Source organism: Pristiophorus japonicus, chromosome 21 (assembly GCF_044704955.1).
Source record: "Pristiophorus japonicus isolate sPriJap1 chromosome 21, sPriJap1.hap1, whole genome shotgun sequence".
Classification (NCBI taxonomy): Eukaryota; Metazoa; Chordata; class Chondrichthyes; family Pristiophoridae; genus Pristiophorus; species Pristiophorus japonicus.
The window spans coordinates 85973373-86045059 of NC_091997.1; the positions used below are offsets into that span (position 1 = coordinate 85973373).

General features: G+C 48.4%; 1 protein-coding gene across 3 annotated transcripts; it reads right to left on the reverse strand.

Annotated features, from left to right (window-relative positions):
* Positions 1–1238: 1238 nt before the first annotated feature.
* On the reverse strand, positions 1239–50429 carry LOC139234165 (hydroxylysine kinase-like). Of its 3 annotated transcripts, XR_011588287.1 has the most exons (6): positions 50372–50429; positions 29251–29587; positions 22775–22917; positions 18686–18869; positions 2122–8083; positions 1239–1372 (listed from the first exon to the last, which is right to left on the reverse strand). XR_011588287.1 is itself a non-coding variant. In XM_070865185.1 (5 exons), the coding sequence occupies exons 2-5, from the start codon at positions 29585–29587 to the stop codon at positions 7608–7610; spliced, it is 1140 nt and encodes a 379-aa protein (XP_070721286.1). In that variant the 5' UTR covers positions 50372–50429; the 3' UTR covers positions 1486–7607. The 3 variants fall into 3 exon arrangements, 2 of the variants coding, with proteins under 2 accessions (XP_070721286.1, XP_070721288.1); XM_070865185.1 differs by lacking the exon at positions 1239–1372 and having other exon boundaries at positions 1486–8083; XM_070865187.1 differs by lacking the exons at positions 1239–1372; positions 50372–50429 and adding an exon at positions 39328–39456 and having other exon boundaries at positions 1486–8083.
* Positions 50430–71687: the final 21258 nt, after the last annotated feature.

A 71687-nucleotide genomic window follows, 5' to 3' on the forward strand; every position in this document is an offset into this window, starting at 1 on the left:
CTTATTATCTGCACCATTGCCATTATGCAGTTGGCCTCTTTTGCTTTCTTATCTTTTTCATTTATATTTTGATTATCGCACTTCACTGCAAGGTCTGTATAAGGGTCAGTTACCATTCTCAAAAGGTCTTTCCTTAGTTTGTTTTTGGAGTCTCGTCGCTGAGAGCATGCAGAAAACAAGCGCGGGCAGTGGAAGGAGCATGCGGCAAACCAGTCCCACCCACCCTTTCCTTCAACCACCTGTAACAGAGACTGTAATTCCCGTATTGAACTGTTCAGTCACCTAAAAACTCACTTTTAGAGTGGAAGCAAGCCTTCCTTGATTTCGAGGGACTGCCTATGTTGATAATTTGGACATAACTTTCTGTCCACAACATCCACAATAATACTCCTTTATTATCATTAATTTTTACAGCCATTCTCGGTTTGGCCCTCTCCTTCTCGGACTCGGTCTTTACTGGAGGTGATCAGTCTCCAATTCCCTCACAACAACCTCCCCGTTCAGTCTGTAAGTGTGACCCCGAGCTTCCGGTCGCCTGTCACTTTAATTCCCCGCTCCACTCCCACTCTGACCTCTCCGTCCTCGGCCTCCTACACTGTTCCAATGAAGCTCAACGCAAGCTCGAGGAACAGCACCTCATCTTTCGGTTAGTCACTTTACAGCCTTCTGGACGCAACATCAAGTTCAAGAACTTCAGAGCGTGACCGCTGCCCATCTTTGGCCCCTTTTCCCTCCCCCTCCCTCCCGCCACCAATCTCATGTTTTTGTTCTCTTTGTCTCCAATGGCAGTTGGACATTATTCTGCCATTCACACCCTATCTAGATTAATCATTTTTTAACCTCTGCCATTATCCATTTCAATTCGGCCCATCATCCCTTTTGTCTCTCTAATCTCTCCTGCCTTCCATCCTATCACAAATCTTCCCTTTTGTTCTTTCTTCTCCTCCCCCTTTCAGTGCTTGTTAAGAATGTGCCCTTTTCGAACAATCGCCAGTTCTGACGAAGGGTCATCGACCCGAAACGTTAACTCTTTTTCTTTCCACAGCTGCTGCCTGACCTGCTGAGATTTCCAGCATTTCTGTTTTTATTATCCACATTTGTGTGCTGTCTGTAAGAGATTGAGGACTACATGATCAGCACAGTGATCTGCCAGCCACTGTAAGGTTAAAACAACATATAACTTGGTATCTGCTGCACTCCCTTAAACATTGGATGCTGGTATTTATTACTCACACGTGTCTGCGATCATTATCCTGAGTCCTGCTGTGTGGCCTTGGTGTGTCGACGGTGGGGGTAGTCTACCTCCTGTCCCAGGGCTCGGTCCACTGAGTTCTCGGTGGTTGAGGTTCAGCTTCAGTCTGGTCTCGACACCCTCGGTTTTCAAAAAGCAACAAGTTCAAGTCCTTTGCTTGGCTTGACGAATATTGTTTTAAACTATCTTCTGTTGTTCACGTGAGTAGTAATGAATTCAGTCTCATGGTTCTAATCACTTTATTTTTTTTCTACTTTAATAAACAATCCAAAGCAGAGTATCATTTCTTTAGTGTATACAGCAATTTACAAGAGAAGATTTGAACGTCGGCTTGCGTTCTGTCACCTAAATCTTAACACATAAACTGTTTTCTCCTTATCAAATTGGAAGTGGCATCACCTTATATGGTCGTCTCTGGTTAGTGCAATATCCTTCAGCCGATTCTTACGCGCACAAATTTACATTTCTCTACAACATACTGTTACAAATAGTCTTTTCAGGCTATCTCTGGTCACTTTAATAATCAGGTTCTTTGTAACCCAATCTGGTGGGTATATTTGGGCTAGAATTTTGCCAGGCTGTCATTATTTGACAAATAATGCCATTTTTGTGAAAAAATAATAAGAAAAAAGTGTTGCTATTTTTAAATGGGATAAGTTTGGCCAAATAATACAACCGTCGTTATAAAAAACGCAATTGCTGGAGCAATCGTGTTGGAAAACAGTGTGATCTCCAACATTAACGCGAGGCCGATATCACTAAAATACAGGGGGGAAAACACCCAAAAATATCAAAAAATAAAAATTGAGAAAACATTCACAAAAACATTAACTACAGAATGGCCGGAAAAAAAATTAAATTCAATTAACCTTTTTTGTAGGTCTTCTTACTTACTGACATTCTTGAAGCTGCAATGAAAGTTTTTTGAAAATGGTGTTTTGTGAAGCAAGTACGGCGGTGCCAAATGGCCAAACTTAGGCGCTATGTTTTTTTTAGGTATGGCATTTGAAAATGGCAATATTTTGACACAATGCCATCCTTAAGGCTTGTGGAAGTTTAAGCAGTTTATTGTAAGGACAAAAAATTCATTTTAACGTGAAAAAATCGCACGTTACGGTGGCAAATTTCCTGCCCAATTATGTTTAATCAGAGTTTAAGACGGAATACATCGGTTTCACAGCAAAACCATACACCCGTGATGAGCAGTTGATACCAATCCTGATCGGGCAAATGGCTGGTGTGCCCGAGCAGTTCTCTGGCTTGTGCCCTCTCTTTCTCCTCGAACCTTCTCTGGTAAAGCATGGGATTGTCAAAGAGCAAGCGACCAGCACAGCCCCCTGTGATTCCCTCCACTGTGTGTGGAGATTGGCCTGCAGGGAGTTACTTTTATTCCTTTCTTAGGGGTGGACCTGGAACGGGATATTGACAACACCTTCTGGCCTATTGAGGTTCTCTTTAAAAGCCTACCCCCAATCCTTGCTGATGAAGACCCACCCTGAAGGAGGGGTCTTCACCACCATTACGCATCTTGTTTATGGTTTTGCAGACCAATCCATCCATCTGGACGCTGTTCCCTCACAGTTATAGTCTCTTATCTCATCCTGCCTGGTCCTCCTGTTGCATTCTTAAACACAACCATGGGCCATTAAGAGAGGCCCTTTGTTAAAACCACCTTACTCCAGCCAGTTGCCATGGAAAATCTTAAGTTATACATTCTACGGGCTAAAAATTAGCCAGCCTAACACTCGTTTTAACATGATTCTGAATGTCGTCCAGGTCTTGCTGCATGCGGACATAGACTGATTCATTATCTAAGGGGTTGCGAATGGAACTGAACACTGTGCAATCATCAGCGAACATCCCCACTTCTGACCTTATGATGGAGGGAAGGTCATTGATGAAGCAACTGAAGATGGTTGGGCCTAAGACACTGCCCTGAGGAACTCCTGCAGCGATGCTCTGGGGCTGAGATGTTTGGCCTTCAACTACCACAACCTTTGTGCTGGGTATGACTGCAGCCAGTGGAAAGTTTTCTCCCTGATTCCCATTGACTTCAGTTTTACTCGGGCTCCTTAATGCCACACTCGGTCAAATGCTGCCTTGATGTCATATCAGGGAGGGGGAGTTTTACCTGGATGCAGTGTTCCAGGAGGCAGTCACACCGCTTAGATTAATTAAATCAAATTTGGTCCATGGTCAGGCACAGGAGGGTGTGACTATGAGCGAGGCAGGTATGGGGACCCAGGAGGTAGTGATGGAGGAGCCTCAGCCCTTGCTCTTGTCCAACAGGTTCGAGGTTCTTATTCCCTGTGTGGACGAGAGCAGGGACTGTAAGGAGGATGAGCAAACTGACCACAACACCGTGGTACAGGGGGCCATTCAAGTGGGGGGAGTAAAAAGAAACATTGTAGTGGTAGGGGACAGTAACATTAGGGGGATAGATACTGTTTTCGGCAGCCGAGAGCGTGAGTCCCAAAGGCTACGTTGCCTTGACATTGCCATGGTTAAGGACATCTCCTGGATAGGAAGTTGGATTGGGAGGGGCAAGATCCAGTTGTCATGGTCCATGCGGATACCAATGACATAGATAGAACAAAGAGGTTCTGCTGAGTGAGTATGACCAGTTAGGGGCTAAATTAAAAAACAGAACCACAAAGGTAATAATCTCTGGATTACTACCTGAGCCACGAGCAAATTTGCATAGGGTAAATAAGATCAGAGAGATGAACACGTGGCTCAAAGTCTGGTGTGGGAGAAATGGGCTTCGATTCATGAGGCACTGCCACCAGTTCTGGGGTAGGAGGGAGCTGGTCCGTTGGGCCGGGCTGGGGCTAAGGTCCTGGCGAATCGAATAATTAGGGCTGTAGAGAGGGCTTTGTGTGTGGGGGAGGGGGGGTGTGGAGGGTTCAGTTGAGCGAAAATGTAAAAAGTCAAAGAGAAAGGAGAAGGCAATAGAGCAGGGTAGCACTGGAGGAAATGATAACCAGAGCATGACAGGAAGGGGCAGAATGTATAAACATAAGAGGCTATCAGGAAGTGGGGTCAAAGCAGGGAAAAATGGTAAAAAGACAAAATTAAAAACTCTTTATCTGAATGCACGCAGCATTCCTAATAAAATAGATGAGTCGATGACACAAATAGCTAGAAATGGATATGATATGATAGCCATTACAGAGATGTGGTTGCATGGTGACCGAGGCTGGGAACTGAATATTCAGGGGTATTTGACAATTCGGAAGGACAGACAGAAAGGAAAAGGAGGTCGGGTAGCTCTGTTAATAAAGGATGAGATTAGTGCGTTAGTGAGAAACGATATTGGCTCAGAAGATCAAGATGCAAAATCAGTTTGGATGGAGATAAGAAATAGTCACTGGTGGGCATAGTCTAGAGCCCCCTAACAGTAGCTACACTGTTGGATGGAGTATAAATCAAGAAATAATGGAGCTTGTAAGAAAGGAATGGCAATAATCATGGGTGACTTTAATATTCATATTGATTAGACAAATCAAATTGGCCAGGGTAGCCTGAGGAATAATTCATAGAGTATATCGGGATAGTTTCCTTGAACAGTACGTTGCGGAACCAACCAGGGAGCAGACTATCTTAGATCTGGTCCTGTGTAATGAGACAGGATTAATAAATGATCTCCTAGTAAAGGATCCTCTAGGAATGAGTGACCATAGCATGGTTGAATTTCACATTCAGTTGGAGGGTGAGAAAGTTGGATCTCAAACCAGTGTCCTAAGCTTAAACAAAGGAGACTATGAAGGCAGAGTTGGCTAAAGTGGACTGGGAAAATAGATTAATGTGTAATCGGTTGATAAGCAGAGGCAGACATTTAAGGAGATATTTCATAACTTGCAACAAAAATATATTCCAATGAGAAGGAAAGACTTTAAGAGAATGGAATGCCATCTGTGGCTAACTAAGGAAATAAGGAATGGTATCAAACTGAAAACAATGGCATACAAAGTGGCCAAGTTTAGTGGGAGACCAGAGAATTGGGACATTTTTAAAAACCAGCAAAGAACGACTAAAAAAAATAATAGAGGGGGAAGATAGATTATGAGAGTAAACTAGCAAGAAATATAAAAACAGATAGTAAGAGCTTCTACAGGTATATAAAAAGGAAGAGAGTAGCTAAAGTAAACATTGGTCCCTTAGAGGATGAGACTGGAGAATTAATAATGGGGAACAGGGAAATGGCAGAGACTTTGAACAAATATTTTATTTCAGAATTCACAGTAGAAGACACTAAAACATCCCAATGGTGGATAATCAAGGGTCTATAGGGAGGGAGGAACTTAATACAATCACTATTACTAAAGAAGTAGTACTCAGTAAAATAATGGGACTAAAGGCAGACAAGTCCACTGGACCTGATGGCTTGCATCTCAGGGTCTTAAAAGAAGTGGCTGCAGAGATAGTGGATGCATTGGTTGTAATCTACCAAAATTCCCTGGATTCTGGAGAGGTCCCAGTGGATTGGAAAACCACAAATGAAATGCCCCTTTTTTAAAAAAGGAGGCAGACAGAAAGCAGGAAACTATAGACCAGTTAGCCTAGCATCGGTCTTTGGAAAAATGTTGGAGTCTATTATTAAGGAAGCAGTAGCAGGACATTTAGGAAAGCATAATTCAATCAAGCAGAGTCAGCATGGATTTATGAAGGGGAAGTGTTTGACAAATTTGCTGGAGTTCTTTGAGGATGTAATGAGCAGGGTGGATAGGAGGAACCAGTGGATGTGGTGTATTTGGATTTCCAGAAGGCATTCGATAAGGTGCACAAGATAAAAGGGGTTCGGGGTAATATATTAGCATGGATAGTGGACTGGTTAACTAACAGAAAACAGAGAGTCGGGATAAATGAGTCATTTTCCGGTTGGCAAGCGGTAACTTGTGGGGCGCCACAGGGGATCGGTGCTGGGGCCTCAACTATTTACAATCTATATTAATGGCTTGGATGAAGGGACCGAGTGTAATGTAGCCAAGTTTGCTGATGATATAAAGATGGATGGGAAAGCAAGTTGCGAGAATCTGCAAACGGATATAGACAGGCTAAGTGAGTGGGCAAACATTTGGCAGATGGAGTATAACGTGGGAAAATGTGAGGTTATCCACTTTGGCAGGAAAAATAAAAAAGCAAATTATTTAAATTATAAAATGCTGCAGTACAGTGGGACCTGGGGGTCTTTGTGCATGAAACACAAAAGTTAGTATGCAGATACAGCAAGTAATCAGGAAGGCAAATGGAATGTTGGCCTTTATTGCAAAGGGGATAGAGTATAAAAGCAAAGAAGTCCTGCTACAACTGTACAGGGTATTGGTGAGGCCACACCTGGAGTACTGCGTACAGTTTTGGTCTCCTTATTTAAGGAGGGATATATTTGCATTGGAGGCAGTTTGGAGAAGGTTCACTAGGTTGATTCTGGGGATGAGGGGATTGACTTATGAAGAAAGGTTGAGTAGGTTGGGCCTCTACTCATTGGAGTTTAGAAGAATGAGAGGGGATTTTATTGAAACATATAAGATACTGAGGGGGCTCGACAACGTGGATGCAGAGAATGTTTCCACTCGTGGGGGAATCTAGAACTAGGGGGCATAGTCTCAGAATAAGGGGTCACCCATTTAGAACTTAGTTGAGGAGGAATTTCTTCTCTCAGAGGGTTGTAAATCTGTGGAATTCTCTGCCCCAGAGAGCTGTGGAAGCTGGGTCATTGAATATATTTAAGGCGGAGACAGATTTTTGAAAGATACGGGAGTGAAGGGTTATGGAGATCAGGCAGGGAAGTGGAGCTGAGTCCATGATCAGATCAGCCATAATCGTATTGAATGGCGGAGCAGGCTCGAGGGGCCAAATGGCCAACTCCTGCTCATAGTTCCTATGTCGAGGACAGTCACTCTCAACTCATCTCTGGAATTCAGATCTTTTGTCCATGTTTGGACCAAGGCTGAAATGAGATCTGGGGTCGAGTGGTCCTGGCGAAACCCAAACTGAGCATCGGTGAGCAGGTTATTGGTGAACAAGTGCCGCTTGATAGCACTGTCGACGACACCTTCCATTGCTTTGCTGATGATTGAGAGTAAACTGATGGGGCGGTAATTGGCCGGATTGGATTCGTCCTGCTGTTTGTGGACAGGACATACCTGGGCAGTTTTCCACATTGTCGGGTAGATGCCAGTGTTGCAGCTGTACTGGAACAGCTTGGCTAGAGGTGTGGTTTGTTCTGGAGCTAAGGCGCTAATAATAGAAATGTGCCGTACGATGTCACAGGTCATCGCTTTATTGGAATCCGCTCCCGGTGGCCATCAGGAGGGGCACAGGAAGGTTGGCACGTATGGCATCCACGCTAGTTCTAATAGGACTTGGCTGTGTTGAACCAGATCCTCTCCACTGCCTCTTTGCCCAGCTCCCACAGTTGGTGCATGCGCTTCCAGCCTTTGACCGCTGTGATCGTGAGGTACTCTTCGTTTTCCGGGTAGAGCAGGATGCTGTGCCTGGCCATAACCAGCGACTGAGCAAACCGACAGAGCACCAACGTGAACACGGCGCCTCGCTCCTCCTCCATCAGTGGGATCACGCTCTCGAAGCCCGCAATGGTATGGCTGCTGAGGCCGATGGGGTCTGCGCTCTCGATCATGAGGTATGCCATGCTGATGGCCAATTCGTACACAAGGCAACCGTGGCTCATGTCACCAAAGTCCAGGATGCCGGAAATCCGGAATTCCGGATGTGGGCGGGCCAGGCCGGGATCCTCCACCATGACATCAGCTGATGAATCCACGGGTTCCAGCAGAATGTTGTAATCATTGCAGTCCCCGTGAATGATGCCTGCAACAAGGGTCAAACTTACTATCACAGAAGGAAGGACATTGGTTGGCTAATATCAGGAGGCAGACAGTATTGATACATTCTAATGGAAATTTGGATAAGATTTCAATCGGAAAATAACCTTTTGGGAAGCAGTAACTTGAGACGTGACCTGTGGTGAGTGTCGGGTGATCGGGGGGGCGGGGGGGAGGTGCCTTTGGGCATGTTGTGCCGAGAGCTCTCCTGGACTGGGGGCTTTCCTTGCCTCATGTCTGGGTCTGTTGTAGACCCATTGATTGTCATGACTCGTTGTATCATGTGACGACCAGGCTGGTAAAAGATGAACTAGATGGAGTCAGTCTTTCCACAGGTCCTAAAATACAATTGGATTCAGTGAACCTAAACATGCAATTGGAGAACAGTCATTGACCACATTTGTTATGAGCGATGCACCGTCAACGCTTTGGAAAGAATTGTAGAGATTGCAAAAAGCCAGTAGTTATGTTTGAAGAAGACCAGACTGCGTTCAATACCATGGGAGGTTTTAATAAGGTAAATAGGGAAAACCCATTGCCACAGGTCGGTGATTCAATAACTGAAGGGCAGACGTTTGGGTCAACAAGGGGATGAGAGGGGAGGCTGGAAGAAATATTCTTTTACACACCATCAAAGGCAGTCCCTTGAAACGAGGATGACTTGTTTCCACGCCATAAAGGGATGAGTTCACAGGTGTTTCAATGAGGGACCTAATATTCCAGGAAGATGCCAGTATGTGGATTTTTTTAACGTGTGGTGGCCATTGTACACCAGCCACCACACGGGCTCGACAGAGCTGGGTCTTGGTCCAGTGGCAAGGGTTGGTGTGTCACAGACAGCCCAACCGGCAACAGTGGTTAAACAGGTTCCACAGGGTGAATCTTCACCTTCACCAGCTGCCGCTCATTGATGGAGAACCTTGAAAGGGTGTGGGGGAAGAGCGGGGCAATGGGACCGCAGTCCGCTCCTCTTACTTCATAACCACTTCATTCATATTATTGGATAAGCGAGAAACAACAACTTTGAATTACCAGGAGTAGAGTGTAAATGGACAGTTCTTTCAGAGAGCTGGCACAGGTATGATGGGCCGAATGGCCTCCTCCTCTGCTCTACAACCCTCCGACTCGATGATATAGCGTTCCCGTTGCTCCACTTAGATTGATTGTATTTTATTACCTGTGTTATGACCTTACATTGTGTTCGAGTTGCTGCACAGATTTCTGTATCAAAAAATGTCATTATTTCTATACCTGATAACTTTTACCGTAAACGAACAGGGTCTGATTCTAAAACAGAGTGATTGGCACATGATTTTTAAAAAATGCGTGCTAGAAATGTTTTGAATGCGTCAGGGAGAGCGAAGGGGTCAGAAGCAAAAAAAAAAATAATTTTTTATATCTCTTCAAATGAAGACAGCCTTTTGACACTGGGGGCAGATTCTAACTTTCACCGGTGGATAATCCGAGTGCTGTACGCTTGGCTCCAATTCACCTCTCCATCAACTTCCACTACTGAGCCAGAAGATTGTGGGTTCAAATCCCACTCCAGGAACTTGAGCACATAAATCTAGGCTGACACTCCAGTGCAGTGCTGAGGGAGTGCTGCTCTGTCAGAGGTGCCGTTTTCAGATGAGACGTTAAACCAAGGCCCTGTCTGCTCTCTCACGTGGATGTAAAATATCCCACGGCACTATTTGAAGAAGAACAGGGGAGTTATCCCCGGTGTTCTGGTCTATATTTATCCCTCAATCAACATAACAAAAAAAACAAGTTATCTGGTCATTATCACATTGCTGTTTGTGGGAGCTTGCTGTGTGCAAATTGATTGCTGCGTTTCCTACTTTACAACAGTGACTACACTCCACAAGTACTTCATTAGCTCTAAAGCACTTTGAGACGTCCGGTGGTCACGAAAGGCGCTATATAAATGCAAGTTTTTCTTTTACTGCTGAAAGTTAGCATCAGCCCAGTAATGTGCTTCGTATACATCCATCACGGTATGTTCCAATACTAACCTTTTACTGTCTTTCATTTATATAGGAGCAGGAGGCGGCCATTCAGCCTCTCGAACCTGTTCCGCCATTCAATTCGACCGGGGCTGATCCGTACCTCAACTCCAATTACCCACCTTTGCTCCATATCTCGAGATACACTTACCCGACAACAATCTATCTTTAATTGTCCCCAGCATCCACAGCCTTTTGGGGACAGCGAGAGCCAGCCTGCCACTTCCTTTCAGTGCTTTCTTTCACTTTGTTTTAGACACGGTATACGGTCCTTATTGTTCGAACCTTTGGCAGCCAATGTGCGCACAGCAAGGTCCCACAAACAGCTTTGGGACAAATGACATGGTAGCCTGCTTTTGGTGGTGTGGGTTGAATGACAAATGTTCGCCAGGATACTTTAGAATAAAATGCACATTTGGGTTGACTGTTCTTTAACATTCAGCGCATAACAAAAGGGAGAATAATCAACCCAGAGAAGTGTGAGGTTAATGCATTTGTGGAGGGCTAACAAGGCAAGGGAATACACATAAAATGGTAGGACACTGAGAAGTGTAGAGGAACAAAGGGACCTGGGAGTGCAGGTCCACAGATCCCTGAAGGTAGCAGGCCAGGTAGATAAGGTGGTTAAGAAGGCATACGGAATATTTGCCGTTATTAGCCGAGGCATAGAATACAAGAGCAGGGAGGTTACGCTTGATCTGTATACAACACTAGTTAGGCCACAGCTAGAGTACTGCGTGCAGATCTGGTCACCACATTACAGGAAAGCTGTGATTGCACTGGAGAGGGTACAGAGGAGATTTATGAGGATGTTGCCTGGACTGAAGAATTTTAGCTATAAGGAAAGATTGAATAGGCTGGGGTTGTTTTCTTTGGAACAGAGGAGGCTGAGGGGAGACCTTATTGAGGTGTATACAATTTTGAGGGGTTTAGATAGAGGTGATAGGATGGACCCATTTTCCTCAGCAGAGGAGTCAACAACCAGGGGGCATAGATTTAAAGTAATTGGTAGGAGGTTTAGAGGGGATTTGAGGGGAAATTTCTTCACCCAGAGGGTGGTGGGGGTCTGGAACTCACTGCCTGAAAGGGTGGCCGAGGCAGAAACCTTCACTGCATTTAAAAAGAACTTGGATGTGCACTTGAAGTGCTGTAACCTACAGGGCTACGGACCAAGAGCTGGAAATTTGGATTAGGCTGGATGGTTCGTTGTTGACCGACGCAAACATGATGGGCCGAAATGGCCTCCTTCTGTGCTGTAAATTTCTATGATTCTATGAAAAGGTAGGTGACAATTCTGGTTTTGATAAAACTTTGCAGTTGCTTTTCTTCGCCTTCAAAAAGGTGATTTGGAAACATAGAAACTAGGTGCAGGAGTAGGTCATTCGGCCTTCTGAGCCTGCACCACCATTCAATAAGATCATGGCTGATCATTCACCTCAGTACCCCTTTCCTACTTTCTCTCCATACCCCTTGATCCCTTTAGCTGTAAAGGCCATATCTAACTCCCTCTTGAATGTATCCAATGAACTGGCCTCAACAACTCTCTGCGGTAGGGAATTCCACAGGTTCACAATTCTCTGAGTGAAGAAGTTTCTCCTCATCTCGGTCCTAAATGGCTTGCCCCTTATCCTTAGACTGTGACCCCTGGTTCTGGACTTCCCCAACATTGGGAACATTCTTCCTGCATCTAACCTGTCCAATTCCGTCAGAACTTTATATGTTTCTATGAGATCCCCTCTCATTCTTCTAAACTCCAGTGAATACAGGCCCAGTCGATCCAGTCTCTCCTCATATGTCAGTCCTGCCATCCCGGGAATCAGTCTGGTGAACCTTCGCTGCACTCTCTCAATAGCAAGAACAAGAACATTGTACCTGCTCTGGGAAGGATGCTACAGAAATGGAAGAGAGTGGGGTGCAGATTCCCCTGGGTGTTACCAGGGATGATGGGTTATAGTTATGAAGAGAGACTTGAGCAGTTTGGCTTTTTTCCACTCGAGTTGTGAAGGTCAAGGGCTGACCTGACAACAGGTATTACAGAATCTTAATGGTTACGATAAGGTAAATAGAGGCTGCGGGACGAGTTTGAGCATTGAAGAACATGTGGGTTAGGTACGGGTGGTGAGTTAAATTTGGCAATGTCAGCGCATCTGGAAGCTGGTCCCAACACACTGACTTCCAACAACAACAACTTGTATTTATATAGCGTCTTTAACGTAATGAAACATCCCAAGGCGCTTCACAGGAGTATTATTAGACAAAATAAAATTGACATCGAGCCACATAAGGAGATATTGGGCCGATGACCAAAAGCTTGGTCAAAGAGGTGGGTTTAAAGGAGCGTCTTAAAGGGAAAAAGAGAGGTAGTGAGGTGGAGAGAGTTAGGCAGGGAGTTCCAGAGCTTTAAGCTTATTCGAGTTTAACTCAAATAGGTCTGGCTGCATGTAATAAGTCTTCTTAGAATTTTATACATTTCAATGAGATGACCTCGCATTCTTCTAAGCTCCAGAGAATATAGGTCCATTCTAGTCAATCTTTCTTCATCGCACAGCTCTCTCAACCCAAGAATCAATCTCGTGAACCTTTGTTGCACCCCCTCAAAGACAAGTACAGGGTATATCCTTCCTGAAGTAAGGAGACTAAAACTGTGCACAGTACTCCAGGTGTGGTCTCACCAAAGCCCTATATAATTACGGTACAGCAGAGGAGCGAGAAGGCCGTGGCGGACTTGGGCAGGACTGGAACTGATGTCCTGGGGGTAACATTAGCTAATGCAGTTCGGGAGTTTTTAAACTAATATGGCAGGGGGACGGGAACCTATGCAGTGTGACAGGGCGAAGTAATATGGAGTCAGAAACAGATGGTAGAAAGGTAAAAAGCAATAGTGGAAGGCAGAGTAAACAAAGGCAAGAAACAAAAAGGGCCACGCTACATCATAATTTTAAAAGGACAAAGGGTGTTAAAAAAAAACAAGCCTGAAGGCTTTGTGTCTTAATGCAAGGAATATCCATAATAAGGTGGATGAATTAACTGTGCAAATAGATGTTAACAGATATGATGTGATTGGGATTACAGAGACGTGGCTCCAGGATGATCAGGGCTGGGAACTCAACATCCAGGGGTATTCAACATTCAGGAAGGATAGAATAAAAGGAAAAGGAGGTGGGGTAGCATTGCTGGTTAAAGAGGAGATTAATGCAATAGTTAGGAAGGACATTAGCTTGGATGATGTGGAATCTATATGGATAGAGCTGCAGAACACCAAAGGGCAAAAAACATTAGTGGGGGTTGTGTATAGACCTCCAAGTAGTGATGTTGGGGAGGGCATCAAACAGGAAATTAGGGGTGCATGCAATAAAGGTGCAGCAGTTATCATGGGTGACTTTAATGTGCATATAGATTGGGCTAACCAAACTGGAAGCAATACGGTGGAGGAGGATTTCTTGGAGTGCATAAGGGATGGTTTTCTAGACCAAAATGTCGAGGAACCAACTAGGGGGGAGGCCATCTTAGACTGGGTGTTGTGTAATGAGAGAGGATTAATTAGCAATCTCGTTGTGCGAGGCCCCTTGGGGAAGAGTGATCATAATATGGTGGAATTCTACATTAGGATGAAGAATGAAACAGTTAATTCAGAGACCATGGTCCAGAACTGAAAGAAGGGTAACTTTGAAGGTATGAGGCGTGAATTGGCTAGGATAGATTGGCAAATGATACTTAAGGGGTTGACAGTGGATGGGCAATGGCAGACATTTAGAGACTGCATGGATGAACTACAACAATTGTACATCCTTGTCTGGCGTAAAAATAAAAGGGAAGATGGCTCAACCATGGCTATCAAGGGAAATCAGGGATAGTATTAAAGCCAAGGAAGTGGCATACAAATTGGCCAGAAATAGCAGCGAACCCGGGGACTGGGAGAAATTTAGAACTCAGCAGAGAAGGACAAAGGGTTTGATTAGGGCAGGGAAAATCGAGTACAAGAGGAAGCTTGCAGGGAACATTAAGACGGACTGCAAAAGCTTCTAGAGAATCAGGGGAAGTCATAACGGGGAACAAAGAAATGGCAGACCAATTGAACAAGTACTTTGGTTCGGTATTCACTAAAGAGGACACAAACAACCTTCCGGATATAAAAGGGGTCCAGAGGGTCTAGTAAGAAGGAGGAACTGAGGGAAATCCTTATTAGTCGGGAAATTGTGTTGGGGAAATTGATGGGATTGAAGGCCGATAAATCCCCAGGGCCTGATGGTCTGCATCCCAGAGTACTTAAGGAGGAGGCCTTGGAACAGTGGATGCATTGACAGTCATTTTCCAACATTCCATTGACTCTGGATCAGTTCCTATGCAGTGGAGGGTAGCCAATGTAACACCACTTTTAAAAAAAGTGAGAGAAAAAACGGAATTATAGACCGACATCAGTAGTGGGTAAAATGATGGAATCAATTATTAAGGATGTCATAGCAGCGCATTTGGAAGAGGTGACGTGATAGGTCAGCATGGATTTGTGAAAGGGAAATTATGCTTGACAAATCTTCTGGAATTTTTTGAGGAAGTTTCCAGTGGAGTGGACAAGGGAGAACCAGTTGATGTGGTGTATTTGGACAGCTACCTGGTGGCACAAGCAGTTACTAGTGGGATCTTATAGAAACATTTAAAATAATGAAAGGGATAGACAAGATAGAGGCGGAGAGGTTGTTTCCACTGGTTGGGGAGGCTAGAACTAGGGGGCACAGCCTCAAAATACGGGGGAACCAATTTAAAACCGAGTTGAGAAGGAATTTCTTCTCCCAGAAGGTTGTGAATCTGTGGAATTCTCTGCCCAAGGAAGCAGTTGAGGCTAGCTCATTGAATGCATTCAAGTCACAGATAGATAGATTTTTAACCAATAAGGGAATTAAGGGTTACGGGGAGAGGGCGGGTAAGTGGAGCTGAGTCCACGGCCAGATCAGCCATGATCTTATTGAATGGCGGAGCAGGCTCGAAGGGCTAGATGGCCTACTCCTGTTCCTAATTCTTATGTTCTTATGGATCCAGGAGCGAGACACCATGCCCCTGCTGCTGATCTCCTGGACCACCTCCAGCCACATCTTCTTTGTTCCTTCCTCCCATTGCTGGGGAAGAGTATCTCTCCCCGACTCCTCACTGCCCCCAGCAGTATATTGAGTGATGCATCTTTAAAGAGTAGCGCAGCCCTTGACCATCCTGAATCTATGATGAAACGTCTCCCTCTCTTCGCTCGAATTCTTAAATCCACCAAATGCCATCTTCGGAGTGTCCCTTTAAATACGGGAGTTGCGATCACGTCACGCGGGTCCGCACCACACCCACTGCCGCTCATTCCATGGCAAACCCAGAGATTTGGGTGTCCTTGTGCAAGAAACACAGAAAGCTCGCTTGCAGGTATAGCAAGCAATAAGGAAGGCCAATGGCATGTTGTCCTTTATTGCAAGCGGGTTGGAGTACAAGAGTAAGGAAGTCTTCCTACAATTGTACAGGACCTTGGTGAGACCACACCTGGAGTACTGTGCACAGTTTTGGTCTCCTGATCTAAGGAAGGATATACTTGCCTTGGAGGTGGTGCAACAAAGGTTCACTAGATTGATCCCTGGGATGAGAGGCTGTCTTATTGTGAGAGATTGTGTAGAATAGGCCTTTACTCTTTGGAGTTTAGAAGAATGAGAGGTGATCTCATTGAAACATATAAGATTCTGAGAGGGATTGACAGGGTAGAGCTGAGAGGTTGTTTCCCCGGGCTGGAGAGTCTAGACCCAGGGTTAACAGTCTCAGGATAAGGGGTTGACCAGAATCTTTGGAACTCTCTGCCCCAGAGGGCTGTGGATGCTGAGTCTCTGAATATATTCAAGGCTGCGATAGATGAATTTTTGGAGTCTAGGGGGATCAAGGGATATGGAGATAGGGCGTGAAAGTGCTGAGGTTGATTGAATGGCGGAGCAGGCTCGAGGGGCCGTATGGTCTACTCCTGCTCCTATTTATTATGCTTCTAATATTATAATTAGGTGGCTGCATTAAAATGCCACAGACTGACGCGGTGAAGGTACTTACGGGTTGCCCACCCGAGGTCCCTCCGTCTCCCGAACCCCCGCACTCCTCACTGCTCCAAACATGCCTCACAGTTATTTTCAGGGCCGGATTGTCTTCATTGGTCAGTGAGACGGGAATACATGGGCGTAAACATAGAAACATAGAAAATAGGTGCAGGAATAGGCCTTTCGGGCTTGCACCACCATTCAATAAGATCATGTCTGATCATTCACCTCAGTATCCCTTTCCTGCTTTCTCTCTATTCCCCTTGATCCCTTTGGCCGTAAGGGCCATATCTAATTCCCTCTTGAATACATCTAACGAACTGGCCTCAACAATTTTCTGCGGTAGAGAATTCTGCAGGTTAACAACTCTCTGAATGAAGAAGTTTCTCCTCATCTCGGTCCTAAATGGCTTACCCCTTCTCCTTAGACTGTGACCCCTGGTTCTGGATTTCTCCAACATCGGTAACATTCTTCCTGCATCTAATCTGTCTAAACCCGTCAGAATTTTATATGTTTCTATGAGATCCCCTCTCGTTCTTCTAAACTCCAGTGAATACAGGCCCAGTCTCTCATATGTCAGTCCTGCCATCCCAGGAATCAATCTGGTGAACCTTTGCTGCACTCCCTCACTAGCAAGAACGTCCTTCCTCAGATTTGGAGACCAAAACTGAACACAATATTCCAGGTGAGGCCTCACCAAGGCCCTGTACAACTGCAGTAAGACCTCTCTGCTCCTATACTCAAATCCCCTAGCTATGAAGGCCAACATGCCATTTGCCTTCTTCACCGCCTGCTGTACCTGCATGCCAACTTTCAATGACTAATGAACCATGACACCCAGGTCTCGTTGCACCTCCCCTTTTCCTAATCTGTCACCATTCAGATAATATTCTGTCTTCCTGTTTTTACCACCAAAGTGGATAACCTCACATTTATCCACATTATACTGCATCTGCCATGCATTTGCCCACTCACCTAACCTGTCCAAGTCACCCTGTAGCCTCTTAGCATCCTCCTCACAGCTCACACCATCACCCAACTTAGTGTCATCTGTAAACTTGGAGATATTACACTCAATTTCTTCATCTAAATCATTGATCTATACTGTAAATAGCTAGGGTCCCAGCATTGAACCCTGCAGCATCCCACTAGTAACTGCCTGCCATTCTGTAAAGGACCCGTTTAACCCGACTCTCTGCTTCCTGTCTGCCAACCAGTTCTCTATCCACGTCAATACATTACCCCCAATACCATATGCTTTAATTTTGCACACTAATCTCTTGTGTAGGACCTTGCCAAAAACCTTTTGAAAGTCCAAATACACCACATCCACTGGTTCTCCCTTGTCCACTCTGCTAGTTACATCCTCAAAAAATTCGAGAAGATTTGTCAAGCATGATTTCCCTTTCATAAATCCATGCTGACTTGGACCGATCCTATCACTGCATTCCAAATGCGCTGCTATTTCATCCTTAATAATTGATTCCAACATCTTCCCCACTACTGATGTCAGGCTAACCGGTCTATAATCCCCATTTTCTCTCCATCCTTTTTTAAAAGTGGTGTTACATTAGCTACTCTCCAGTCCATAGGAACTGATCCAGATTCGATAGACTGTTGGAAAATGATTAACAATGCATCCACTATTTCTAGGGCCACTTCCTTAAGTACTCTGGGATGCAGACTATCAGGCCCTGGGGATTTATCGGCATTCAATCCCATCAATTTCCCTAACACAATTTCCCGCCTAATAAAGATTTCCTTCAGTTCTTCCTTCTCACTAGACCCTCTGACCCCTTTTATATCCGGAAGGTTGTTTGTGTCCTCCTTAGTGACTACCGAACCAAAGTACTTGTTCACTTGGTCTGCCATTTCTTTGTTCCCCGTTATGACTTCCCCTGATTCTATAGAAGCTTTTGCAGTCCGTCTTAATGTACTTCCGGAAGGTTATTTGTGTCGTCCTTCGTGAAGACAGAACCAAAGTATTTGTTCAATTTAATACCATTCCAAAAAGAATGAATGGGAAGGTTTGAAAAATATAAACATTTTTCACACAAAAGGTAATCACAACATAGAATTCACTGCCACCAACCAATGCTGAAATAGAGTCCGTGGGCTAAATTGGCACCGTCACCTTGGCTTCTATTATGGGCTGGAGAGGAAGGGGCATTAGGGGGTGAGGGGAAGGGGTGATCCGATCTCCCAGATTACCATCCGTGCGGTGAAGGTAAAGGCTAGGTGGCTGATGGGGAGATAAACACCGGGACAGACAGGACAGGCCGAATGGCCTGGTTCTGCTGGAACATTCTATGATCCTGTGACCCGTCCCCTTCAGTTTCTCGATAAAGGAGAATGAAATGGAGCTCCCCCAGTGGACTATTGCGCCACCTTGTGGACTATCGATGTACTGCAACTACTGATGTCACTAAGAAAAGGCTCATGTGGCAAGGTCACATGATGACAGTTTCTGTGAAGAGCCATCTTGTGTTGTGTGTTTGTTAGTGATGTCGGAAGGATATATCACAGATAACTTACTTTCACGGAACTTGCCCAGGTTGGGAAGGATCTTTTCCTTGAACAGCTGAATAACTTGCTCCACAATCGAGCGCGTGTCGCCCTCCTCCATTTCCTGCAGGTACCTTTCCAGGAGATGAATATTTGAAAGGCTCCACATGAATTCTTCTCGGTGCAGACTCTTCATGGTCGGGTGGCGGAATTCCTAACAGTCGGACAAATCCGTTACTAACTCATAAGAGTTAGAGTGGGTGGGAGCGAGGGACTGTGAATCAACCCATCCCTCTCAGCTCACCATTGAGTTCCCTCCTCAGACCATGTACTGCCTGCTGCGGCATATGACCTCACACCCTTCTGCCCCTGGACCATAAACAGGAGATGCTGGAAGCCCTCAGCGAGTCAGACTGTCAGGACCCACGCGCCTGAAACATTAACTCTCTCTCTCCACAGATGCTGCCTGACCCGGAGTATCTCGGGGATCTCCTGTTGCTGGGTTTAGATTGACAGCAACCGTTGGTACCATATTTGTTTTTCCTCCTGTGCCTTGTTAACCTACCAACCCCTCCTTCTGTTAAAGAGGCTAGGTGTGTCCATGTTGCTAAAATCAATGTTAGATGTCACACATTTTTTAAGTGTGCAGCGATTAAACAGATACTTAAGAAGCAGTGCTTATGGCACAACCTTGTGGGTTTATTTGGAGGGTTCAACCCTGTTATAGTTCTGAGCTCGGTACCCGAGTCCTAAGTACCTGTTGCAATACCCACGTTTTATATCTTTCTCACCCCTTCCACATTATAATGTATTTGCTTCATGGGTTCTTTGCTTAAGAATTCATAGCAACACATTGCTGTTAAGAACGAGTTGGTTTATTAACAAAGGTTTAACAATCACACTACACATTACCAGTTCATCCACCGGGCTCACAACTGCATACCTCATCGTGGATGACCTGAACCCAACTGACTGGGGTTTTATTGAGTCTTGTGAACATCACGTGACTGGCTAAGCCACTCACAATGCAACAGCTCTACAAACCTGTGAGCATGCTCACCGGTGCATACATTGCACATGTGACAATCGGCACATCTCTGGGTCACACAACACCATTCCATGTACGGAGAACTTTAATGAGCTTCTCCCTTATCAATAACTTTAGCATTGACGAGTTCTTTTTCCCGTAGATTGGGACCACTCCCCAACTTTGTTATCTTCTCGATAGTTTCACGCTCGTTGCATATAATTGCAGTCCCACCGAGTGAAACGTTGAATGATAAGTCAGTCTTGCACTCAGCACCATCTTGTACCAAGCTCCTGCTTCTAAAAAGGATGATGCCCACCCCGAGGTCTCCTTGTGTACAACTAACTTTATAAAATTTCGCTGAAATATATGACGCAAGACTTTTCAATTGGTTTACGGCTGTGATTAAACTGACCATTGCTGTAAGGTCAGTCTAAGTTCAGTAATCACTGCAGCTAAAGTTATTTGTAATTCCTAGCCTACCAGGCCAAAGCGAAAGGTTAACATTAGTACGATATAAAGAGAAACCAGTAGCTATGTAACATTCTCTGCTAGGTACAGTCTGATTAACCCTTTCCTCCCACTAACAAGTTGTGAATGCGTCAGGAGGCTGAACAAGCAGTTTGATGACAGACTGCTCCATAACTTTAATTCCCTGAGTAGCTTTGTGTCATCCCCCTTACTCTCCTTCCCAATTCCTTCACTAAATCGTGATCTGCATCAACCTGTCCATTTTCTTCCTGACTTAAAGGCTTGGATCGCTGAGCTCACTTCAGGAATTACTTTCCAGTAAGAATGGGTGGAATCCTATTCGCTTGTCTGCAGAAACTAATGGCCTAAAACTTTGAATCTCTCCCCCCGTCTCCTGACCTTTTTATGAATGAAGTGACCAAAAAAACACATGACAATCTATACCTGACTTTCCCAATACTGTCTGAAGTGTTAGTAGCAACTGCACAGTCCTTGTTCTCTGGATGGACCTGTATACTCACGGCCTCTGGTTGAGGAGGAATATTTGGGGTGGGGGGGGGGGTGTGGGGGCAGGACTCCACCCCGTGGGGATGTGTGGTCTCCCATGGGAAGGTTTGTCTGGTCCGACAGGGCATGTGTCACCTTACAGTGGTAGCCAACTTATGCGCCTGTAATGTATGCACCTGTGAGGATGCTCACAGGTTTGTAGAGCTGTTGAGGCACCCGATGCAGAGGGGAGCGAGCATGTCCGCGGGCCTCCTCGTAGGACTGCTCCTGGGCCTGGCCAAGGGGGCCATCAGCCGGTCCAGGCAGCGGGTGATCGTTCAGCCAGACTGCCTGCCTCTCTTCCGTGGTTACATCCGAACCAGGGTGTCCCTGGAGATGGAGCACGCGGTGTCCACCAGTACGCTCGCGACCTTCCACGAGAGGTAGGCGCCGGAGGGACTGGAGTGCATCATCACCCCCGGCAACCAAATTTTAATTTGATTTAAGTTGACTGTCTAAAGTTTAATTTGTTTAAATTTGTCGGTTTTAGTGCCCCTTTAATAAGGGGGCACTTGTATTAATGTTCAACTTTAAATAGTTGTAGAGTTATTGAGTTGGGGAGTGGCTTAGCCAGTCACGTGTTGTTCACAGGACTCAATAAAACCCCAGCCAGTTGGGTTCAGGGAATCCACGATGAGGCAGGTGGTTGTGAGCTTGTTGATGAATGTGTAGTTTGATTGTTAAATCTTTTGCCAATAAACCAACTAGTTCTTAATAGCAATGTGTGGTTATGAATTCTTAAGCCAAGAGCCCATGAAGCAAATACATTACATTGGCCGATGCTTCGACCTTCGTGGGGAATAACTCAGCGGCTGGTGTGAGTGAGTGGCAGAGGCTGCATAGACCCAATGACAAGATCCCAGAGCCGAGCCAATCCTGGTGCATTCTCGGAGTACAGACTCAGGGGAGGACTGAGAAACCCAGCTACTGTTGCCTGGTGCAGTGGCGAACATTGGGAAGACCATTCCCGATACTTAGGGTATTCGAAATTCCGTCTGCAACGCCACCCCTTAGCGCCCGAGAGGGGCGGTTAACGGGCGGGTGAAGGACTTGCCGTCGGTGAGCAATGGGTTCCTGGGCTCATGGTAAATTTAGTTGGGCGGTGGGGGCGGCGCCAAGAGGTACCGCTGCGCGCTCGGCCGCCATCCATATGGTGACATCATCGAGCCCCCTTGGCGCCGCGGCTGCGATATTCGGTGAGCACGGTGGCCTTACCAGCAGGTATCCGTACAACCTGGGGAAGGTGGTGGAACATCGGGGATCCCAGGGCAGGAGTGTCCAGGGAACAAAGTAAGTGGTTATCTTTGATTTTTTTTCAGTAGTTCTGTATTAATGGCCCCAATGGGGAAGTGTGGGTGAGGGTCAGAGAAGTGTTCCAAAACTTTTTTTTCCAGTTTTTTCAACTCGCATGCCGGCAACCTACCGTGGGGAAATTCTGTCGGCCTCCTAACCTCCCGCTCTGTGGGCATCTGAGGACGAAAGTGCAATGCCACTTTTAGGATTGCTCTCTCATCTTTGGCCGGCGAAACTGAATTTGGCATTTTGAGGTGGTGTTTGCCGCTTGGCGGTAGAATCACCGTTCAGGCGGTATCACCGCCTCCAAAATGGCGGTACCAAATTTCGAGCTCTTGGTCCTTCTGAACACATGGGGAGGGGGAGGGGGGCTGCGAAGAATTCTGGGTAGCACGGAGATCGACAGCACTTGGGTTAAGTGTAGAGCAGGTCCCAGTAAGCAAGGATAATCACCGTCACACTCCCGAACTCTAATTCAGGCCGTGCTGCTTCTTTAGGGGGTAAGTTTACACCCGGTCAGCACTGATGTCAGTGCAGGAAACTCGTGCTCGCTGGTCATTTGCATGGAGGCGGAGCTATGTTAATGAGGTCGGTGGGTTTGCTGAGCGGACGAGGCGCGGTTGATTGCGGAAACTTGCGGCTAGCGAGGCTCCGGTGTAAAACCGGCGGGGGTCGTTTACGAGCAAACTTAGTGCCGTGACACGCTTACGCTGTTGTTGTGCCGACAGTTACAAGGAAATTTTGAGCCCGTGTCTAAAATAAGGAGCAAAATAATCAAATACCTCATGAAGAATCTCGTCCATTTGGGCAATAGTTCTGCCCACATTGTAGAAAGTCCGATGATCCAAAGTGAGTTTGGCCATTGGGATTCCAGGCAGGTACGTCAGCAGTCGGACCATGTACTGTCTGTCGTCAGTCCCCTGCTCTGTAAAATCATTTACACAGTCAAGCATTATATTAGATTTCCAACCTTTCTCATTCAAAGTGCTGTAGTAGATTATTACAGTTTGGGTTTCAGTGCAAGGCTTAAAGGTGCATGTGCCCCTGTAACGGCAAATTGCACCTTAAAGGGATGTTGAGGCATATAAGGTCAAAGTCCATCTGGAGACCTGTGCTCAGTTTTGGGCACGACAGCTCAAGAAGGAAATGTTGGCCCTGCAGTAGGTAGAGCGCGGATTCACCAGAGTTATACTGAGGCTTAGAGGGTTAAATTATGAGGCTAGGTTGTACAAACTTGGCTTGGTTTTTAATATCTTGTGGGCTGGATTTTCGACCCTCTGCCTCCCCTTGTTTTCACCCCGGAGGGCGGCAATGATGGCGGTAAGCACTTCCGGGCAGGTGACCAGCTTCCAGCGCTCCGCCGGGACTTTCGCCGCCGGTTTCGGCGAGGTGCCGCCCGGGGAGGCGAGCCGGTGTGCAACGCCACTGGTTGCGACAGCGGCTCGATTTTTAGCTCCCACCTGATCCGCAGCGCCCCCTGCTGGGAACACCTGTGAAAACGGGCGGTGCGAGCTGTAGCGGTCACAGTGAGGTCAGTCATGTCGACCTCAGGCAAGTGAGATTGCTTTTTTTTTTGCGATTCATGTTGTGGTGGTGTGCGTTATTTATCAGAAATGTATTTGTCGCTCTTTTAAAATGTTTTTTTTTCTCCCCAGGCCCCTCTCAGAGTACTCCCAGGCCGGCTGTTTAGCTCGGGATTTTCGCTTGCTCAGCCAGCCTAGCGCCCTGACAGAGGTGTGTCACGCCTCCCTTAGCGCTCCACCCCACACTCGGGGCCCAGCTGCCCAATTTTATTGACTGAGGCGCAAACTGTTCCCGGGCGCAAACTTTACTGCCCCACTGTCATTACCACCCCGAAATAACCAAAGCTGAAAACCCAGCCCTTAAATGTTCCAGGGTACTTGATGTTTCAAATAGACAGGCAGAATGGAAGGAGGAAGGGGATAGCCCTGATAATAAACATGAGGACAGTAGTGAGAAAGAATCTTAGCTCAGAAGAAGCAGGATCAGTACGGGTGAAGATAAGAAATAACAAGGGGCACAAAACACAGGTGGGTGTCGTTTATAGACCACCAAACAGTAGTTATAATATTGGACAGAGTATTAATCAACAAATAATAGGAGTTTTTAACAAAGGTGGTACAATAAACATGGGGGACTTTAATCTTCGTATAGACTGGACAAATCAAATTGGCAAAGCTAGTCTGGAGGACCAGTTCATGGAATGCATTCGGGACAGTTTCCAAGAACAATACGTTGTGAAACCAACCAGGGATCAAGCTATTTTAGATCTTGTATTGTGTAATGGGTCACGGTTAATTAGTAATCTCATAGTAAAGGAGACTCTGGGGAAGAGTGATCATAATATAACATTTCATGTTGAGTTTGAGAGTGAAATACTTCAGTCGGCAGCAAAGGTCTTGAACTTAAACAAAGCCAATTACCTAGGTACGAGGGGTAAGTTAGTTAAGGTCGATTGGGAGATTAGATTAAGAGAAAAGATGATAGATAAGCAGTGGCAAACATTTAAAGAAATATTCCAAAATTCTCAATGAATATACATTCCATTGAGAAATAAAAATTCCATGGGAAAAGTGATCCATCCGTGACGAATTAAATAAATTAAGGATAGTATTAAAAGAAGAGGCTTATAATGTTGCAAAGAATAGTAGTAAGCCTGAGGGTTGGGAGAGCTTTAGAAACCAGAAAAGGATGACCAAAAAATGTATTAAAAGAGCGAAAGTAGAATACGAGAGAAACTAGGAGGAACTGAGGCAGGTGAAACTATAATGGGGAATAAGGAAATGGCAAAGTCTTAAACAAATATTTTGTATCTGTCTTCTGAGTAGAATATATAAAAATTAGTGGGGAACCAAGGGGCTAATAACAGTGAGGAACTTAAACTAATTAATATCAGTGGAGAGGCGAAATTGCCCCTTTTGCGCCTCTGGGTGGCACTAACAGGGCAGAGGAGACTTTTCGCCTGGCAGATGAGGCACTACCGCTTCCTGGACAATTGCCTGGGAGTTGGCCGAGGCGCTGCAATGGTCACAGGTCGCGAGACTGGCGACATCCGCTCTTGGGACACTCCTTAAAGGGAAGTACGGCAGCTCCCCGGGGCCGTTGTCTATTGTTGCCCGCCGATTCTCAGGTCAGCGCGATGATGGCGGCCCTAGCGTGGTCCGGGCCGCCATCGTGCAGCCCGGCACTCCGATTTGGGCGACGAGCTGCACAGACCCAGTCGTACGCTATCCTGGGGGCCCAGCGGAGGCCATCAGAGGCTGTGCAGAGGGCACAGCGGCCCCTCCCACTTTAAGCGAAGAGGAGGGGTGTTGAAGTGCGTCGGCGCTACGTGGAACATCTGCGTAGCTCTTCCCTCAGCGCCCCGGTAGTGCCCCGGTTACCGCCACCAATGGAAGTGGAGCGCGCGAGATTGCACTCCGCTTCCTTCGAGGGGCATGAGGACAATTCCGGGGGTGGGGGAGGGGCATCTGCATCAACATTCTCAACATCCTCTGAAAGTTCCTTCTGAATTCCCGATTGGATTTCTTGGTGACTACCTTATACTGATGGCCTCTAGGTATACGCTTGCCCACAAGTGGAAACATTCTCTCTGTAGCCACTCTTATCAAAACCTTTCAGAATTTGAAAGACCTCAATTACGTCACCCTTCAACCTTCTTTTTTCCAAGAGAAAAGAGACCCAGCCTGTTTATCCTTTCCTGATAGATATACCCTCGCATTTCTGGCATCATCCTTGTAAATCTTCTCTGCACCCTCTCCAGTGCCTCTAAATATTTTTTAATAATGTGTCCACCAGAACTGTACGCAGTACTCCAAGTGTGGTCTAACCAATGTTCGATACAGGTTTAGCATAACTTCCCTACTTTTCAATTCTATAGCTCTAGAAATAAACCCTATGCTTGGTTTGCTTTTGTTATGGCCTTGCTAACCCGTGTCGCAATTTTTAGTGATTTGTGTATTTGTATCCGAGATCCGTTTGTTCCTCTATCCCACCCAGACTCGCACCCTCCCAGTAATAGGTGACCTCCCTATTCTTCCAATATGTAATACCTTACATTTATCTCTGTTGAACTTTAGTTGCCAATTATATTCCCAGTCTGCAAGTTTATTAATGTCCTTCTGTCATTTATTGCAGTCCTCCTCAGTATTGACTAACCCCACCATTTTGGTGTCATCCGCAAATTTAGAAATTGTTTTTGACTCTAAAGTCTAAATCGTTAATATAAATTGTGAACAACAGTGGTCCCGGCACTGATCCTTGTGGAACACCACTACCCACCTTCTGTCACTGTGACATGATTCGAAGGAACAGGTGACCTTGGACCTCTGTTTAATAAGAACATAAGAAAGAGGAGCAGGAGTAGGCCATATGGCCCCTTGAGCCTGCTCCGCCATTTAATACGATCATGGCTGATCCGATCAAGGACTCAGGTCCACTTCCCTGCCTGCTCTCCATAACCCCGTATTCACTTATCGGTTAAGAAACTGTCTATCTCTGTCTTAAATTTATTCAATGTCCCAGCTTCCACAGCTCTCAGGGGCAGTGAATTCCATAGATTTACAACCCTCTGAGAGAAGAAATTCCCCCTCATCTCAGTTTTAAATGGGTGGCCCCTTATTCTAAGATTATGCCCCCTAGTTCTAGTCCCCCCATCAGTGGAAACATCCTCTCTGCATCCACCTTGTCAAGCCCCCTCATAATCTGAAATGATTCGAAAAGATAACCTCTTATTCTTCTGAATTCCAATGAGTAGAGGCCCAACCTACTCAACCTTTCCTCATAAGTCAACCCCCTCATCTCCGGAATCAACCTAATGAACCTTCTATGAACTGCCTCCAAAGCAAGTATATCCTTTCTTAAATGTGGAAACCAAAACTGCACGCAGTATTCCAGGTGTGGCCTCACCAATACCCTGTATAACTGCAGCAAGATTTCCCTGCTTTTATACTCCATCCCCTTTGCAATGAAGGCCAAGATTCCATTGGCCTTCCTGATCACTTGCTGGACCTGCATACTAACCTTTTGTGTTTCATGTACAAGTACCCCCAGGTCCCGCTGTACTGCGGCACTTTGCAATCTTTCTTCATTTAAATAATAACTTGCTCTTTGATTTTTTTCTGTCAAAGTGCATAACCTCACACTTTCCAACATTATACTCCATCTGCCAAATATTTGCCCACTCACTTAGCCTGTCTATGTTATTTTGCAGATTTTGTGTCCTCCTCACACATTGCTTTTCCTCTATTTTGTATCGACAGTAAACTTGGCTACGTTACACTCAGTCCCTTCTTCCAAGTCATTGTAAATAGTTGGGGTCCCAGCATTGATCCCTGCAGCACCCCACTAGTTACTGATTGCCAACCCGAGAATGAACCATTTATCCCGACTCTCTATTTTCTGTTAGTTAGCCAATCCTCTATCCATGCTAATATATTGCCCCCAACCCCATGAACTTTTATCTTGTGCAGTAACCTTTTATGTGGCACCTTGTCAAATGCCTTCTGGAAGTCCAAATCCACTGGTTCCCCTTTATCCACCCTGTGCGTTACATCCTCAAAGAATTCCAGCAAATGTGTCAAACATGACTTCCCCTTCATAAATCCAAGCTACTTGACTGAATTATGCGTTTCCAAATGTGAGGTTATCCACTTTGGGGGCAAAAACACGAAGGCAGAATATTATCTCAGATTAGGAAAAAGGGAGGTGCAACGAGACCTGGGTGTCATGGTACATCAGTCATTGAAAGTTGGCATGCAGTTTCAGCAGGCGGTGAAGAAGGCAAATGGTATGTTGGCCTTCATAGCTAGGGGATTTGAGTATAGGAGCAGGGAGGTCTTACTGCAGTTGTACAGGGCCTTGGTGAGGCCTCACCTGGAATATTGTGTTCAGTTTTAGTCTCCTAATCTGAGGAAGGACGTTCTTGCTATTGAGGGAGTGCAGTGAAGGTTCACCAGTCTGATTCCAGGGACGGCTGGACTGACATATGAGGAGAGACTGGATCAATTGGGCCTTTATACACTGGAGTTTAGAAAGATGAGAGGGGATCTCATAGAAACTTATAAGATTCTGATGGGACTGGACAGATTAGATGCAGGAAGAATGTTCCCGATGATGGGGGAAGTCCAGAACCAGGGGACACAGTCTAAGGATAAGGGGTAGGCCATTTAGGACTGAGATGAGGAGAAACTTTTTCACTCAGAGTTGTTAACCTGTGGAATTCCCTACCGCAGAGAGTTGTTGAGGCCAGTTCATTGGATATATTCAAGAGGGAGTTAGATATGGCTAAAGAGATCAAGGGGTATGGAGAGAAAGCAAGAAAGGGGTACTGAAGTGAATGATCAGCCATTATCTTATTGAATGGTGGTACAGGCCGAATGGCCTATTCCTGCACCTATTTTCTATGTTTCTATGTTCATGCTACTGCTTCTTTAATAATGGACTCCAACATTTTCCCAACCACAGATGTTAGGCTAACTGGTCTATAATTTCCTGCTTTTTGTCTGCCTCCTTTTTTAAATAGGGGCGTTACATTTGCAGCTTTCCAATCTGCTGGGACCTCCCCAGAATCCAGGGAATTTTGGTAAATTACAGCCAATGCATCCACAATCCCTGACGCTACTTCTCTTCAGACCCTAGGATGCAAGCTATCAGGTCCAGGGGATTTATCTGCCTTTAGTCCCATTATCTTACTGAGTATCACCTCCTTAGTGATTGTGATTGTGTTAAGTTCCTCTCCCCCTCTAGTCCCTTGACTATCCGCTGTTGGAATATTGTTAGTGTCCTCTACCGTAAAGACTGATACAAAATATTTGTTCAGAGTTTCTGCCATCTCCATGTTCCCCATTACTAATTCCCCGGCCTCGTCCTCTAAGGGACCAACATTTACTTAAGCCACTCTTTTCCTTTTAGAAACTCTTGCTATCTGTTTTTATATTTCGTGCCAGTTTACTTTCATAGTCTATTTTCCCAAAGCTCTCCTCTACTGGGGGTTTTCCTCACCTCATGTCTGGGTCTGTTGTAGACCCATTGATAGAGATCGATCGCTGTGATTGGTCAACAACTCCATTATGATTGTATCATGTGACTACCAGGCTGGCCGAAGGCGAACTAGACGGATCTCGCTCCTTTTTCATCTCACAGTTGCTATGAATGAACTTTAAAGTTCAGACTTTTAAATGTTGCAACTCAACCATGACCTGAACCCAATGTAGGGTGACCAACAAATGATACTCACCAATCGTCTCCAGTGACATAATCCTGCCATCAATGGTTGGGATTGGTGTGGGCGAAGGAAATCCTTTCTTGTTCAGAAACATCATGATTCGTGTTTGCACTTCAACCAAATCGGCATCTTTGCTATCGGCAGTGTTCAACACTTTGAGGACATAGCTGTTACTGCGATCTCCGCTCCCCTGGGTCTCAGACACCTGGATGCGGAAGTTCTGGTCAATGTAACTGGGCATTGGTTGGACACTGGAGACCTTCAGCCCGTACAATCGTCCAACCAGTTCACCAGCCTGGGCTTCGTTCAGTGAGGGTTTGATTAGCGCAGGTCTCTCTGTGGAAGACATCTGAGAAACACCAAAATAATTAAACTGATCAAATAAGGGAATGTGACCCTCCGACAAAGGTTGGCTACTTCGTTATGCCTCTTTGTAGGCAACGAATAGATACTCAAAAGCTATTCAATAATTACACAATCTGACATCTTCCTCAAAGGCCACCACATTAAAGTGGAAATTTAACACTGAAGAAAGATTCTGCTGCTAACAACATTGAAAAATTGGGATTTGTCTTCGCTTTTGTCCAGGTCAAATAAGTTGAGCTTTCAAATGGAGGCTTCTCCTTCACCAGCTCCAAAAGTGGAGGGCAGGAGATATTCAGAGAAACAATAGGACATGAAGGGGAAAGAGAGAAAGAAGCAGAAACAAAGGAGAGTGACAGACGGAAACAAACATGGAGAAGGGCCAACAGAAGTGAAGCAGGAATGAGGAAGCAAAGCCCAAGAGAAACAAGAAAGAGAGAGGCATGGCATTTTGCATTGCTGGTTGATTTTCTAAGTTATTTGCATGAGTGGCCTGGTTAAATCTCTGTCATTCATGAGAGAGGAAGAGGTAAAACGAAAACTAGAGGCGCCAGAGGAAGAGATGCTCTAAAGGAGGGAAATCCTAAAGGACTGTATCATCATTAAAATCAGAAGGCAAAGTCTGGATAGAAAGTCCTGCACTTAGATATGGAGCAAGAAAGACAAAAAGAAAGAGAGATTTGCATTTGTACACCTTATACCACCTCAGGGCGTCCCAAATCAGTTTACAGCCAATGAAGTACTCATGGAGTGTAGTCACTGTTGTAATGGGGGAAACGCGGCAGCCAATTTGTGCACAGCAAGCTCCCACAAACAGCAACGAGATTGTAATGTCTGTAAGCTTGTAATGTTTGTAGCTCCACACTGTGGATGTGGACGTATTGTGCACTGCAATTGCAGAGTTGATCATTAAACAGAACCAGGCAGTTCCAGAGACTTCCAAGAGGGCTGCCTGCCATGTTAGGAAGCTGTGTGTGCTGTGTTCTATGAATATATCACATTTGGCGACAAGGATGGGATTTTTCAGATGATTTAAAGCTGAAATTTTGTTGGTGAAGGATTCAGCCAGCCAACAGAGAGACTTTGGAAGTTTCTGCCTTTGAAAAAAAGCTACAAAAATCCGAGGTGAAATACAGCACACAGTGTGAACAGCTAGAGATTAAAATGGCAGGTGTAATCGGATATTTGGGTGAATATAGACATGACCGGGAACGTTTTAAAGCGTATGTGGATCGGCTAGAAATGTATTTCACTGCAAATAACATAATCGAAGTTCCAGACAATGCAGTCCAGAACCGGGCTGTGTTGGAACATAAGAAAGCGATCTTCTTATCGGAGCCAGGTCCGGCATTATACGAAACTCTTGTAAATCTGCTTGTGCCTGAGGAGCCAAAGGACACAATGCTTGAAGAGATTTTAACGAAGCTGGAGCAGCACTATAACCCCAAACCGTTAGAAATTGCTGAAAGCTATCGTTTCGGGATTCGGAATCAAAAGACTGATGAAGTATCAGTGATTACATCGTAGCATTAAAAAAGCTATCAACGCACTGTAATTTTGGAGACTTTCAAAACCGAGCATTACAGGATCGTGTTGTTTGTGGGGTGAAAAATGATGCGATCAGAAGGAAGTTATTGATGACGGATGACTTGACTTTTGAGATCGATGGGCATGGCCGAACAATATTCCCGAGAATTAAATAATAATTACGGTCGTCAGTCAACCGAGGTAAATCACCTGCAGGTTCAAAGTAAAAGACGGGCATGGCCGAAAGTCTCAGAAACTGGAACTTCTACCAGAGCATCGAAGTCATGCTATAGGTGCCTGGGACAACACATTGCTCAAAGTTGTCCATACGTGAAGGCAGCGTTTCTTCTGCAGAAAGATTGGGCATCTTGCAAAGGCATGCCGACTGAAGGGTAAACCAGTTTTTAAAGCTATGAGTCCAGCGTTCAAAGCTATGAGTAGAAATTCCAAGAGACTACATGGCATGGAAGAACAACAACAGGACGAGGAGATGTTAGAGTTACACGTCATCAGGAACACGAGGTTAACGGACAGCGTTTCGAAAAGCATCAAAATCCACATAGATGTTGCGGGATTCAAGATACCAATGGAAATTGACACCGGTGCATCCGTGAGTGCAGTACCGGAGTCACTATACCGCGACAAATTGCGTGATTTTCAACTGGAGAAATCCCAGATAGAGCTGAGAGGCTACTCGTGAGAGAAAATAATCTATTTTCGTGACGTTGGTATCAACATAATATCAGTAAGACCCGCAGCAGAAATGTTGAAGGAGGAAAGCTATCGTTTAATTTAATATTCTCCTGAGTCTTTAGCTTTTGATTCTTTAAAACACACCCTCAGCCCCAAAAGCGGCTTGGGTGGAAAATAGCCGACAGAGGCCCCCCTCTGATCTTATGTACTTTCTCTCTCTGTCTCCAATGGCAGCTGGTCATTATCCCGCCATTCACACCCTATCACAACTAACCTTATTCTAACTCCAGCCATTACCATCTCAAGTTGGCCCATTATCCCTTTTGTCTCTCTAATCTCTCCTGCATTCCACCCTATCACCGACCTTCCCTTTTGTTCTTTCTTCCCCTCCCCCTTTCAATGCTCCTTAAGAATCTGTTCTTTCGAACTATTGCCAATTCTGACGAAGGGTCATCGACCTGAAACATTATCTCTCTTTCTCTCTCCACAGACGCTGCCCGACCCGCTGAGATTTCCAGCATTTTATTTCAGATTCCAGCAGCCACAGTATTTTGCTATTATATATTATATAAGGAGAATCTGTGTGTTCCCTTCAGTATTCCCTCTCGTCCTACATGGGGAAGTCCCGACTTCAATAGGGCAGCGACCGATGGCTAGCACCCTGCGATTTGCTCAGATCCATGTTTTATTTATCTCACCCTGTGTGCTAGAAACCTTGGGGATGGGGGGGGAGGAAGGAGTCAATTTAATCTTTAGCAGCGTGCGATAACTAAGTATCATTATAGGCAGTCCCTCGGAATCGAGGAAGACTTGCTTCCACTCTAAAAGTGAGTTCTCAGGTGAAACTACAGTCCAATACAGGAATTACAGTCTCTGTCACACATGGGGCAGATAGTCGTTGAGGGAAGGGGTGGATGGGACTGGTTTGCCACATGCTCCTTCCGCTGCCTGCACTTGATTTCTGCATGCTCTCGGTGATGAGACTTGAGGTGCTCAGCGTCCTCTCGGATGCACTTCCTCCACTTAGGGAGGTCTTTGGCCAGGGACTCCCAGGTGTCGGTGGGTACGTTGCACTTTATCAGGGAGGCTTTGAGGATGTCCTTGCAACGTTTCCTCTGCCCACCTTTGGCTCGTTTGCCGTGAAGGAGTTCCGAGTTGAGCGATGGCTTTGGGAGTCTTGTGTCAGGAATGCGAACAATGTGGCCTGCCCAGTGGAGCTGATCGAGTGTGGTCAGTGCTTCAATGCTGGGGATGTTGGCCTGGTCGAGGACATTAACGTTGGTGCGTCTGTCCTCCCAGGGGATTTGCAGGATCCTGCGGAGACATCGTTTTTCTCCAGCAACTTGAGGTGTCTACTGTATATGGTCCATGTCTCTACTGTTACATGGTCCATGTCTCTGATCCATACAGGAGGGCAGGTATTACTATAGCCCTGTAGACCATGAGCTTGGTGGCAGATTTGAGGGCTTGGTCTTCGAACACACTTTTCCTCAGGAAGGCAAAGGCTGCACTGGCACACTGGAGGCGGTGTTGAATCACTGAGTGATAGCGAATTGGGTCACCTGTTTTACATTGTGGAAGAGAAAATTGTGCAAAGTGTAAAATGGCCACCCCATTCACTATCACCCATCTCCCCATGGTGATTAGAATGAGAATTAGCCCACCTTGAATCGAGCTTGGCTACCAGTTTCAGTCATCTCTCTATTTTGCTGTTCCCAGGTTGACTGGAGATGGAATATTTTGGGATGTCCTGCCAACATAAGGTGCTGCATAAGAGCCCAAAGTTCTCAAGGGCACAGTTAAAAGCATTATATTTGTACACAGCTTACTCTCACCACAAATAGCCCAGAAACTTCAGTAACTGTCCGCAGTATATTAAAACCTAATCCCAGGTTCGTTTTGAAATAGTCATCAGCGATTCTGGTTTAATTTGCATGGAAATCAAAAACTCAGAACTATTTTACAATTAACATAAGAACATAAGAATTAGGAACAGGAGTAGGCCATCTAGCCCCTTGAGCCTGCTCCGCCATTCAATAAGATCATGGCTGATCTGGTCGTGGACTCAGCTCCACTTACCCGCCCTCTCCCCATAACCCATTGGTTAAAAATCTATCTATCTTTGACTTGAAAACATTCAATGAGCCAGCCTCAACTGCTTCCTTGGGCAGAGAATTCCACAGATTCACAACCCTCTGGGAGAAGAAATTCCTTCTCAACTTGGTTTTAAATTGGCTCCCCCTGTATTTTGAGGCTGTGCCCCCTAGTTCTAGTCTCCCCGAACAGTGGAAACAACCTCTCTGCCTCTATCTTGTCTATCCCTTTCATTATTTTAAATGTTTCTATAAGGTCACCCCTCATCCTTCTGAACTCCAACGAGCAAAGACCCAGTCTACTCAATCTATCATCATAAGGTAACCCCCTCATCTCCGGAATCAGCCTAGTGAATCGTCTCTGTACCCACTCCAAAGCTAGTACATCCTTCCTTAAGTAAGGTGACCAAAACTGCATGCAGTACTCCAGGTGCGGCCTCACCAATACCCTGTACAGTTGCAGCAGGACCTCCATCCCTCTCGCAATGAAGGCCAACATTCCATTCGCCTTCCTAATTACCTGCTGCACCTGCAAACTAAAGGGATTCATGCACAAGGACCCCCAGGTCCCTCTGCACCGCAGCATGTTGTAATTTCTCCCCATTCAAATAATATTCCCTTTTACTGTTTTTTTTCCAAGGTGGATGACCTCACATTTTCCGACATTGTATTCCATCTGCCAAACCTTAGCCCATTCGCTTAACCTATCTAAATATCTTTGCAGCCTTTCTGTGTCCTCTACACAACCCGCTTTCCCACTAATCTTTGTGTCATCTGCAAATTTTGTTGCACTACACTCTGTCCCCTCTTCCAGGTCATCTATGTATATTGTAAACAGCTGTGGTCCCAGCACCGATCCCTGTGGCACACCACTAACCACCGATTTCCAACCCGAAAAGGACCCATTTATCCCGACTCTCTGCTTTCTGTTAGCCAGCCAATTCTCTATCCATGCTAATACATTTCCTCTGACTCCGCATACCTTTATCTTCTGCAGTAACCTTTTGTGTGGCACCTTATCGAATGCCTTTTGGAAATCTAAATACACCACATCCATCGGTACACCTCTATCCACCATGTTCATGATATCCTCAAAGAATTCCAGTAAATTAGTTAAACATGATTTCCCCTTCATGAATCCATGTTGCGTCTGCTTGATTGCACTATTCCTATCTAGATGTCCCGCTATTTCTTCCTTAATGATAGCTTCAAGCATTTTCCCCACTACAGATGTTAAACTAACCGGCCTATAGTTACATGCCTTTTGTCTGACCCTTTTTTAAACAGAGGCGTTACATTAGCTGCTTTCCAATCCGATGGTACCTCCCCAGAGTCCAGAGAATTTTGGTAGATTATAACGAATGCATCTGCTATAACTTTCGCCATCTCTTTTACTACCCTGGGATGCATTTCATCAGGACCAGGGGACTTGTCTACCTTGAGTCCCATTAGCCTGTCCAGCACTACCCCGCTAGTGATAGTGATTGTCTCAAGGTCCTTCCTTCCCACATTCCTGTGACCAGCAATTTTTGGCATGGTTTTTGTGTCTTCTACTGTGAAGACCGAAGCAAAATAATTGTTTAAGGTCCAGCCATTTCCACATTTCCCATTATTAAATCCCCCTTCTCATCTTCTAAGAGACCAACATTTACTTTAGTCACTCTTTTCCGTTTTATATATCGGTAAAAGCTTTTACTATCTGTTTTTATGTTTTGCGCAAGTTTACTTTCGTAATCTATCTTTCCTTTCTTTATTGCTTTCTTAGTCATTCTTTGCTGTTGTTTAAAATTTTCCCAATCTTCTATTTTCCCACTAACCTTGGCCACCTTATACGCATTGGTTTTTAATTTGATACTCTCCTTTATTTCCTTGGTTATCCATGGCTGGTTATCCCTTCTCTTACCGCCCTTCTTTTTCACTGGAATATATTTTTGTTGAGCACTATGAAAGAGCTCCTTAAAAGTCCTCCACTCTTCCTCAATTGTGCCACCGTTTAGTCTATGTTCCCAGTCTACTTTAGCCAACTCTGCCCTCATCCCACTGTAGTCCCCTTTGTTTAAGCATAGTACGCTCATTTGAGACACTACTTCCTTACCCTCAATCTGTATTACAAATTCAACCATACTGTGATCACTCATTCCGAGAGGATCTTTTACTCGGAGAGCGTTTATTATTTCTGTCTCATTACACAGGACCAGATCTAAGATAGTTTGCTCCCTTGTAGGTTCTGTAACATACTGTTCTAAGAAACAATCCCATATGCATTCTATGAATACCTCCTCAAGGCTACCCCGAGCGATTTGATTTGACCAATCGATATGTAGGTTAAAATTCCCCATGATTACTGTCGTTCCTTTTTCACATGCCTCCATTATTCCCTTGATTATTGTCCGCCCCACCGTGAAGTTATTATTTGGGGGCCTATAAACTACGCCCACCAGTGACTTTTTCCCCTTACTATCTCTAATCTCCACCCACAATGATTCAACATTTTGTTCATTAGAGCCAATATCGTCTCTCACAACTGCCCTGATATCATTTTTTATTAACAGAGCTACCCCACCTCCTTTCCCTTCTTGTCTATGTTTCCGAATTGTCAGATACCCCTGTATGTTTAATTCCCAGTCTTGGCCACCCTGCAACCACGTTTCTGTAATGGCCACCAAATCATACCCATTTATAATGATTTGTGCCGTTAACTCATTTACTTTATTTCGAATGCTGCGTGCGTTTAGGTAGAGTGTTTTAATACTAGTTTTTAAACCATGATTTTTAGCTTTGACCCCTCCTGCAGCCCCTTTATATTCATACATATTGTCCCTTCCTATCACCTTGTGGTTTACACTTACCCCAGTGCTACTCTGCTCTGTTGCCTCCTGCCTTTTGCATTCTTCCTTGGGGTCCTGTTCATCTGCGCTCTCACCCACTCTAACTAGCTCAGAGCCCTCTCCTGGGTTCCGAATACTCCTTGCATTGAGGCACCGAGCTTTCATGCTTGCCTTTTTATTACACTTTGACCCTTTAGGATTTTGCTGTACAGTGGCACTTTTTTGTTTTTTGCCTTGGGTTTCTCTGCCCTCCACTTTTACTCATCTCCTTTCTGTCTTTTGCTTTTGTCTCCATTTTGTTTCCCTCTGTCTCCCTGCATTGGTTCCCATCCCCCTGTCATATTAGTTTAACTCCTCCCCAACAGCACTAGCAAACACTCCCCCTAGGACATTGGTTCCGGTCCTGCCCAGGTGCAGACCATTCGGTTTGTACTGGTCCCACCTCCCCCAGAACTGGTTCCAATGCCCCAGGAATTTGAATCCCTCCCTGCTGCACCACTGCTCAAGGCACGTATTCATCTGAGCTGTCCTGCGATTCCTACTCTGACTAGCACGTGGCACTTGTAGCAATCCCGAGATTACTACTTTTGAGGTCCTATGTTTTAATTTAGCTCCTAGCTCCTTAAATTCGTCTCGTAGGAGCTTGTTGTAGGCATTAGGCACCTGCTGAATATATCTAAACTCATATAAGTTTAAAACGGCCACATATAAAATGGCTGCCCAAGCATGATGGGAACCCCGTTAGTCAAGTAATGAACTGGGACTGACCGAGCAATGACCCTGTGAGGCCCACTACCAGGAATGCCTTGGATACAATGAACCAGTGATTTCACACAGCCGAAGTCCAAGGAAGCGAGATAAGGGGAGAATCTGCCTCACATAATGAGGTCATTAATCAGCCCGAGCTGACAAAACCCGAACATGCAGTTCCTGAGGTATCAGGGAAATTATATTGGGTTAAAGAAACCTATATGTAATCTATAATCGTTATGATTGGATTGTGTCCACCCGAAGTGGGCTGAGTAACTGTAAAGAACTATATGTAACTTGAATCATAAAATGGCTACCAGTGAAGCCTCAAGGGATTTCTGTTAGCTGAATTAGACCGCATTCCTGGAAACTGATAATTGTTGTTTCCCACACACAGGACTAACAAGCTAATCAGCCAAGCCTCAGGACTAAATGTTCTGGTGGAAGTAAGGACAATACGACTCTGTAACAGGAGTAAGATAAGGGAGGCCCAGGCCATGTTACAAGACACGAGTCATTCCTAGCAACACACCTCTTAGCAACACATGAGCCACTTTACGTTTAGAGACTAACGCTATCTATTGGTCTAATGTAACTGTAGTAAACTGTTGTAAAACATATAAAGATCCATGAAACCCTTTGTTCTGCGGAGAGAAGCCTGGATCCAGTCCTGTGACTTCCTCCCCGCTGACGTCAATAAAGGCCGCACTGGCGTTGGAACCGACTCTTCTGATTCTTCTGATAAACACTAACACTAACAGACCTCATCCCTTTTTTTACCTATATCGTTGGTACCAATGTGCACCACGACAACTGGCTGTTCACCCTCCCTTTTCAGAATGTCCTGCACCCGCTCCGAGACATCCTTGACCCTTGCAAAGGGAGGCAACATACCATCCTGGAGTCTCGGTTGCGGCCGCAGAAACGCCTATCTATTCCCCTTACAATTGAATCCCCTATCACTATCGCTCTCCCCCTCTTTTTCCTGCCCTCCTGTGCAGCAGAGCCAGCCACGGTGCCATGAACTTGGCTGCTGCTGCCCTCCCCTGATGAGTCATCCCCCTCAACAGTACTCAAAGCGGTGTATCTGTTTTGCAGGGGGATGACTGCAAGAGACCTCTGCACTACCTTCCTTGCACTGCTCTTCCTGCTGGTCTTCCATTCCCTATCTGGCTGCAGAAGTGTCACAGTTACACATCATTTGGTCTGTTCTATCTGTAGAAGGGTACAGATAGGCTGAAATGAAGTAGGATCATTGGAAAAAGACTTGCATTTATATAGCATCTTTCAAGACCACCGGACATCTCAAAGCGCTTTACAGCCAATGAAGTACTTTTGGAGTGTAGTCACTGTTATAATGTGGGTAATGCAGCAGTCAATTTGCGCACAGCAAGCTCCCACAAACGGCAATGTGATAATGACCAGATAGTCTGTTTTAGTTATGTTGATTGAAGGATAAATATTGGTCCCAGGACACCGGGGAAGAACTCCCCTGCTCTTGTTCGAAATGGGGCCAAGGGGTGTTTTACTTGCACCTCAGTTTAACATCTCATCCGAAAGACGGCACCTCCGACAGTGCAGCACTCCCTCAGCACTGCACTGGGAGTGTCAGCCTAGACTTTTGGGCTCAAGTCCCTTGCATGGAGTTATTCGGAGTCCTTAAGTGGAGGTATTATGGGATATTTTCATACATCCTTCACCTTAAATACAAGTTCGGGGACGAGGAAACACTGAAAGGGTTGATTAATAGTTTTTTGTTAAATCAAGGCCTTGAGATAATAAAATGCAACCCTTTACATAGAGTGTAAATGAGAATAGTATCGATTATAACTCACGGGCAAAAAGATTCTTCATCAGGAGATTGCAAGTGTGGTGTCTTGGCTTACGGTCGCCTCAGAAGGAGCAGTTTGAAGTTCTCCAGTGTGTTGAATTTTTAGCATTGTCACAAACTTCACACCCACACTGGCAGCTATTCAATTATGAATGTCACATTTTCCCAAACGTGTCTCAAGACTCTCACTGACGCACTTCCCTTTTGCTTACAGAAGGTGACACACAACACAAGGCAGCAGACTGCCCCCTGGTGGGGGTTCAGCGCCACTGCACACACATCCAGGGAACACTGGAGGACGCTGAGCAGGATGTCTTTATAATCCTCCTCGTCTCCTCTGACCTATCCCTCACCCCACACACTCTGCATGGCAAGCTACATATTTCTTTTTTTATTCGTTCACAGGATGTGAGTGTCGCTGGGAAGGCCAGCATTTATTGCCCATCCCTCTAATTGCCCGTGAGTGGCTCGCTGGGCCATATCAGAGGGCAGTTAAGAGTCAACTCATTGCTGTGGGTCTGGAAGTCATGTATAGGCCGGTAAGGGCGGCAGACTGCCTTCCCTAAAGGAGATTAGTGAACCAGATGGGTTTTTACTACCACCGCACGGACCTTGGAGGAAGTGCGTGTGTGCCTCACCAGACAAAAGTATGCAGGAGTTAGGGCAGGGGGAGAGGACACCGGGCAGGGGGAGGGGTCAGCGGGCAGGGGGAGGGGACAGCGGGCAGGGGGAGGGGACACCGGGCAGGGGGAGGGGTCAGCGGGCAGGGGGAGGGGTCAGCGGGCAGGGGGAGGGGACACCAGCAGAGGGAGGGGACAGCGGGCAGGGGGAGGGGGAGGGGACAGCAGGCAGGGGTCAGCGGGCAGGGGGAGGGGTCAGCGGGCAGGGGGAGGGGTCAGCGGGCAGGGGGAGGGGTCAGCGGGCAGGGGGAGGGGACAGCGGGCAGGGGGAGGGCTCACCGCAGGTGCCAGCCCATCAGAGGGCACATCGTGTACTAGTTCTGGTGCAGGGCGGTGGGTGGGGTGCTGATTTCAATGGGCCAGGCTGCCAAAGAAGCTTTACACCGGGGAGTAGACATGTGCAGTTGACACCTCAAGTCGCTGGAGAAAAACCACCAATGATGTCTCCGCAAGATCCTGCAAATCCCCATGGAGGACAGACGCACCAACGTTAGCGTCCTCGACCAGGCCAATCTCCCCAGCATCGAAGCGCTGACCACAGTCGACCAGCTCCGCTGGGCGGGCCACATTGTCCGCACGCCCCGACACAAGATTCCCAAAGCAAGCGCTCTACTCGGAACTCCTAAACGGCAAGCGGGCCCAAGGTGGGCAGAGGAAACGTTACAGGGACAATCTCAAAGGCTCCCTGATAAAGTGCAACATCCCCACCGGAGTCCCTGGCCAAAGACCGCCCTAAGTGGAGGAAGAGCATCCGGGAGGGCGCTGAGCACCTCGAGTCTCGTCGCCGAGAGCGTGCAGAAGGAGCGTGCGGCAAACCAGTCCCACCCACCCTTTCCTTCAACGACTATCTGTCCCACCTGTAACAGGGATTGTGGTTCCCATATTGGACTGTTCAGCCACTTAAGGACTCATTTTTAGCATGGAAGCAAATCTTCCTCGATTCCGAGGGACTGCCTATGATGATGACGACACCGGGGAACGCGCGGTGCACCGGGCAGCCAGCCGGAGAGCACAATGTCGTGGAGCACGGAGATCATTCTGCACGGCCTACACCGAGTGGTGCGCTCCATCAACAGCGCAGCGGAACCCACCGTGATGACAAATCTGACCGCTTCCCCCGCCAAACAAGCTGCCACCGAAGCTCAGACGGCTGCCTCTGTTGAAAGCGGCTTCAGGTCGCCACATCCTTCCAGCACTCTGTTCTCCCGCAGAGCCCCAGGAAAGTGGCAGTGGCTGCACAGGAGAGGAACCTGCTGTCCTCGCTCAGGACCCCTGTTCCCCCTGCTCGCCCCACTCCCCCCGCCAGCCACTCCGCCCTGGGGGTGCCCATTCAGCCGGCCGGACCAGATTGCTGCAGCCCCACCCCGAGATGCTGCAGTCTGCATCCAGACCCTGTCGACACAGAGCCGCTCAAGGTTACCCTCCCAGGTCCACCTGCGGCGTCCTCAATGGGAGCTCCGCAGTTCTCCACCTCCCGAGCACCAGCCATTGGGCAAGCACCTCATGGGAGCACCAGGAACACAACGCGCAGAACAAGCAGCAAGGGTATGCAGAAGGCTAAGGGGTGACATTTTTTCTCTGCAAACGATGACATTATTAATTTGATAAATTTGCGTCGGCATCTGGATTTGGTGTTGATATTTATCTTTGCAGTGAAACGTGGCCGAGAGCAATAAGTGTGGAGTGAAAGATGGCAATGTGATAGACGCTGTAATAGCAGAGAAGGTCCACTAGGTTGATTCGGGGGTTGACTTATGAGGAAAGGTTGAGTAGGTTGGGCCTCTACTCATTGGAATTCAGAAGAATGAGAGGTGATCTTATCGAAAGGTATAAGATTATGAGCGGGCGTGACAAGGTGGATGCAGAGAGGATGTTTCCACTGATAGGGGAGACTAGAACTAGAGGGCATGATCTTAGAATAAGGGGCCGCCCATTTAAAACTTAGATGAGGAGGAATTTCTTCTCTCAGAGGGTTGTAAATCTGTGGAATTCGCTGCCTTAGAGAGCTGTGGAAGCTGGGACATTGAATTTATTTACGAAGTGACGATTTATACTGTGCTAACGCTGTGGAATCCCGACCCCTGAGCCTCCACCCGACCTGAATCATTCCGACCATGTTGCCCGCTGAGCCCGACCCGGCCGAGAGGAACGGGGGAAAAGAGGGAGACAGCCTGGGGGGGGGGGCGGTGGGAAGAGAGAGCCTGGGGTGGCGGGAGAAAGACAGAGCCTGGGGTGGGGCGGAGGGGAAGAGAGAGCCTGGGGGCGGGGGAAGATAGAGAGAGACTTGGGGAGGGGTAGGGTGGGAGGAGAGAGAGAGAGACTGGGCGGGAGCGGGAGGGAGAAAGAGAGACACGGGTGGAGAGGATCGGAGGGGAGAGAGGGAACTCGGAAGACGGATCACATTGTTACAACTCCCCTACAAGGGATATTGTTGGAGTGGATGAAATCCAGAAGTCACTACACTGCCACTATTGGCTGGGGGGGGCGGGGACACAGAAATGAAGCGCAGGCAGCGGAAGGAGCGTGCAGCAAACCAGTCCCACCCTCCCTTATCCTCAACGACTATCTGTCCCACCTGTGACGGGGACTGTGATTCTCGTATTGGACTGTTCAGCCACCTAAGAACTCATGCTAAGAGTGGAAGCAAGTCTTCCTCGATCCTAAGGGACTATGATGATGATACAAGAACACAAGAAATAGGAGTGGGAGTGGGCCATACGGCCCCTCGAGTCTGTTCTGCCATTTAATACGATCATGGCTGATCCAATCATGGACTTCCCTGCCCGTTCTCCATAAACCCTTATTCCCTTATCAGTTAAGAAACTGTCTTAAATTTATTCAATGTTCCAGCTTCCACAGCTCTCTGAGGCAGCGAATTCCACAGATCCACAACCCTCTGAGAAGAAATTCCTCCTCATCTCAGTTTTAAATGGGCAGCCCCTTATTCTAAGATTATGCCCTCTAGTTTTAGTCTCCCCCATCAGGGGAAACATCCTCTCTGCATCCACCTTGTCAAGCCCCCTCATTATCTTATATGTTTCGATAAGATCACCTCTCATTCTTCTGAATTCCAATGAGTAGAGAGCCAACCTCCTCAATCTTTCCTCATAAGTCAACCCCCTCATCTCCGGAATCAACCTAGTGAACACTCTCTGAACTGCCTCCAAAGCAAGTATATCCTTTCGTAAATATGGAAACCAAAACTGCAAGCAGTATTCCAGGTGTGGCCTCACCAATACCCTGTATATCTGTAGCAAGACTTCCCTGCTTTTATACTCCATCCCCTTTGCAATAAAGGCCAAGACTCCACTGGCCTTCCTGATCACTTGCTGTACCTGCATACGAACTGTTGTGCATCTGTAAAGCATGCACTCCCATGTTCCGCCACCAGGGAGCGCAACCCCTGAAGTCCCAAGGGATCCCAGCATCCCTTGGGAGCACTGTATATAAGCCGGCCCCTAACGCCTGTTCCTCACTCTGGAGTGTCTTAATAAAGACTGAGGTCACTGTTACTTTAACCTCCCTGTGTGCAGTCTCATCTGTGTTAGGAACACAATAACTGGCGATGAGTATACGAATCCAACGCAAAGATGCAGCAAACTGTGGGAATTCTGGAGAAGTTCTCGGAGGGTGAGGACTGGGAAGCCTATGTCGAACGGCTAGACCAGTACTCCGTACTCTGACCCAGATGACTCAGAGTCCGCAACAAAGGATGAATGCAAGGCAATTCACACCTTGTTGACGTTGTGGAGGCTTCCATTCAGCCTATTCATGCCGCTTCAAAGGGTATGTTTGCAAGAGCTGTGGAACAATGGGGCACCTCCAACAAGCTTGCAGACGAATCGAAAGCTCTGCAAAACCTACCAATCACCACGTGGCAGAGGAAGATCGGTCCATGGTGGATCAAAGCAATTTCAAGCCTCAGAGAGAGGAGGCAGATGCTGAAGTACACGGGGAGCACACATTTTTGACGAAATGTCCACCTATAATGCGAAATGTCAAATTGAATGCCTTACCCGTAGCCATGGAACTGGACACTGGCGCTAGCCAATCTATCATGAATAAAAAGATGTTTGAGAGACTGTGGTGCAACAAGGCATTCAGACCAGCCCTGAGCCCCATCCACACGAAACTGAGAACGTACACCAAAGAGTTATCACTGTCCTGGGCAGCGCCATGTTCAAGGTCACCTACGAGGGCACGGTGCACGAATTGCCACTCTGGATTGTCCCGGGCGATGGCCCCACACTGCTTGGAAGGAGCTAGCTGGGCAAAATCCGCTGGAACTGGGATGACATCCGAGCGCTATCACATGTCAATGAGGCCTCATGTACCCAGGTTCTTAACAAATTTCCTTCCCTTTTTGAGCCAGGCATTGGAAACTTTCCCGGGGTGAAGGTGCGGATCCACTTCGTTCCAGAGGCAGGACCCATTCACCACAAGGCGCGAGCGGTACCTTACATGATGAGGGAGAGAGTGGAAATCGAGCTGGACAGGCTGCAACGCGAGGGCATCATCTCCCCAATGGAATTCAGCGAGTGGGCCAGCCCGATTGTTCCAGTACACAAAAGTGATGGCACGGTCAGGATTTGCGGCGATTATAAAGTAACTATTAATCATTTCTCGCTACAGGACCAATACTCGCGACCTAAGACAGACGACCTATTTGTGACGCTGGCAGGAGGCAAGACGTTCACCAAACTCGACCTGACTTCGGCCTACATGACTCAGGAGCTGGAGGAGTCTTCGAAGGGCCTCACCTGCATCAACACGCCCAAGGGACTGTTCATCTACAACAGATGCCCGTTTGGAATTCGTTGGGCTGCAGCGATCTTCCAGAGAAACATGGAGAGCCTACTCAAGTCGGTACCACGCACGGTGGTTTTCCAGGACGACATATTGGTCACGGGTCGGGACACTGTCGAGCACCTACAAAACCTGGAGGAGGTCCTCCAGCGATTGGATCGCGTAGGGCTGCGGCTGAAGAGGTTGAAATGCGTCTTCATGGCAACAGAAGTGGAGTTTTTGGAGAGAAAGATCGCGGCGGATAGCATTCGGCCCACAGACGCCAAGACAGAGGCTATCAGGAACGCCCAGGCCACAGAACGTCACGGAGCTGCGGTCGTTCCTGGGACTCCTCAACTATTTTGGTAACTTCCTACTGGGGTTAAGCACCCTCTTAGAGCCCCTACATGTGTTATTGCGTAAAGGTGAGAACTGGGTATGGGGAAAAAATACAAGTAATTGCTTTTGAGAAAGCCAGAAACATTTTATGCTCCAACAAGCTGCTTGTATTGTATAACCCATGTAAAAGACTTGTGCTAGCATGTGATGCGTCGTCGTATGGAGTCGGGTGTGTATTACAACAAGCTAACGTTGCGGGGAAGTTGCAACCTGTCACCTCGGTTTCAGGAGCTTGTCTAAGGCTGAGAGGGCCTACAGCATGATTGAGAAAGAGGCATTAGCGTGTGTGTTCGGGGTAAAGAAAATGCATCAGTACCTGTTTGGCCTCAAATTTGAGCTGGAAACCGATCACAAGCCCCTCATATCCCTGTTCGCTGAAAACAAGGGGATAAATACTAATGCCTCAGCCCGCATACAAAGGTGGGCATTCGCGCTATCAGCGTATAACTATACCATCCGCCACAGGCCAGGCACCGAGAACTGTGCGGATGCTCTCAGTCGGCTACCATTGCCCACCAGGGGGGTGGAAATGGCGCAGCCTGCAAACTTGTTGATGGTGGCGCAGCCCACAGACTTGTTGATGGTCATGGAAGCTTTTGAAAATGATAAATCACCTGCCATGGCCCGCCAGATTAGGACTTGGATTAGCCAAGATCCTCTGCTGCAAATTAAAGGCTCCCACTCTGCTTTTGCATAAAGCTTCTCTGATCTGCATGTGTATGTATCCCGCTATTTTATCACAGCTATCTGGAGACCTATTAAAACTCCCACCTAAGTTTTGCATCCTTTTCATTCCACAATTTTACCCTGTGCGTTTCTACTGCTTGCTCACCCTTACTGATAGCCCCTCTTTCTAACGCTGCAATGGTGTCCCTTGTCAATAATTCTACTCCTGTTCCCGTTCCAATTTCCCGGTCCTTTCTAAAGACATTATAACCTATGGGGTACGGGAGCATAGTTGTTATGTTACCGGGCTAGAAATCCAGAGGCCTGGACTGATAATCTGAGAGATGTTAGTTCAAATCCCACCACGGCAGCTGGGGAATTTAAATTCAGTTAATTAAATAAACCTGGAATTAAAAAACTAGTATCAGTAATGGTGACCGTGAAATTACCAGATTGTTGTAAAAACCCAACTGGTTCACTTTAGGAAGGAAATCTGCCGCCCTTATCCGGTCTAGCCTATATGTGACTCCAGACTCACAGCAATGTGGTTGACTTTTAACTGTCCTCTGAAATGCCACTCAGTTGTATCAAACTGCTACGACAAAGTGTGGGAGTACACACGGACTGCAACAGTTCAAGAAGGTGGCCACCTTCTCAAGGGCGATTAGGGACGGGCAATAAATGCTGGCCTTGCAGGAACAAATTTTTTAAAAACTAGAATATGTGCAGTTATGCCTGACTTGTAGCCAGGTCTCAGTGATGACCATTATGTCATACCCTTTAAGCTGAATTTGCACTTCTAATTCATTTATTTTATTTCTTATGCTACGTGCGTTAGTGAATAGAACTTTTAATTGGACAATAGACTCTGTCCTACCTTTATGCTCTGACGTTTTTAAAGATATGTTTTAACTTATCACATGCCTTGTTTTTTTTTATCACTTCTGTTGTATTTTGATCAGTTATTTTGTTATTGGTTCCTATATATTTTCTTGAACCCAAGGTATTTACATTATCTTAACATTATTGATGACCTGGACCGCTCTCATCCCTAATTTCAGTCTTTAGGCTAATTTTATTTCTGTCTGAGCCCTCCTCCAAACCCCCACCTCCCCTTTATTGGTTGAAAGTCATTTCCATCGCTCTATTTATGTTTTCCACTAGGATCTTGGTTCCAGCCCAGTTCAGGTAAAGGCTGTCCCAGTGGTACAGCTCCTTCCTGTCCCAGTACTGGTGCACGTGTCCCATGAAACTGAACTTCTCTTTCCTTTAGCCGCACATTGGCCCAGAAATCCCGGCCTCCCCAGGTCCTTACGGAGTGTGTACGGACCCAGGAAGGCATCGCAAAAGCCGGTTTTCAGCGCACAATGCGCATGCGTAGAAAACTGTCTTTTCCAATATATCAAGCTCCAGCCTGACAGATCCTCCGCATCTCGGGAGCGAGGACATTTTCAAGGGCAGGATTGTGGGATTTACCCATATCTTGCCCAGCGAATGTCCTCAAAACTCCTAAAAGCAGTGCATAGCCTATTGTTACAGGCGTGAGAGTTTTAAAACATACAAAAACATAATTAAATTTAAAAAACACATTTTATTGTTAAAAACCTTGCCCACTAAGGTAAATTTAATTTAAACCCTAATTACAATTTTTTTTTAAAAAATCGGTATATATATTTTTTCGAAGACATTTATTAACTTTAATTTCAATTAATTTTAATTATGTGAGATGTGTTTTTATTACATATATTTAGTGTGTTTGGGTTTTTTTTTCTCATTAATAGCAATGAGAGCTCGTAGATACGGAATTCCCATTGCTATTAATAGAAAGCTGTGGAATACTGAACCTGATTGGCCGAGCAGTCACACCTGACTGCACCGTCTCCGTGGGAACCTGAAGGACGGGAACGGGCTCCGCAGCGTGGGAAGAGAAGACTGTAAAAATTCTCTGGTTGGAGGCGTTCGTCCGAAAGAAGCCTCCGACCGCAATTTCAGGGCCATTAACTTTCCTAATCTGTTTGTCCCGATGCCAATTTGCACATCGTACGAGTAACCCTCAAGGTCCTTCCTTTTAATGTAGCACCTGGTACTCTCTCAACACAAACTCCTCCCTTTTCTGTCCTCTTGTCATTGGTCCCAACTGGATCTGCCCCCTTCCTTTCCGAATTCCTTTTCAGCTGCATCGAGATATCCTTTCATCATCATAGGCAGTCCCTCGGAATCGAGGAAGACTTGCTTCTGCTCCTGAAGTGAGTTCTTTGGTGGCTGAACAGTCCAATACGAGAGTCACAGACTCTGTCACAGGTGGGACAGACAGTCGCTGAGGGAAGGAGTGGGTGGGACTGATTTACCGCACGCTCCTTCCGCTGCCTGCGCTTGACCTCTTCACATTCTCAGCTTTGAGTTTCGAAGAGCTCAGCGTCCTCCCGGATGCACTTTCTCCACCTAGAGCGGTCTTTGGCCAGGGACTCCCAGGTGTCAGTGGTGATGTCGCACTTTACCAGGAAGGCTTTGAGGGTATCCTTGTAACGTTTCCTCTGCCCACCTTTGGTTCGTTTGCCACGAAGGAGGTCTGCATAAAGCATTTGCTTAGGGAGTCTCATGTCTGGCATGCGAACCATGTGGCCTGCCCAGTGGTGCTGAGGCGAAGCTGTCCTTTACTCTGGCATCAGGTAGGCAACACATCCTTCGGGACTCACGATCGAGGCTGCAAAGGAAGATATTCTTCCCCCTACGTATTGAATCCCCTATAACCACTACATTTCTATCCTGCTCCTCCTTCCTTTGCACAGCTCTCTGCTCCATGGTGCCTGGGTCGGCATTCTGATTGTGCAGAAAGACTGTGCGGAGCACAATCTCAAGTATGTTGCAGCTGTTGGATAGGCCCAGTGTCTGCAGGGACTCTACTCCTCTACCTCCCCTCGGTTCCCCCTTACGCTGCTGACTGACAGTCACACTCGCCCCTTCCTGTACCTGTGCTTTTTCTCCGAGGTGCTCCCGAATAAACTATCCAGAAATCCCTCCCTCTCCCTTAAGTATCAAAGTGACTCTAACTCGCACTCAGCTCAATGACTCCCCGCCAGGGTGCCTCCAGGCAGCAGCATTTCCCGGGGCAGTCTGCAAGAGTCCCACTTTCTACAATCTGACACGTATAAAAGTAATTGTGAACTTAAAAACAGCAAAGCAGCTGCTGTAAGTCGAGAATTTGCAGGCAATTACCAATTGTGCCACTACAGAAAAAGGAAGAAAATAAATTGTTACCTTGCTAATTGGAAGTTCTGATCAGAGCTATGTTGTCCACAGCGGAGTGCTTTTGACTAACTAGTTACCAAGGCAATCAGAGGAATGTCCGTTCAAAGGTCCGAGGCTCTGTTTTAATGGGAACCAAGCCCATGGAAATCAGCGGAAACTTACAAGTGGAAGTTTCTCATTTAATACTTTGCCAGCAAGCTAAAAGATAACTGTTTGTGCTCCAGGATCTCAACACTGCGAAAATTGCCAGAAACTATAATTACAGTATGACATCGCGGGCAATGTTTTCTTAACCGATAAGGGGATAAGGGGTTATAGAAACATAGAAAATAGATGCAGGAGTAGGCCATTCGGCCCTTCTAGCCTGCACCGCCATTCAATGAGTTCATGGCTGAACATGCAACTTCAGTACTCCATTCCTGCTTTCTCGCCATACCCCTTGATCCCCCTAGTAGTAAGGACTACATCTAACTCCTTTTTGAATATATTTAGTGAATTGGCCTCAACAACTTTCTGTGGTAGAGAATTCCACAGGTTCACCACTCTCTGGGTGAAGAAGTTTCTCCTCATCTCGGTCCTAAATGGCTTACCCCTTATCCTTAGACTGTGACCCCTGGTTCTGGACTTCCCCAACATTGGGAACATTCTTCCTGCATCTAACCTGTCTAAACCCGTCAGAATTTTAAAAGTTTCTATGAGATCCCCTCTCATTCTTCTGAACTCCAGTGAATACAAGCCCAGTTGATCCAGTCTTTCTTGATATGTCAGTCCCGCCATTATGGGGAGTGGGCGGGGAAGTGGACCTGAGTCCATGATCGGATCAGCCATGATCGTATTAAATGGTGGAGCAGGTTCGAGGGGCCGTATGGCCGACTCCTGCTCCTGTTTCTTATGTTCTTGTGTTCTCTTTAACAGGTGTTGGTCACAGTGCAGGAAAGCAGGTATGGGCTGGATTTGAGGCTTTTCTGTTTTGGGGGTGAAAATGGAGATGGGACAGGAAAGATAGGGCCGGGAATATTGTGCGCTTTGGTAAGGAAGTTTGGGCATCTGGGCCCTGTGTCAGGGGGCGCAGCGTGAAGGGAGGCGCTGTACACCTCTCGTGGCGCAAGGATGCGGAACTCGCGAGCTAAAGTGCCAGGCCGTGTGCACTCCGAGAGGGGTCTGGCGGGGCGGGAACCTTAAATAAAAACACAAAAACATTGCCAAAACATTGCCCACCCCACCACATGAAACGCGAAACATTTTTAAAGAACAAACACTCGCACTTACCTTCGGACACTTTGCCTTCCTCACCGCCGCTGGTTTCCCAGGCGGTGATTGCGAGCGGCACTTCCGGGCAGATGGATCGGGCAAAAGACCAAACTCCTGACGGTGTCGCAACCAGAGGCGTTGCCCGCCCGGCGCAGCTCTACGCCGACGCAAAACCCGACCCGAGGATCGCGGCGGGGCGCAGGAGACCTGAACGCCGCCGTTCACCCCGTTCCGGGGCGAAACCCCGAGCGCAAAGGACCGGGAAATCCAGCCCTTTGTCTTTGTTGCAATGCAAAAGTAGGAGTGCTGAAAGCAGGGGTTTGGACCTGTACACAGTACTTACTGATCTAATCAAGGCGTTTAACACCGATGATCAAGCTGGACTAAGGTGGCAGCCAGCAACGTTTGGTTTCCATCAACTTTGTTTAACCACAGCAGGATAGGATGCTTGCAGATAGAGTGCGGCCGGATTCTGCTTGATCCCCTTGGATAGCCTTGTGCAGTATTCTGGCTGTTCTTCCCATACTCTGTCTTCTTATCCTCACAGATATTACATACGAACAGAAGAATTAGGAGCAGGAGTCGGCTATTCGTCCCCTCGAGCCTGCTACACCATTCAGTGAGATCCTGGCTGATTTTCTACCTCAACTCCACTTCCCTGCACTGGCCCCATATCTCTTGATTCCCTTAATATCCAAAAATCTGTCAATCTCTGTCTTGAATATGTTCAAGGACTCAGCCTCCACAGCCCTCTGGGTAGAGAATGTCAAAGATTCACCACCCTCTGAGTGAAGAAATTTCTCCCCATCTCAATCCTAAATGGCCAACCCCTTATTCTGAGTCCGTGACCCCTGGTTCTAGACCCCGCAGCCAGAGGAAACATCCTCCCTGCATCTACCCTGTCAAGCCCTGTAAGAATTTTGTAAGTTTCAATGAGATCACATCTCATTCTTCTAAACTCTAGAGAATATAGGCCTGGTCTGCTCAATCTCTCCTCATAGGACAATCCCCCCAGCCCAGGAATCAGTCTGGTGAACCTTCGTTGCACTCCCTCAATTGCAAGTATATCCTTCCTTGGGTAAGGAGAGCAAAACTGTGCATAATACTCCAGGTGTGGTCTCACCTGGGCCTTATATAATGGCAATAAGATGTCTTCACTCTTATACTCAAATCCCCTTGCAATAAAATATTATTATATTTTGGAAAGAAAAATAGGGATGTCACATCTTACTTGGAAAAGAAGAATCTAAACGATGTAGAAGATAGAGTTGGATGAGCAAAGGGATCTCGGATACAAATACACAAATCACTAAACGTTGCGACACAGATTAGCAAGGCCATAAAAAGCAAACCAAGCACTATGGTTTATTTCTAGAGGGATAGAAGTGAAAAGTAGAGAAGTTATGCTAAACCTGTATCGATCCTTGGCTAGACCACACTTGGAGTACTGTGTACAATTATGGTTGCCATATTATAAAAAGGATATAGAGGCACTGGAGAGGGTGCAAAAAAGACTTACAAGGATGATACCAGAAATGAGGTTATACCCGCAAGGAAAGGATGAATAGGCTGGGTCTCTTTACTCTTGAAGGACCTAATACATGTCTTTAAAATGATGAAAGGTTTTGATAGAGTAGATACAGAGAGAATGTTTCCACTTGTGGGGAAGAGCATAACTAGAGGCCATCAATATAAGATAGTCACCAAGAAATCCAATAGGGAATTCAGAAGCAACTTCTTTACCCAGATAGTGGTGAGAATGTGGAACTCGCTACCAAAGGGAGTGACTGAATAGTACAGATGCATTTAAGGGGAGGTTAGACAAGCATATGAGGGAGAAGGGAATAGAGGGTTATGCTGATAGATTTAGATGAGGAAAGACTGGAGGAGGCTCGAGTGGAGTATAAATGCTGGCATGGGCTGGTTGGGCCGAATGGCCTGTTTCTGTGCTGTTTCTCCCCTGTACTTTGGACCTGTTGGACAGGAGCAGTGTCTGCTGGACCTCTTTCACTACCTCCCCTTAACCAGCTGACTGACAGTCACACTCTCCCCTTCCTGCACCTGTGCTTTCCGCTGGTGTGTGGCTGTGCTCTGCAGTAAATCATACAGTAATTCTTCCTCCTCCTCCCTTGTGTCTGAGTGTCTCTAGCTCAAACTCCAGCCCAATGACTTTGTTAAGGACTTGTTTGTACTCACAAATACAACAACTTAAGTCAAAAGAATTTTAAAGATAATCCCCGGCTCCTATTCTCCACTGCTAAACACACCCTCATCTCCGACAATCGGTGTGAGGAGCTCATGGACTTCTTTGTCTCTAAGATTGAGTCCATCCGTTTGGCTACCTCTGCCTCTTCCCTTCCTTTCTTTAGCCCATCCTCCATACTTCCTCGAAGGAAGCCCCCGTCCTAGCCCTGACCTCACATCTTTCTCCAGTTTCTCTCCATCTCCCCTCATGACCTTTCCAAACTCATCCTGTCCTCGAGACCCACTTCCTGCCCCCATAGACCCTATTCCCACCAAACTGCTGACCACCCATCCTCCTTTTCTGGCTCCCATGTTAGCTGACATTGTTAACGGCTCGCTCTCCTCAGGTACTGTCCCCCTCTTCTCAAAAAACCAACCTCGATCCCGCCGTCCTTGCAAACTACCGCCCCATCTCCAACCTCCCTTTCCTCTCCAAAGTTCTTGATCGTGTTGTCACCTCCCAAATCTGTGCCCATCTCTCCTGGAACTCTATGTTTGAATCCCTTCAATCTGGTTTTCGCCCCGCCACAGTACCGAAACGGCTCTCATCCAAGTCACAAATGACATCCTTTGTGACTGTGACAAAGGTAAACTACCTCTCCTCGTCCTCCTGGACCTGTCTGCAGCCTTTGACATGGTTGACCACTCCATCCTCTTCCAACGCCTCTCCATCATCGTCCAGCTGGGTGGGACTGCACTCGCCTGGTTCCATTCTTATCTATCTAATCGTAGCCAGAAAATCTCCTGCAATGGCTTCTCTTCCCACTCCTGCATCGTTACCTCTGGTGTCCCCCAAGGATCTATCCTTGGGCCCCTCCTATTTCTCATCTACATGCTGCTCCTTGGCGACATGATCCGTAAACACAGCGTCAGTTTCCACATGTACGCTGACGACACCCAGCTCTAACATCACTACACTTCTCTCGACTCCTCCACGCTCTCTAAATTGCCAGACTGATTGTCCGACATCCAGTTCTGGATGAGCAAAAATTTTCTCCACATCGACCACATATCCATAGCATAACTAAGACCGCCTATTTCCACCTCCGTAACATCGCCCGTCTCTGCCCTTGGCTCAGCTCTTCCGCTGCTAAAGTCCTCATTCATGCCTTTGTTACCTCTAGACTTGACTATTCCAACGCACTCCTGTTTGGCCTCCCACATTTTACCCTAAGTACACCAGAGGTGATCTAAAACTCGGCTGCCCGTGTCCTAACTCGCTCCAAGTCCCGCTCACCGATCACCTCTGTCTCGCTGACCTACATTGGCTTCCGGTTAAGTTATGCCTCGATTTCAAAATTCTCATCCTTATTTTCAAATCCATGGCCTCGCCCCTCCCTATCTCTGTAATCTCCTCCAGCGCCACAACGGCTGCCCACCCGCCCCACCCTGAGATGTCTGCGCTCCTCTAATTCAGCCCTCCTGAGCATCCCTGATTGTAATCGCTCAACCATTGGTGGCCGGCCTTAGAAACATAGAGACATAGAAAATAGGTGCAGGAGCAGGCCATTCGGCCCTTCGAGCCTGCACCACCATTCAATAAGATCATGGCTGATCATTCCCTCAGTACCCCTTTCCTGCTTTCTCTCCATACCCCTTGATCCCTTTAGCCGTAAGGGCCATATCTAACTCCCTCTTGAATATATCCAATGAACTGGCATCAACAACTCTCTGCGGCAGGGAATTCCACAGGTTAACAATCTCTGAGTGAAGAAGTTTCTCCTCATCTCAGTCCTAAATGGCCTACCCCTTATCCTAAGACTGTGTACCCTGGTTCTGGACTTCCAACATCGGAAACATTCTACCCGCATCTAACCTGTCCCGTCCCATCAGAATCTTATATGTTTCTATGAGATCCTCTCTCATCCTTCTAAACTCCAATGTATAAAAACCCAGTCAATCCAGTCTCTCCTCATATGTCAGTCCTGTCATCCCGGGAATCAGTCTGGTGAACCTCCGCTACACTCCCTCAATAGCAAGAACGTCCTTTCTCAGATTAGGAGACCAAAACTGAACACAATATTCCAGGTGAGGTCTCACCAAGGCCCTGTACAACTGCAGTAAGACCTCCCTGCCCCTATACTCAAATCCCCTAGCTATGAAGGCCAACATACCAGTTGCTTTCTTCACCGCCTGCTGTACCTGCATGCCAACTTTCAATGACTGATGAACCATGACACCCAGGTCTCGTTGCACCTCCCATTTTCCTAATCTGCCGCCATTCAGATAATATTCTGTCTTCGCATTTTTGCCCCCAAAGTGGATAACCTCACATTTATCCACATTATACTGCATCTGCCATGCATTTGCCCACTCACCTAACCTGTCCAAGTCACCCTGCAGCCTCCTAGCATCCCCCTCACAGTTCACACCGCCAACCAGTGTCAACTGCAAACTTGGAGATATTACACTAAAATTCCTTCATCTAAATCGTTAATGTATATTGTAAATAGCTGGGGTCCCAGCACTGAGCCCTGCGGCACTCCACTAGTCACTGCCTGCCATTCTGAAAAGGACCCGTTTATCCCGACTCTCTGCTTCCTGTCTGCCAACCAGTTTTCTATCCACGTCAGTATATTACCCCCAATACCATGTGCTTTGATTTTGCACACCAATCTCTTGTGTGGGACCTTGTCAAAAGCCTTTTGAAAGTCTAAATACACCACATCCACTGGTTCTCCCTTGTCCACTCTACTAGTTACATCCTCAAAAAATTCCAGAAGATTTGTCAAGAATGATTTCCCTTTTATAAATCAATGCTGATTTGGACCGATCCTGTCACTGCTTTCCAAATGCGCTGCTATTTCATCCTTAATAATTGATTCCAACATTTTCCCCACTACTGATGTCAGGCTAACCGGTCTATAATTACCAGCTTTCTCTCTCCCTCCTTTTTTAAAAGTGGTGTTACATTAGCTCCCCTTCAGTCCATAGGAACTGATCCAGAATCGATAAACTGTTGGAAAATGATCACCAATGCGTCCACTATTTCTAGGGCCACTTCCTTAAGTACTCTGGGATGCAGACTATCAGGCCTCGGGGATTTATCGGCCTTCAATCCCATCAATTTCCCTAACACAATTTCCTGCCTAATAAGGATATCCTTCAGTTCCTCCTTCTCACTAGACCCTTGGTCCCCTAGTACTTCCGGAAGGTTATTTGTGTCTTCCTTAGTGAAGACAGAACCAAAGTATTTGTTCAATTGGTCCACTATTTCTTTGTTCCCCATTATAAATTCACTTGAATCCGACTGCAAGGGACCTACGTTTGTCTTCACTAATCTTTTCCTCTTCACATATCTATAGAAGCTTTTGCAGTCAGTTTTTATGTTCCCGGCAAGCTTCTTCTCGTACTCTATTTTCTCCCTCTTAATTAAACCCTTTGTTCTCCTCTGCTGAATTCTACATTTCTCCCAGTCCTCAGGTTTGCTGCTTTTTCTGGCCAATTTATATGCCTCTTCCTTGGATTTAACACGATCCTTAATTTCCCTTGTTAGCCACGGTTGAGCCACCTTCCCCGTTTTATTTTTACTCCAGACTGGAATGTGCAATTGCTGAAGTTCCTCCATGTGATCTTTAAATGTATGCCATTGCCTATCCACCGTCAACCCTTTAAGTATCATTTGCCAGTCTATTCTAGCCAATTCACGCCTCAAACCATTGAAGTTACCTTTCCTTAAGTTCAGGACCCTAGTTTCTGAATTAACTGCGTCACTCTCCATCTTAATAAAGAATTCTACCATATTATGGTCATTCTTCCCCAAGGGGCCTCGCACAACAAGATTGCTAATTAGTCCCTTCTCATTACACATCACCCAGTCTAGGATGGCCAGCTCTTTGGTTGGTTCCTCGACATATTGGTCTCGAAAACCATCCCTAATACACTCCAGGAAATCCTCCTCCACCGCATTGCTATTAGTTTGGTTCGCCCAATCTATATGTAGATTAAAGTCACCGATGATAACTGCTGTACCTTTATTGCATACTGTTTGGTGGTCTGTACACAACTCTCACTAGCGTTTTCTGCCCCTTGGTATTCCATAGCTCCACCCATAACGATTCCACATCATCCAGGCTAATGTCCCTCCTTACTATTGCGTTAATTTCCTCTTTAACCAGCAATGCCACCCTGCCTCCTTTTCCTCTCTGTCTATCCTTCCGAAATTTTGAATACCCCTGGATGTTGAGTTCCCAGCCTTGGTCACCCTGGAGCCATGTCTCCGTGATGCCAATTACATCATACCCGTTAACTGCTATCTGCGCAGTTAATTCGTCCACCTTATTCTGAATACTCCTCACATTGAGGCACAGAGCCTTCAGGCTTATCTTTCTAACACTCTTTGCCCCTTTAGAATTTTGCTGTAATGTGGCCCTATTTGCCTTAGGTTTCTCTGCCCTCCACTTTTACTTTCCTTCTTTCTATCTTTTGCTTCTACCCCATTCTACTTCCCTCTGTCTCCCTGCATAGGTTCCCATCCCCCTGCCATATTAGTTTAACTCCTCCCCAACAGCACTAGCAAACACTCCCCCTAGGACATTGGTTCCGGTCCTGCCCAGGTGCAGACCGTCCAGTTTGTACTGGTCCCACCTCCACCAGAACCGATTCCAATGTCCCAGGAATTTGAATCCCTCCCTTCTGTACCACTCCTCAAGCCACGTATTCATCTGAGCTATCCTGCGATTCCTACTCTGACTAGCACGTGGCACTGGTAGCAATCCTGAGATTACTACTTTTGAGGTTCTACTTTTTAATTTAGTTCCTAGCTCCCTAAATTCATCTTGTCGCACCTCATCCCATTTTTTACCTATATCGTTGGTACCTATATGCACCACGTCAACTGGCTGTTCACTCTCCCTTTTCGAAATGCCCTGCACCCGCTCCGAGACACCCTTGACCCTTGCACCAGGGAGGTAACTTACCATGCTGGAGTCTCGTTTGCGGCCGCAGAAACGTCTATCAATTACCCTTACAATTGAATCCCCTATCACTACAGCTCTCCCACTCTTTTTCCTGCACTCCTGTGCAGCAGAGCCACCCACGGTGCCATGAACTTGTCTGTTGCTGCCCTCCCTTGATGAGTCATCCCCCTCAACAGTACCCAAAACAGTGTATCTGTTTTGCAGGGGGATGACCGCAGGGGACCCCTGCACTACCTTCCTTGCACTGCTCTTCCTGTTGGCCACCCATTTACTATCTGGCTGTGTACCCTTTACCTGCGGTAAGACCAACTCGCTAAACGTGCTATTCACGTCATTCTCAGCATCGTGGATGCTGCAGAGTTCATCCACCCGCAGCTCCAGTGCCGCAATGCGGTCCATGAGGAGCTGCAGGCGGATGCACTTCCCGCACACGTAGTCATCACAAGCGTCCCTGACTTCCCTTCTGTTGCCTGGGCCTCAAGCTCTGGAACTCCCTGCCTAAACCTCATTACCTCTCTATCCTCCTTCAAGACGCTTCTCAAAACATACCTCTTTCACCAAGCTTTTGGTCACCTGTGCTAATTTCTACTTATGCAGCTCAGTGTCAAATCTTTATTGTATAACACCCCTGTGAAGCGCCTTGGGACGTTTCACTACGTTCGTTAGCGGTGCTATATAAATACAAGTTGGTGTTGTTGGGCAGCAGATCCCGCCTGTATTTCCGTGTTCGGGTTCTGATCAGAATCGAGGCGCTCGTGTGCACTAACCCGATAAAATTTAAAGTAAGAATTACCCACTTGCGTTAATGCGGCATTGGAGAAAGTGGGGAGAATGGGATTGGCACTGCTAACACTTCAAATACCGGGACTTGATGAAAAGCACTATTTTATGTTGGACCAACTCCTGCAGGTGTGATACCCCTCAGGTGTTTTATAACCCTCTGTTAGCCCAACACTCAGATGTACTGACACACTGTTTGAGGTAGATCCCCTTGTCACATCACTTGAGCCAGAAAACCATTTAGCTCCTCCCTATTAAATGAGGCACCATTCAGCTTGCCTCTCGGGATAAATTCACACTTGTGCATTCACTCAGCCTACACACTCCCAAAGAGCTTAGAGTTCGAAGGGTGTGAGATTGACCTGTTCAAATATCAGCTTACAAATTCTTAACCCGCTTGGTCAAAGTTCCTTTGCCCGCTTTAAATGGAGGCGTTAGAACATGGGGGGGGTGATCCGCTGAGGGGCGGGTTTGGCACAGGAGATGGAGAAATGAGAGAGGGGGTCCCACCTGAAGGTTTGTTACCCTGTTCTGAGGCTTTTCCATCTGCTGCAGAACATTCCCTCCCACACACGTCTTGGGAGCTTCAAGCTCCTGCCTCTTCGGAACAGGAGTCGGTTCGTTCCCCCAGGAGTGGAAGTGAAGTGGGCTTAAACAGTGCCCCAAGCTGCCATGGAGGAGAAGGAGCAAGAGCAGCCAGATCAGTTAAGAGTCGGCCTCGCTCCCTCAACAATGCTATCAGTGCAACCTCTCTGCCTTTGACACAGCCACCCAGAGCCAAGCAACTGGCGAGCTTCAGACAGATTACAGCACGGTGTAACGTATGCACCTGTGAGGATGCTCAAAGCTTTTCACCCCCGGCAACCAAATTTTAATTTGATTTTATATGTTTTAAAGTTTAATTTGTTTTAATTGCCGGATTTTTAGTGTCCCCCTCCCCTTTTATAGGGGGCACTTGTAAAATATATGGTTTTAATGCCCCCCCCAAAAAATCACAAAAAACCCCCCACAAAAATACAAAAAACCCCCCAAAAAAATGTATTAAAAAAAGGGGCAGTTAAATGTCTGGAGTGTCCCCCAGATCGGGGGGGGCACTTGATTTAACGTTTATTTTGTTTCCCCCCCCCCCAAAAAGAGTTGTAGAGTTGTTCACCCCCGGCAACCACATTTTAATTTGATTTTATATGTTTTAAAGTTTAATTTGTTTCAATTGCCGGGTTTTTAGTGTTCCCCCCGCCCCCACTTTTATAGGGGGCACTTGTAAATTATGGTTTTAGAGCCCCAAAAAACCCACAAAAAATCTACAAAAAAAAGGGCCTTGGGAAATGTTTGGAGTGTCCCCCAGATCGGGGGGCACGTGATTTAATGTTTATGTTTGCCCCCAAAGGAGTTGTAGAGCTGTTCATGCGCCAGAGGGACTGGAGTGCATCATCACCCCCGGCAACCAAATTTTAATTTGATTTTATATGTTTTAAAGTTTAATTTGTTTTATTGCCGGGTTTTAGTGTCCCCCTCCCCTTTTAAAGGGGGCACTTGTATAATTTGTGGTTTTAGTGCCAAACAAAACCACAAAAAAAAAGGCACTTGTAAACTGTTTGGAGTGTCCCCCCTTTAAGAAGGGGGCACTTGATTTAATGTTTATTTATTTTTTTGCAACAAAAAGAGATGTTCAGCTGTTCATGCGCCAGAGGTACTGGAATGCATCATCACCCCCGGCAACCAAATTTTAATTTGATTTAAATGTCTAAAGTTTAATTTGTTTAAATTGTCAGTTTTAGTGCCCCCCCTCCCATCTTTTAGCCAGGGGGCACTTGCATAATTTGTGTTTCAGTACCCTCGGGAAAAAAAAAACAAAAACAAGGGAGCACTTGTTTGAAAGTGTTTAGAGTGTCCCACCCCCCCCTTAAGGGGGCATTTGATTTATTTGTTTAATTGTTTTCTACAAAATAGTTGTACAGCTGTTCATGCTCCGGAGGTACTGGAATGCATCATCACCTCCAGCAACCAAATTTTAATTTGATTTAAATGTCTAAACTTTAATTTGTTTAAATTGTCGGTTTTAGTGCCCCCCACGCCCTTTTAGCCATGGGGCACTTGTATAATTTGTGTTTCAGTGCCCACAAAAAAAAACAAAGGGGCACTTGTTTGAAAATGTTTGGAGTGTTTCCTCCCCCCTCCACCACCTTAATCTGGGGGCATTTGATTTAACGATTTAATTGTCTTCAACTAAAATAGTTGTAGAGCTGTTACGTACGTTCGAGCCAGGGTGTCCCTGGAGATGGAGCATGCGGTGTCCACCGGTACGCTCGCGGCCTGCCGCAAGAGGTGGGCGCCGGAGGTTTGGAGTGCATCATCAACCCCAGCAACCAAATTTTAATTTGATCCACTAATGTCTAAAGTTTAATTTATTCAATGTGTCTGTTTTAGTGCCCCACTTTAATCAGGGGGCACTTGATTTACAGATGCAACTTAAAATAGTTGTAGAGCCGTTGAAGATGCCCGTCTCTTGGCATAGGGCAGGGCGATCTCCGCCTACTAAAGAACTGGCGCCCGGTCTCCCTCCTCAGCATGGATTACAAAATTTTTGCCAGGGTGATGTCTGCTCGCCTTGGCGCCGTGCTGGACCACATGATCCACCCCGACCAGTCCTACACGGTCCCGGGCTGGACAATCCACGACAACATCCATCTGGTCCAGGACCTGGTCCACCATTCCCAGGAGGCTGGTCTGTTGGTCGCCTTTCTTTCCCTAGACCAGGAGAAGGCGTTCGACAGGGTGGATCACAAGTATCTGTTCAGAACGCTGCGCGCTTTCGGGTTCGGGACGCATTTCGTCGCCCGGATCCGACTTTTGTACGCCGCCGCGGAGTGTCTGATTAAGGTTAACGGGTCTTGGACGGCACCCCTTCGCTTTGTGAGAGGGGTGCACCAGGGATGCCCCATGTCCGGCCAGTTATATGCCATCTGCGTGGAGCCTTTCCTGTGCCTCCTGCGGACGAGGTTGACGGGACTGGCTCTGCAAGGTCGAGGATCCCGTTGGCCTGCGGAGGATGCGTGAGTGCCAGGAGATTTACTCGGCCGCATCCTCCACCAGGATTAACTGGGAGAAATGTTCTGGACTCCTGGTGGGTCAGTGGCAGGTGGACTCCCTGCCGGAGGAGCTCAGGCCTTTTGCCTGAAGCACGACCCATCTCCTCTATCTGGGAGTCTACCTTAGCCCTGATGAGGAAGCCTGGCCAGCGAACTGGCAAGAGCTGGAGGCCAAGTTCGCCGCTCGCCTAGGGTGCTGGACAGGACTGCTCTGAGTGCTGTCCTACAGGGGTCGAGCGCTAGTCATAAATCAGCTGGTGGCCACTATGCTGTGGTACCGGCTGGTCACTTTGACCCCTCCCCCTGCGTTTGTCGCCAAGATACAGAAGAAGCTGGTCAATTTCTTCTGGAACAACAGGAAGCACTGGGTCTCTGCCGCGGTTTTGAGTCTGCCGCTTGGGGAGGGCGGTCAGTCGTTGGTGTGCGTCAGCACCCAGCTAGTAACTTTCCGTCTTCAGACCCTGCAGAGATAACTCTATGTCGAGCCCCCTCCTCGGCATGTGCTGGCAACGTATTTCTTCTGCCAGCGGTACAGCCTCAATTACGACACGCAGCTCCTGTTTGTGAGCCTGGGGGGGGCGTCAGGACCGCGTCCAGGAGCTGCCTGTCTTTTACAAGGAACTCATCAGGGTCTGGAACAGAGTCGCCACCAAATGCAACTCTCCACCGTCTGGAGTGACGGCTGTCCTGCAGGAGCCGCTGCTCGGGAATCCGTACCTCCACGACCGCGGTTTTAGGTGGCAGGCGGATGAGAGGGTTGCTCGATGGCGGAGGAGCGGGCTGATGGCGGCAGACGTGCTGGCACGGCGCCTAAACTGGGCTGACGTCCTGCGCGCGGCCAATACCGTCGAGTCGCTAAAAACAGCACTGGTCCCGGACTCCTTTAGGTGACGGAATTCCTCATCGGCGCCAAGCCCAGAAACCTCCCTCGGGAGCCGGCGCCTCACAACTTGAGCCTCCTCGGGGAAATCCCCTCCGTGCCTTTCAGTTCTGCGCGGAGGGGTTTCCTGTACGGGCTGCTCTTGCACACTCTCAACCTTGCCATCCTCGCCTGCCGTCCGGACACGCCATGGAGAACCATCTTGCCGTCCGGAGGAGGCGGGGGTCCCCACTGGAGTGCACTCTACACGGGAGTCCTCCCTTTATTTATTGGGGACTTGGTCTGGAGGGTGGTGCATGGAGCAGTCCCGTGCAATAAGTTTTTAAGTCGGTTCACGGGCTCCCAGACCATCTGCAATTTCTGCGGTCTGGAAGAGTCCGTGTTCCATGTTTTTATGGAATGTGTCAGGTTGCAGCCCCTGTTCCATTATTTGAAGAGGCTTCTCCTCAAATTCTGGTTGCACTTCAGTCCCACACTCCTGATCTTTGGGCACCCTGTGCGGAGGGGAGCGGGCAGGTCGGAAGGCCTCCTCGTAGGACTTCTCCTGGGCACGGCCAAGGGGGCCATCAGCCGGTCCAGCAGCGGGCGGTCGAGGAAGTCGTCCAGCCCGACTGCCTGTCTCTCTTCCACAGTTACATCTGAGCCAGGGTGTCCTTGGAGATGGAGCACGCGGTGTCCACCGGTACGCTCGCGGCCTTCGGCGAGAGGTGGGCACCAGAAGGACTGGAGTGCATCATCACCCCCGGCAACCAAATTTTAATTTTATTACTGTTGTTTACAGTTTAATTTGTCTATGTTTATTGGTTTTAGTGCTCCTCTCCCCTTTTAGCCAGGGGACACTTGTATAATTTGTGTTTTGGTGCACTCGGGGAAAAAAATAAAAAAAACAAGGTGCACCTGAAAAGTTTTTGGAGTGTTCCCCCCTTTTCATCAGGAGCCACTTGATTATTCATTTACAATTAAAATAGTTGTAGAGCTGTTGAAGATACCCCTCTCTTGGCGCAGGGCAGTCATCGTCCTGCTGCCTAAGAAGGGCGATCTCCGCCGACTAAAGAACTGGCGCCCTGTCTCCCTCCTCAGCATGGATTAAAACATTTTTGCCAGGGTGATGCCAGGGTGGTGGCCATTACAGAAACGTGTTTGCAGGGTGGCCAAGACTGGGAATTAAACATACAGGGGTATCTGACAATTCGGAAACATAGACAAGAAGGGAAAGGAGGTGGGGTAGCTCTGTTAATAAAGGATGATATCAGGGCAGTTGTGAGAGACGATATGAACTATTAACTCGTTCATAGCCACCGTAACCAACGTATCGAATTTCAACTTAATTCGATTCTTTAAAATAGGCAGCAACTTGCGCTCGTTGTTGAATCATTGTGGGTGGAGATTAGAGATAGTAAGGGGAAAAAGTCACTGGTGGGCGTAGTTTATAGGCCCCCAAATAATAACTTCACGGTGGGACGGACAATAATCAAGGAAATAATGGAGGCATGTGAAAAAGGAACGGCAGTAATCATGAGGGATTTTAACCTACATATCGATTGGTCAAATCAAATCGCATGGGGTAGCCTTGAGGAGGAATTCATAGAATGCATACGGGATTGTTTCTTAGAACAGTATGTTACAGAACCTACAAGGGAGCAAGCTATCTTAGATCTGGTCCTGTGTAATGAGACAGGAATAATAAACGATCTCCGAGTAAAAGATCCTCTCGGAATGAGTGATCACATAAGAACATAAGAATTAGGAACAGGAGTAGGCCATCTAGCCCCTCGAGCCTGCTCCGCCATTCAATAAAATCATGGCTGATCTGGTCGTGGACTCAGCTCCACTTACCTGCCCTCTCCCCGTAACCCTTAATTCCCTTATTGCTAAAAAATCTATCTATCTTTGACTTGAAAACATTCAATGAGCTAGCCTCAACTGCTTCCTTGGGGAGAGAATTCCACAGATTCACAACCCTCTGGGAGAAGAAATTATTTCTCAACTCGGTTTTAAATTGGCTCCTCCGTATTTTGAGGCTGTGCCCCTTAGTTCTAGTCTCCCCCACCAATGGAAACAACCTCTCTGCCTCTATCTTGTCTATCCCTTTCATGATTTTAAATGTTTCTATAAGATCACCCCTCATCCTTCTGAACTCCAAGGAGTAAAGACCCAGTCTACTCAATCTATCACCATAAGGTAACCCCTTCATCTCCGGAATCAGCCTAGTGAATCGTCTCTGTACCCTTTCCAAAGCTAGTATATCCTTCCTTAAGTAAGGTGACCAAAACTGCACGCAGTACTCCAGGTGCGGCCTTACCAATACCTTATACAGTTGCAGCAACACCTCCCTGCTTTTGTACTCCATCCCTTTCGCAATGAAGGCCAACATTCCATTTGCCTTCCTGATTACCAGCTGCACCTGCAAACTAACCTTTTGGGATTCATGCACAAGGAACCAATCGTGGAGCAGTGGAGGCGTGTCCTGCACAGTTGGAGCTGTGAGCAGTGAGAGAAGCAGCTATCAACTTGTGCTCCTGCCTGGAGAGCCCTGAGACCAGCCCAGGAAAAGAAGGAAGGAAGGGGCTTCAACACCAACTTTTATCCAGAGGGAGAGGAGGAGAACAGAAAACTCTGTACATCTTTTACCATTCTGCAAGGAGTTGGAGAGAGGGGGAAAAGACCAACAACATCCAGTGTGGAAGGAGGGAGACTCTACATTTCAACAGGTGGGTGTTGGTGCATTTCCCCAAACAGACTTTGTTGTTTCGGTGGGGGGAGGAAAGAAGACCACTGAGGGCCGGAACATCGCGGGGGGTGTGTGTGTGTGTGGTAGTGTGTGTGGGGGCCTTGCTTACAACTAGGCCCCCCCCACAATTGGAACCCCCCCCACCCCCCACATTTGCCTAGCCTGGGATAGCTGGAGCTACCAGGCTGAAGATTCTTTAAATCACCCTATTAAAGATCGTTTGGGATTGTGTGCCTGGTGGCTCTAGCTACCCCAGGTGAAGACGTCTTCTCCCCCCACCTGAAGACCAACCCAAAGACTGTGTTTTTTGTGTGTTTTGCCATCTGGGGAGTGCACCCACCCACAGCTGCGAGGGGAGACCTGCCCTCGCAGCCCCCCCCCCTTCCCACCCCCCTCTCTCTTTCTCCGTTACCCTCTGTTTCTCCCCTCTCTCTCTGAGAACCCTTTCCTTCCAAATTTACAAAAAAAACAAAAAAACAAAACCAATTAAGACAACTGAGCAGAGGGAGCAAGGCCTCTCCCCAATTGTCAACGAGGGGAGAGGTACCTCGTTAAGAGCTCCTCTGCTTCAGTCTTTTAGATAAGAGGCCTAATTAAGACCATTAAGGCCTGTGACTTTGGGGTGGGTGTAGCCCTTAAAGGGACCCCGTGATGGCGACCCCATCCACGCCGGTGGCAGGGCCAGCAAGGACGTATGCGCAGGCGGTGTCTACATCCACGGCACCTCCTGCGCCACCTGCTGCCCTGCCACCATTCAAACTAATAACCAAGAAACACGGGGTCAAGAGCTACACTCACCCCACAATGAGCATCGAGGAGTGCGTGCGGGCGATGGCTGGGGTAGTCGGCCCCTCGGCCATTGTCGCAGCCTCCAAGATGTCTGGGAAGGCCGTGTTCTTCCTGGGATCGGAGCGGGCGGTGTCCCTGGCCCTTGAAAAGGGGCTCACGGTGGGCGGGACGTTCCTGCCGGTGGACCCTCTCGAGGCCACCGCGCAGAGGGTCATCGTGTCAAACGTCCCGCCCTTTGTTTCCGCTGAGCTCCTCCTCCCTCACCTACACCAACTGGGGGAGGTAAGGTCGGGGATCAACCCCATACCGCTCGGCCTCAGGGAGAACAGCCTGCGCCACGTGTTCTCCTTCCGCCGCCAGCTCTTTGTCCGGCTGGCGCGGGAGGACGTGACAGAAGGGCACTTTAATGTGGTGCACGAGGGGACTGCCTACCGCGTCTTCTGGACGTCGGACGGCGTGCGGTGCCATGCCTGCAGGGAGGTGGGGCACGTTCGTAAGAACTGCCCCGCCTCCAAGGCCGCCAAACCACCGAAGGCGGCCATAGCTGGCACCGCCGCCACCCCTCCCCCTAGTTGCGTCCGCGTGCCGGGAGCCGTAGGTGCGCGGGCATCGTCGGAGGCCTTTGTTTTCAGGGCCTCCGGCGGGGGGGAGGGAGAGCGTCCGAGCGGAAAGAAGGCGCGGAAGAAGGAGAAACATCTAGAGGCGGGTCCCCTCGGTGCGCCGGAAAGTCTGACCACCGCGCTCAGCCCAACCCAGTCACCGGCGAGCGCGGGGTGCCCCGAGCCCGTGCCCGGGCCCTTGAATAACACCACAGAGGGGCCCAGGCGCGGGCAAGAAAAGGAAAAGGGGGGGGCGGAGCGGGAGGCCTCGGCAGACATGGAGGTCTCCCTGACTCCGCGCGCCCCCAGGAACAAAAAGAGGCACCGCCCCAATGAGGCGGAGGGGGAACAACATCCCTCCGCGGAGGAGGCGGTGCCCGCCGCGTGTCCCGCGTCCCCCACCAGCGCCCCCAAATTGCGCTGCAGGCGCGAGGAGTCTTTCCCCGGGGAGGGTGAGGCAGTCGAGGCTGCCCAGCCGCTGCCTCCTGGGGAGGGCGTGGAAGATCTGCCTGTCGTGGGGGGCGTGGGGCCAGTGGAAGAATGCGTAGCCGCCGGGCCGGGCGTCCCGGGGACCGAGGCGGGCGGGGCCGAAAAGGCCGAACCTGAGCCCGCCCAGCTATTATCCAACTTCCCCCGGGAGTCGCTCGACCCGGCAGAAATACAAACAAATAATTATGACACTGTAGATGCTGGGCCGGGGGGTGGCAGCGGGGAGGGGGAGGAACACCCACCCTCGCCCCTTACTTTGGAGCTGGAGCACTTGGAGGGCCTGGGGATTTCCTATGGCCGGGTCTCTCCTTGTTCTCCGGTTCCTGGGGCGGAGGGGGAACCCCTTCCGCTGTCATTTCCCGACCCAGCACCATTTTTAAAAGAGCCCAGTGGGGACTCCTCTGCCGACGATCCTGGGGGTGGGATCGGGGCAGTGCCAGGGCCGGTTGGAGCGGCCGGTTCATTTGCCGTACCTTGTGCGGTCGATGGGCCGGCTGCTGGCGGCCACCTCCCGGAGGAGGACGGGGACTCGGTGGGGGACGCGGGTGAAGACCTAGAGACCACCGCCAGTGAGGCGGTGGATCTGCTCGCGGCCGCCGCTGAGGCCCTCCTCATTCCTGCAAAGGAACTCCGGGACTTTTTGGCCCAGAGCCGGGGTCGCCGCGACCAAGCCCGACTGGCCCTGGAAAAATGGTCCGAGCCAGAGCTGATCAAGGGGTCTGTCCGCGCCGCCGTTAAAACCTTGGCCGCGGGCGGGCCCTTGACAAAGGAGCAGCACCTTGAGCTGCGCGAGCTCGAGGGACTCCTCGCTGGGCTGCGGAGGGAGCGGAGTTCAACAAAAGACTCCGCTCCCTCCCCCACAATAGGTTAAGGTAGAGGTTGCACTATGCTTTTGCCATGAAGATAACCATAGCCAGCCTCAACATCAACGGCGGCAGAGGGGCACGCCGTAGATTTGACAATTTTTCGCTCCTGCGGGAGGGGAAATATGCGGTGTGCTTCCTGCAAGAAACCCACACCGTTCCGGGAGACGAAGCCACGTGGCTCCTGGAATGGCAAGGAGAGGTCCGCATGAGCCACCTCACCGCCATTTCTAGTGGGGTGGCCATCTTGCTGGGCCCGCATTTTCAGCCGGAGATCTTGGGGGTCGAGGAGCCCGTGCCAGGCCGCTTGCTGCACGTAACGGTTCGCCTGGGGGACGTGCCGCTCCATCTCGTGAACGTGTACGCCCCTCATCCCGGCCCGCAGCAAACGCGCTTCTTTGAAGAGGTGTCCGCTCTTCTTGGCTCCGTCGACGTCGGCGACTGCATTGTCCTCGGGGGGGATTTTAACTGCACCCTCGAGGCGAGGGACCGCTCCGGTGCCCCGCAGTGCATGACGGCGATGGAGAAGTTGAGGGACCTGGTCGGGTCCTTCGACTTGGTGGACGTCTGGCGAAATCTCCACCCCGACTCCAGCGCCTTTACTTGGGTGAGGCCTGGAGTTGGATGGTCTAGAGTCGACCGCCTTTACGTGTCTCGGGCGTACGTTTCCTGCGTCCCAGCGGCCTCCATGCGGCCGGTGCCGTGTTCGGACCACCACCTGGTGTGGGCGGAGCTCGCTTCGCTCCGCGCGAAGACGGGGTCCGCGTACTGGCACTTTAACAACCGGCTGCTGGAGGACGTGCGGTTCCAGGACTCGTTCCGTCGATTCTGGTCCGACTGGAGAAGGAAGCAGGGGGGCTTCCCCTCCTTGAGGCTATGGTGGGACGTGGGCAAGGCTCACGTCCGCGTCTTCTGTCAAGAGTACGCGAGGGGGTCGACCAAGAGGCGGGCGGCCAGAGTCGGGCGCCTAGAAAAAGAGGTGCTCGACCTGGAAGCCCGTCTCGGTCAAGTCGTCCAGGACCCGGCCCTGCGGACGGTGTACGAAGCGAAGAAGGCCGCGCTGAAGGACCTGCAGCTCGTCGGGTCCCGAGGCGCGTTCGTGAGGTCGCGGATCCGGTTCCTGCGGGATCTGGACCGCGGCTCCCCCTTCTTCTACTCGCTGGAAAAAAGGCAGAGTGTCCGTAAGCAGCTCTTGACGCTGCTGGCCGACGACGGCTCTCTCGTCTCGGATCCGGAGGGCGTCAACAACAGGGTCCGTGAATATTACGGGGCTCTGTTCTCTCCGGATCCGTCCAGCGAGGAAGCGCGTAGAGTTTTGTGGGAGGACCTGCCGAAGGTCGGCCCGGAGGGCGCCGAAAATCTGGAAGCTCCGCTAAGCCTGGCGGAGCTGACCGGTGCCCTCGCCCGGCTCTCGAGGGGAAAATCCCCGGGGCTGGACGGGCTGACCGTGGAGTTCCACAGGGCGTTCTGGGACGTCCTGGGGAGCGACTACGCGCGGGTCCTGGGGGAAAGTCTGGCGACCGGGGAGATGCCCCTCTCTTGGCGCAGGGCAGTCATCGTCCTGCTGCCTAAGAAGGGCGATCTCCGCCTCCTTAAGAACTGGCGCCCGGTCTCCCTCCTCAGCACGGACTACAAAATCTTCGCCAGGGCGATGTCTGCTCGCCTTGGTGCCGTGCTGGACCACATGATCCACCCCGACCAGTCATACACGGTCCCGGGCCGGACAATCCACGACAACATCCATCTGGTCCGGGACCTCATCCATTGTTCCCAGGAGGCTGGTCTGTCGGTCGCCTTCCTATCCCTCGACCAAGAGAAGGCGTTCGACAGGGTGGATCACGACTATCTGCTCGGAACTCTGCGCGCTTTCGGGTTCGGGACGCATTTCGTCGCCCGGATCCGACTTTTGTACGCCGCCGCGGAGTGTCTGATTAAGGTTAACGGGTCCTTGACGGCGCCCCTTCGCTTTAGGAGAGGGGTGCGCCAGGGATGCCCCATGTCCGGCCAGTTATACGCCGTTTGCGTGGAGCCTTTCCTGCGCCTCTTGCGGACGAGGTTGACGGGACTGGCTCTGCAAGGGCCGGGCGTGGAGGTCGTCCTCTCGGCTTACGCCGATGACGTGCTCCTCGCGGTAGAGGATCCCGCTGACCTGCGGAGGATGCGTGAGTGCCAGGAGATTTACTCGGCCGCGTCCTCCGCCAGGATCAACTGGGAGAAATGTTCCGGACTCCTGGTGGGTCAGTGGCGGGTGGACTCCCTGCCGGAGGAGCTCAGGCCTTTTGCCTGGAGCACGACCCATCTCCTCTATCTGGGAGTCTACCTTAGCCCCGACGAGGAAGCCTGGCCGGCGAACTGGCAGGAGCTGGAGGCCAAGGTCGCCGCTCGCCTAGGGCGCTGGACAGGACTGCTCCGAGTGCTGTCCTACAGGGGTCGAGCGCTAGTCATAAACCAGCTGGTGGCCGCAATGCTGTGGTACCGGCTGGTCACTTTGACCCCTCCCCCTGCGTTTGTCGCCAAGATACAGAAGAAGCTGGTGGACTTCTTCTGGAACAACAGGAAGCACTGGGTCTCTGTCGCGGTCTTGAGTCTCCCGCTTGAGGAGGGCGGTCAGTCGTTGGTGTGCGTCAGCGCCCAGCTCGCGACTTTCCGTCTTCAGACCCTGCAGAGATACCTTTACGTCGAGCCCCCTCCTAGGTGGTGTGCTCTGGCGAGGTATTTCTTCCGCCAGCAGCTCGACCTCAATTATGACACGCAGCTCCTGTTTGTGAATTTGGGGGGTGCCAGGACCGCCCTCCGGGAGCTGCCTGTCTTTTACAGGGAACTCATCAGGGTCTGGAACAAAGTCTCCACCAAGCGCAGCTCTCCGCCGGCTGGAGTGGCGGCCGTCCTGCAGGAGCCGCTGCTCGGGAATCCGTACCTCCACGGCCGAGGCTTCATGTGGCGGTCGGAAGAGAGGGCTGTGGCTGGTGAGGTGACCAGGGTCAGGGACCTGCTCGATGGCGGAGGAGCGGGCTGGATGGCGCCAGTCACGCTGGCGCGGCGCCTAAATTCTGCCAACGTCCGCCGCGCGGCCGATGCCATCGAGTCGCTAAAAACAGCTCTGGGCCCTGACTCCGTTCGGTGCATCGAGGAGGCTCAAGCACGTGGGGAGATCCCGTCCGAACTGACCCCCGTCCGGACGGAATTCCTCATCGGCGCCAAACCCCGGAACCTCCCTCGGGGGCCGGCGCCTCACAACTTGAGCCGCCTCGGGGAAATCCCCTCCGTGCCTTTCAGTTCCGCGCGGAGGGGTTTCCTGTACGGGCTGCTCCTGCACACCCTCAACTTTGCCATCCTCGCCGGCCGTCCGGACACGCCATGGCGTACCATCTTGCCGTCCGGAGGAGGCGGGGGTCCCCGATGGAGGGCACTCTACGCAGGGGTCCTCCCACTATTCATCGGGGACTTGGCCTGGAGGGTGGTGCACGGAGCAGTACCGTGCAACAAATTTTTAAGCCGGTTCACGGACTCCCAGGCCGCCTGCAATTTCTGCGGTCTGGAGGAGTCCGTGTTCCATGTTTTTATGGAATGCACAAGGTTGCAGCCCCTGTTCCATTATTTGAAGGGGCTGCTCCTGAAATTCTGGCTGCACTTCAGTCCCACTCTCCTGATCTTTGGGCACCCTGTGCGGAGGGGAGCGGGTAGGTCCGAAGGCCTCCTCGTAGGACTGCTCCTGGGCACGGCCAAGGGTGCCATCAGCCGGTCCAGGCAGCGGGCGGTCGAGGGGGTCGTTCAACCTGACTGCCTGCCTCTCTTCCGCTCTTACATCCGGTCCAGGGTGTCCTTGGAGATGGAGCACGCGGTGTCCACCGGTACGCTCGCGGCCTTCCGCGAGAGGTGGGCACCGGAGGGACTGGAGTGCATCATCACGCCCGGCAACCAAATTTTAATTTGATTTTACGTTTTAAAGTT

Bases quoted from the DNA above. Each gene is read 5' to 3' on its own strand.
- LOC139234165 (XM_070865185.1), bottom strand. From the start codon at position 29,587: ATGTCTTCCACAGAGAGACCTGCGCTAATCAAACCCTCACTGAACGAA. The intron at 22,918-29,250 runs GTGAGTATCATT...ATGATTTTACAG, and splicing joins TATGTCACTGGAGACGATTG to AGCAGGGGACTGACGACAGA. The intron at 18,870-22,774 runs GTATTTGATTAT...TCCGACTGTTAG, and splicing joins TGGACGAGATTCTTCATGAG to GAATTCCGCCACCCGACCAT.